The sequence below is a fragment of the Photinus pyralis genome, unplaced genomic scaffold (assembly GCF_008802855.1).
Source record: "Photinus pyralis isolate 1611_PpyrPB1 unplaced genomic scaffold, Ppyr1.3 Ppyr1.4_LG7, whole genome shotgun sequence".
Classification (NCBI taxonomy): Eukaryota; Metazoa; Arthropoda; class Insecta; order Coleoptera; family Lampyridae; genus Photinus; species Photinus pyralis.
In genome coordinates this window covers 36,230,775-36,302,863 of record NW_022170738.1, presented here as the reverse complement: position 1 = coordinate 36,302,863, position 72,089 = coordinate 36,230,775, and the positions used below count along the sequence as shown (strand labels likewise).

Sequence of the window (72,089 nt, the reverse complement as noted above, 5' to 3'; positions counted from 1 at the left end):
ACCCAAATGGGCTGTAACTGTTATTTATTTTTCTTAGACAGCTGATAACCATTTTGTTTACAACGCGGTGTGGTGTGGATTGAATGAAAAACCTAAACACTTTTCAGCAATTTGGCAAATTTTTAATGCATCGCTTGATACGTGCAACCATTGAATAATTTATTCAATGGTGCAACAATCCTCCACGAATTTTTCTAGTTAAAAGCTTTGAATGACTCTGATGCGAATATCGCATCTGCACATATGGAACATTTAACAGACTTAGCTATTTTTCTTGTAACAAAACCTGAAATATACTTAGTACCAGTAAGTACTTAGGTACGTCTATACCTAATAGGCAAATAGGTACTGCCGTTGTCTTACTGGTAAGGGATGTCGTTCTACGTTATCTTAAGGGAATGGGAAAGTCGAAAACGTTCGGTATTGCATTATTGTTTAACACCTTCGTCGGTACCTTTCTAAAATCGGCTTCATTTCCCGCAAATTCACTATGGTGGGAGTAAATTTTCTCTTCGAATGGCTCCGATCCATTGGCCCTTTAAACTTTTATCCGTTGAAAATCTACATATTACTTAAAATTTTATAGACAGAGTACATGTTGATACGTACGAGTTAACCTAAGTTTATTGGTTTATTCTCAACAGAAATTTATCTGTTTACTAATTCGAGGTAATCACGAGAATGATTAATGAACGGAACATCTAAAATAACAGCTTATTTCATTATATTACACATCATCTCTGCGATTTTTGCCCCGCGGTGCATTGTGTGTTGCATACTGTGTCGACAACACCTTAGATACGTTAAGCGCAGTCTAGTTATAGCAAGTCTCTGAATGAGGGCGATTGCAAACGAAAGAATTTAAGATATGTTGTGGAAGTGGACAAGTTCAATATTGTGGTAGCATACCCCTATGGTTAGGCAACACACCTTCCATATCAAACAATCGCATCAGTGTGGGTCAAAAATACGAAACGCTTTGTATATATAAAAACTATGAAATCTTCCGACTTTATCCGTCCTGCTCAGATTAAGGGGAACAAGGACTTTACGCAACGAAGGTTGGCGAAGTTAGCGTCCGTTTACGGTATTAGAATCCGAGTCGAGTTTAAGTAATGGCGTATCAAGCGTTTATTTTGTAGTTTTGTTTGAAAAGTGTATTTACAAATAATAATCTATATATTCTTTCTTGTACTATTAACCATTGAATTTCATGTCACAATTTGTTATTGTTTACATTTTGCATAAAACACTGATATTGAAGCGTGACGTACTTCAAGCTAAACCGTTACTGAATCATCTGTTTGTTATACTATAATACAGGTGATTATGCTTTATATTGTTTCGTTAAGTATTTATTTATCTATTCACGAGGAAGTTTATCAGTGTCATGATTCGACTTAACTATTGCGTGAAGAAAGTACCTAATACAGTTCTATTCTTCTATGTGTCTGTTACTTTCTTTCTCCTACGGACCTTAACTCTGGCGTCTTAGCAATACGAGAAGGGGGTCCTCTAATTCGCCTTTCTTCTATTACTTAATGTGATTTTGCTTGGGCCAATAATAGACTTTAACACGAATACTCACTACTGGCACTCTCACATGTACTTTCGTGTTAAATTATAGTAGCAGAGGGTGGAGTAGGCACGCCAATTTGAGATTTTTAACTGTACAGAGTGGTTGAAGTTTGTGGCCCGCAATTGGGATCTCCGTAACGGTGGGAGATACAGTGTAGCTTAAATGGAGGCAAAGTTATCCCTTTTTTTGTGACTAAAAAAAACGCTTAAAATTTTTGAAAAATCTTTGAAATATCACCGAAAAACTGAAAATGTCGTATTCATTTTCCTTAGCTTAAAAGGTCGTAAGTGGACGGTTGCCGTAAACACCTTCTATAGGCGGAGATCCCAATGGTGAGCCACGAATTTGAACCACCCTGTACATGTAATTTCCCATTGTACGTTTGCGTAAATTGATAGTACTTATATGTGTTTTGTACTTGATTTGACTTATCGTGTTTTCCACTTGTATTTATGATGTCTCTTGTGTTTCGTTCTTATTGATTTATTGCATCTGACAGATAGCTGATTTTTATTACCGGATTTGAGATGTTTGATTTTTATATTTTTCTCTTTTACATTTTGCTGTCGTAGCCGATTTATTTCTTGTATTTGTGTGGGTTATGCTAGGTTTTCTCTCATAAAAGGTTTTCCTTGTATCTCCTTCTTGTGTGTGTGATATGTTTTATTTGTTCCTGTCTTCTCTTAGGCATAAAATGTGCATTTTATCCAATAACCGTCGCACGTCTCAACATATAACCGAAACGCCGAAGAACCGATTATTTGCGATTGTCTTCTTTTGAAGTATGTGGAAGAAAAATGTCTAACCGTTGAGTGAAGATATTTAATTACTCAATGGTCTAACTTTAAAAGAAGTCAAGGTCTCAAGAACATTCCACCAATCAAATATTACTTGTGACAAGATCTGGTTGGTGTTGAATTACATGCTGGAAACAGGTCGACCTTGTGATTCATTAAAATCCAGGAAAGAATCCATTCGATCCAAGAAGTAAAATGGCGAAACGGAGATATCCATGATGTGAACTCAAAATGGGGTTGACGTCAACTTGAAGAATCGGTAACTGTAACACCAAACCTTCCCCATACCACAGATAAATTTATCTGTGCCCATACTAGTGTAATAGATTTTATAACCAGAAGATGACCATCGGTCGAAACTAGTCGAAACTAGGTTTGGTGTTTCAGTTACTGATTCTTCGAGTAAATTGGCGATTCAACACCCCTTATATTCACGTTGTTGGGTCGACGATGTCGACATTTTTTGTGCGATGAGCGATGAACGAGGCTGCGACTAACAAAATAGATCCAAACATATTTCTTTGATGAAATTTTCCTATTGAAGAGTGAGCTATTATTGTATGGTTGCGCCGTTCTCATTTCATTTATGCTTTCAGAATTTTTATTTTGGGGTTCACGGCCGTATTTGGTTTTGGATTACTTGTGGAAATGGAGGCGCGTTTGAAATTCGAATTAAGTATACCTAAAGCTCTCCGCCTACTTAAAAATTAATTTCTATTAGAGCGAAAATGAATTTTAAGAGCAGATTATTTACATCCTCTACGTATTTAAAAGGTAGGCGTGTTGTAGACAGCTTAGGATAGGAAAGATAATACAATTTCCTCAACGTGTAAAGCTGAAAATTAATGTTTATTAAAAAAATTCGTATTCTGTATTTTTTTAATTCTTGGGGTAATTAGAAAAATAAATTCGCATCATGTTTTTTGTTACAGTTTGTGATTAATATTTTCGTATAATAGAAGTAGACGTTGTTGTTAAATCGATACACAGTTGCTATTCATCTGAGTTTTCCGAGTCCCTATCTTCCGCAACAATTGTTTACCATAGCAACTTTATTCTTTTATCCAATTCAGATATTGCTCCATAAATCCTCTCTTGTTCTCGAGTTAGTAATTTTGGATATGATGTACGAACAAATTGGCTTAGAACATGCAAAAGGACGAGAGTGAATAAATGTCAGCTTTGGGATATGCATGATTAATATAATATGATATGGCACAAGCTTTGGGCACTTAATTCGTTACTCGGAAAAGTTCCACTCTACTACTTTCAACAAACAATATTCCGCACTACTTTATAAACAACAAAAGCCATCTACCTACGACCTACGTGCTGTACAGTTTTAATATGCTCCGCAGTACAGCTACAGCTGCACTTTGGATATTTCTCTAGTTTCAGTTGTAATGTAATCTTAGAGTTTCTAGTTTAAATAGAACATCAAAGACTGTCTTATGCCGTTAAAAAGTTTAACAACTAAATTTTAATATTGGCACAAAAAGTATATAAACGTGACTTTAAGATTCATGAAAAAATTATCAAAGTCCTCGTTTGAGATCGAAGGGACTTCAGCGCATTTTTGTGTGGCAGAGTAGAGCAGACGGAATAACACGGTTTATTCCAGTCTGAACTTCGCCCTATTGAGTCACACGTTATGTAATGTAATGTATAATATCTGTTCTTTGTATGGTGTGTGCTCAATAAATGTCATTATTATTAGATCAGTATTCTATTAGCCACTTTCGACTCAACCATCAATAACAGATCTTGTCGAAGGCTACTACATTCACTAACCGCTTCCCACTTTCCGCGTGCATCCGCAATTCGCTTTTAAAGATTTAACTCCACCATCAGTAAGATCGTGTTGGGGGCTACCACATTCCCTTTGACGGTACCCACTTCCGACGTTCCGTTCACCCGCAATTCGCGTTTGAAGATTTGACTCCACCATCAGGAAGATCGTGTCGGGGGCTACCACATTTCCTTTGACGGTACCCCCTTCCGACGTTCGGTTCACCCGCAATTCGCGTTTGAAGATTTGACTCCACCATCAGGAAGATCGTGTCGGGGGCTACCACATTTCCTTTGACGTTACCCCCTTCCGACGTCCCGTTCACCCGCAATTCGCGATTGAAGATTTGACTCCACCATCAGTGAGATCGTGTCGCGGGCTACCACATTCTCTTTTACGGTACCCACTTCCGACGTCCCGTTCACTCGCAATTCACTTCTATTGACGACACGAGAAAGAGAGACAGCGATTCGAGATTTACGAAACGTTAAACCGCGTGAGTTCGCAACGGAAGGTAAAAGGCGCCCGAAGTTGACTACTTCTCGAAGACGCGCGCGCATGCCTCGCAAAAGGTCGTTAATTTCGCCCCTATGACAAAAAATAAAATTCCGCCACGCAGGAGTTGTGCGCGTTTACAACATCTTTCCGACGACACCAATTTCAAAAGAATCGGACCAAAACTGTAGTAGAAGATAGGAAAAAACTGAAAAACCTTCACGTTAGTATACTACGCTCGAGGATGACGCCCAGATGTCGCCAACCCCACATCTTGTAGCCATGTCCCTAAGGTTGACAATTTTCACGGCCCTGTAGATACACGTACACCCGTTGCCTTTCTACAAGAGTTCTTCTACGCGCCCACATTTGCTGCCAGCCAGCCAGCCAGCCAGCCAGCCAGCCAGCCAGCCAAAGTGAGATTAAAAGCTACTTTTTACAAATAAATTTGCAAAAATGCGCTAAAAAGTAAGTACCTATTCGTCAGATTTGAATCAAAAGATTTGAAATGATTTTATACGATACAAGCTAAGACAGGCGGGGTACTTTCATGACCGCCTCTGCTGTGGTAATAACGAACCAATGACATTAATTTAAAAACCGTTTGTAAAACAATTTTTCTAGCAATTTTTAAACGAATTGAGTTTTTACCAAGACACTCCAACTGATTCGCGGCAGGGCACAACAGAGCCATGCCCTTCCTGGCGATTTTACGAAAAATATCCATACCTACCATTTTAGAAATTATTGCGACAAACGAGAATAGGAGGAAGAGCAATGTGTGGCTTCTAGAATATGAAGAATTCTCATCCCCCTGTACGATTGTTATTACAAAAAACCTACGGTTTTCATTCGTCCGCTAGAAGTGTATTATATACAGGGTGTCCCTAAAAGGTCTGTACAACGCGCTACCAGGGGTTCTTGGTATCAAAATAGGACGATTTAACCCAACTTACCTCTATCCAAAAGTGCTTCGGTAAGGCGCTATCTACCGCCAAAGATTTAAACAAAATCGTTATTTTTATTTTATCGGAAAATGGTTTTGCCGATTAAAATGAAATTCGGGATGTGAATGTCTAGTGCAAAAAGGGTCTTTGTGATATCATCGTATCATCGTTTTGATTGTAGTTGCTATGTCGGTGGTAAAATACTGACCATCCACATCTGAACTACTATTTTGACGGTTCTGAATTTTTAGACACTGATAGACAGTTTACTTGCAAGCATTTTTGGTCTCTTGATGAATATCGCTATCTGTGATGGTTTACGAAAAAAAAAATAATTTAGGCATGATGAATGGCATGTACCATACATGCGATTGTTCCTAAAAAAATCAGAAGATGGCCGTGAAACCTTAGAGTGGCGTAACGTTTGTTTGTTGTTTCTTAAACTTTAACAATTTACGTTTTGCTTGAAGACTTAAAATTTCCTTGTTAAAATTGTAATATGGCGTTTCAATACAGTAACGCAGAGTTAACTGATATGCTATTAGTGTTTGGATACTGTCGTGGAAATGGTCGCAAAAAAAAACGTGAATTGTTAAAGTTTAAGAAACAACAAACAAACGTTACGCCACTCTAAGGTTTCACAGCCGTCCTCTGATTTTTTGAGGAACAATTGCATGTATGGTACATGCCATTCATCATGCCTAAATTATTTTTTTTTTCGTAAACCATCACAGATAGCGATATTCATCAAGAGACCAAAAATGCTTGCAAGTAAACTGTCTATCAGTGTCTAAAAATTCAGAACCGTCAAAATAGTAGTTAAAAAGTTTTAGACCTCTTCAGATGAGGATGGTCAGTATTTTACCACCTACATAGCAACTACAATCAAAACGATGATATCACAAAGACCCTTTTTACATTAGACATTCACATCCCGAATTTCATTTTAAACGGCAAAACCGTTTTCCGATAACATAAAAATAACGATTTTTTTTTAATCTTTGGCGGTAGATAGCGCCTTACCGAAGCACTTTTGGATAGAGGTAAGTTGGGTTATATCGTCCTATTTTGGTACTAAGAACCCCTGGTAGCGCGTTGTACAGACCTTTTAGGGACACCCTGTATATTATAGTGTATTGTATGCGCTACAATCTGTAGGAAATTTAGTTGCTAGTGGTCACCCTGGAGTCTGCATATCGCGGTGAATTCAAAATATAGTAGGTACCCATGTTTCATTATGCCATTCTTCCAAACGTCCCAATCGCCCTTTGTGAGTACCCTCTTCCGACACTCCGATCTTGAAGTAGGAGGACGAGGAGCTGTGGTTGGTCGACATTAATTCCTTTCGTTGAGACCTTTCATTAGAGTACCACGCAGGATAAAACCAAGTCCCCTCCCCAACCACCGATTTTGATAAGCGGTGGAGGAGCAGGACTGTGGTTCCTTTTGTTGAGACCTTTAATTAGAACAATCTCTATCTCCCCGTCACTTCTTGATATCGAAAAGAAGTCGCGGAGAAAGATTATAGTTTGTAGAATCCAAATTCCTTTCGATGAGAAATAATCAAAGATTCCCCATTTTGTGGCTAAAAAACGTATTTGAAAAAATCTTTAAAAATAGCTGAGGCATCACCGAAAAACTGAAAACGTCAAATTTCGTTTCAATTTTCCCTAGCTTATATGGTGGGAAATGGGCGGTTTCCGTTAGCACATCCTGCGGGCACTTTGTTTCGGTGGATCTGAATCTGATGTGAAAATTTCCATAACACGGTAGATGTACTTATGCATCGCCATCATAGAGATGTTGATTCAACAAGATCTAGTTACCAGTGGATGTGTTGTTGAGAAAAATCATGCACTCTTTGAATTATTCTCGTAAATTTATGTATATGTAAGAGTGTGCCAGTTCATTCTTTATCTTTATTTTATTCTGTGAAAATCTAATATGGCGGGCATAAGAGATAAGAAAGTGTGCCATTTCATTCTTTACCTATATCTTATTCTGTAAAAATGTAATATGGCATGGTGACCATAAGAAATAAGAAAGTGTGCCGCTTCATTTTTTATCTTTATTTCATTCTGTAAAAATCTAATATGGCGGCCATAATAAATAAGAAATTGTGCCAGTTCATTCTTTATCTTTATTTTAATCTGTAAAAATCTAATATGGCGGCCATAAGAAATAAGAACGTATGCCACTTCATTCTTTACCTTTATCTTATTCTGTAAAAATCTAATATGGCGGCCATAAGAAATAAAAAAGTGTCCCACTTCATTCTTTATCTTTATTTCATTCTGTAAAAATCTAAGATGGCGGCCATAAGAAATAAGAAAGTGCGCCGCTTCATTCTTTATCTTTATTTTATTCTGTAAAAATCTAATATGGCGGCCATAAGAAATAAGAAAGTAGTAAAATTTCGAAACTGGAAAAAGCGCGATTTTGTCTCAAAAATTGAAATTTTGGATTCTTCCTCAGCAACAATCAGATTTTTATAGCGGTACAGGTACAAATTTACCGCGCGGAATAATCATTTGTGCTTGCTACACTTCTTTTGTGCAGGTAGCAGACAAAAAATATTAGAGAGGGAAGTTCATCGATACCTTTGAAGTAAAGATTTGATTACGATATGGTTCGCCAGATAGATAAATAAACAAAGGTGCCACAGCAATATACCACGCATTTTCTTAAACATGTCCATAAGAAGTATAGAACATTTTTTAATGCTATTTTGGAGTTCTGACCACACAACACTATTCATAATCAGATTTTCCTGTAAAATGTATATTATGTACTCGTACTATAATCAATATGGGGAGTTTTTATTTCAGAACATTTGATCAGATCTTCTGCATTAACTTTTCGCGGAACCTAATGACTTGTCAGGAACGTTGTTTATGGATAACCTTTCAAAACAGAAAAAAGTTCACTTTTGACGTCATGGGGGTGGGGGGGGGGGGCTGCATGAAGTTGGTCCCTCATATTTTCAAAATTGATCTCTTATAACTTAATGGTCGAAACTCTTTCCAAGATTTATCAAGAACTTTATAAATAAAGGACCAACTTCGCATGCGCCGTTGAAATGTGGCATTAAAATGTACCTAATTCCGTGAATCGAGTAGATATCAAACATTACATCATTCCAATTTCAATTAAATTACATAGTAATGTACAAACAACCCTCGATTAGTTTATTAACCTACCAAATGCCCCAAAACGGTTTATATTACTAATTTCGATTTGAAAGCATTCATTTCGCCGCAAATCCGGAACAAACGACCTTCATGCCTAAATAATACAAAATTGATCGGTTCAGTCATTGAATAAAAAATGGTCCATTCGAGTTGGGTCAGAAATTACCTATTTACGAGCTCCGTTTATAATCACCACCCACCTGACCTTCCAAATAGTACGCTATCATTGTTCTTCTACAAGAGTAACTAAATAAACTTGACGCCTGGATTATCCCGAAACAATGCAACCTGCGCCTGTTTAATTGAAACGTTCGGAGCGAACCAAATTCCTCATTATGCTAATGTATGTTCGAATTCGTAACGTTGGAGAAATGGTTTGATGCACAGTGGAAATGAAACATTCAAAGCGCTACCCGAATTCGTACCGGAAAAATGTGAAAGCATCCAATCAATTTAATTATGAACCTTTGATTATGGCGCAACCGCTCATTTTAATAATGTCGGGATCAAAGCGTACTAAATGTCAAATTTTCTGTTGGGAAATCGTGGGGAAGCACATTAAAATTAAAACGGAAATTAAATTATAATGAAACACAAACTCGTGCTTATGTTACAGCGTTACCATTTCACTTGTTTGTTAGAAATAATCAACCGAGCGCATAAAAGAAACGTTTATTAGCAAATTGAGCGTTTTATGAAGACGGTAATCTTAATTCCAATGGGGATTGAAACTCTAATTACGTACAATAGCGAGGGGTATTCTCTCCATCGTAGACATTTATCTTTTAGCTTACAAGATACATGTACAGAAAATAATCAAAAAATGTAGCAAAGAAAGAAGAATGGAAAATTGGATGGGATCGTAAAATTTATAGCACTTGTATTAGAATAGTAGTGTTTCCAGACATAATTAATAACGGTCGCTTTTATATAAAGACTGGAAGCTTATTCCGTCCTTCCTAGTCATCTTAAAAATGAGCAAAACACACTAGCTTTGTTTAGTGCAAATAGCAGTAACCAAAGAGGGTGCAAATATGTAGAAAAACTACTCTTTACTTAATGTGGCAGTCGAACATTGGTGATGTAATGTCTCACGTGACGTCACCAATATCAATCTCACTAATATGGCGGGTAGGTAAAAATCCGAAGTCATCCAGATTCTAGGTCGATGTAAGTCGAAATACTCCAGTAAACCAGAAGAAAAACTTAATAGAGAACTGTGAGAGAACACAAAGCTCTAAAAGCAAATTACGTGTTAAGAATAATGTCGAGTTATATCTGTACATACCTCACAGCGTGTAGGTAAATTTTTTTGCAAATATAAATCCACTAAGCGTATTCAATCGAGCAGCCACAACACATCATAAATGGAGAGAACAATTCCAAAGAACTATTGTAACGGAAACGCTCCAGACATGACGTCACCTTTGGCGCTCTGGAATTTTCTACGCGCGCGATAGTGGGATTTGTGTAGGAATATTCGAGACTGTACGCGAATGTTCTGGACTTACATTGCTTGCGTGTATAAATGGTTGCGGACCGAACATCGCAGCAGTTTACTATCGAACGAGATCGAGTACGGACGAAACATTGAGCGCGAAAATCTGATATAAATTGCGAAGTGTGATATAAATAGTCGATATAAATTGTACAGTTTTTATAGTGTTTTAGTCTTGTTTAATAAATATTGATATAAATCGAACCCGAATTTATAAATCACGTTACACTATGATAATATTCACTACAAAGAGTCCTTATTCAGGTAGACATAAGTCAAGTAACAGTACCTAATGGCGTATTAAGATAAAAAATGTACAAGCAACCACTATGAATGCAGAATCTTCTCTGAAAAAGGAAGTACAGAAGACAAAATTAAAGAAAGAAGGAAGTGCAGAAAGGTACATAGCATGACCTCTAGCGTCCAAAGAACTATTGTAAATGAAGCCTATAATACTCAACTAACTACTACTACTACTACAACTAAACTACACCGATTTACAGAGGAAATACATACATGGCGTAAGGATACCACTTAATGAAAGTGTATTTAAATTGTGGGTGAAAAGAACATCTTTCCACATATTTGAATGGGTGCTAAAGATTAAAAACAAGTATAAGTCTCTTGCAATTACCTTATTTTACAGCTTTACGGATATTGAAAACTTTCTGCGCATACGCTCCCCTTGGAGCGGTTTTGCGAGCGTATTTTCTGAAGGAACTTACTCAGAGAACTCATTGCACGAAAAAATCTGCTACTTCTATGAAGAAAGCGAATCGCGGTTTTCCGTGAGAAATATTAAAAATGAACTGCACCATTCATCTGTTCGTCGAACACAAATTTTATAATGAAAGTGTGTTAACGGCCAGCGTATCATGTAATTTCGGAGGCCAGGCTACGTCATAATTTATAAATCCCGCCGACGATCGTATGTCGACGTGATTGGTCAATTTGCCGTTGCACTTTATGCCGGCCTCTGTGGCACAGTTGAATTGAAGCTTGATTGGGGCACTAAGGGTCCTTGGTTCGAATCCGGGTTCGAACATGGGATATTTGTAAATTTATAGTGGGCTGTGTTCGTAGAGCAGCCAATGGCCGAAACCCCGCCCACTTAAAAATAAAATGAATAAATAAACAAATTTTATTTTATTTTATTTTTATTTACACTGAAACGTTCCGCATTCGATTTATTAGTTTAATTAACATTCACTCAAATTCGGTTTCAGCGGCCATTTTGATTCGTTCTACCAATAGACTTCACCCCCTTTCACCAATCCCATGTTTAGCAATTCAGTTGCCAGAATCCTCGGTCACTGGCCAGAACCCTCAGCGTCACATTTGTCAGGCTGCGTCACGAAACGTATGCAATCAGAAATTTGCTATGGCTAGCGCAGATACCACTCGAACACTTTCGCGTGCGTGATTCTGCTCAAAAGCTTTTCAGATCTTCCGTTTATGTCTAAGAATATGTGTACCAAATTTCGTTCCTATTGGTTCAGCCGTGTAGCCGGAAATGAGAGTACAGACAGACAGACCGATAGACGGCATTCAAAAAGGAAATGCGTTTTCTCGTTTCCCCCACAAAAATGGCATATGGATTGAATTTTTGGACCCTCTTGCAGAGCTCCGATCTCGAGATATTCTCATGGCTACTGCCAAAATTTCAATAAAATCGGTTCACAAAAATTAACCTCTGCGCATTCGCACGTACGCAGCTTTTCAAGAGTTTAATATAATCGATCGTGGATCGGTCCATAGGAATTTGCTGCCACTACATCCAGACCTCGATCCAGACACAAATTTCTGGCGATTCTTGGACGTTTCCCGCCTTCTTCACGGATTAAAAAAATAGTGCAACTTACTTATGCGACAGATCTCGTCTATTGAATTATGCAGAATTTTTCTTTTTCGAACGCTTGCTTGAATTTTTTGTATTTTGAACCGAACTTTAGAGGCGCATCATTTCGGTGGTGGCAATGAACAGGTAAGGAAACGTTAGGACAAACCAAAAAAAAATGGAATAAAGGTTTTCGCTAAAAAGCATTATGCGGGTCACTCTGTAATTGGGCACAAAACAAGAGAAGGATAATAAATAAATAAATTTTATGGAACTCAAATTCAACTGAAATTAATCTACTACCTACTACTTAAAAATCAAAAATCTCGAGACAAGTTTGTTGCGTGGAAAACGCACGTACCAGGTGAGGCCGCCGTTCTTTTAAAAAATGGCTTCTAGAGCGCCCTTAGATCATACATTAAGAGAGCGCCCATCTCGATGCACATAAGCTACGATATAAATAAAGATACTGTATACCGCTATAACTCTTTCTAACAGTCGTTTTCTGTGTCCTTGCCTTTTGTTTAAATAAAGATAAGATGAATTTAGTACAAAAAAACGTCTTTAAGAAACAGTAAAAGAAAAGGCGATAAGAATGTCAATACAATAAAATTTTAACAGTGAGAACTTGTGTAAGTTAAACTCATTATGAATACTCAGGGAGGAAATGAAATAATTAAAAATCTTTTATTTATTTACCGTAGTAATTTAATTGTAATAATGAGGACAAACGGTTGTTTTACAAGGCGTACGTACAGCCATCCACAAGAGAAATCCAAACGTTGTGTTTAGATTGTATCAAAATCCCACCCAACCCATAGAAAACAACACGTCAACAGCAAATGCTTTGTTATCCGGGATGCGTCTACTTACACTTTTACAAATGTGGATTTTTAGAAAATCATTAATTAGGACGATGGTAAATTTGATGGGAGACTGACGAGTACATGTCGTGTCGTGTACGAAAATTCTAAGCAGTAAAACTGTCATACATCTTTACCCGCAATAAAAATTCATCCGAACTTGGCTACGTGTGAAAAATAACACGGCAGTGTAATAATATTGACAAAAACTGCGTCTGGGGCGGAATCGTAATTTCTAAGCTCGTATTGCATTAGCTATATCTATAGTGATATTCATTTAGAAGTAGACATAGGGCTTTCCTATATGTCTACGCTCAGTGGCGGAACAACGTAGTCACGGGCCTGTGTGCGAAATTTTTTGGTGGGCCCCCACTATGATACGAAGTATTGATAACAATATTAATTTAGGTATAAATTTTGGCTACAAAAAAAACCAATTGATAAGTATTTATGTTCCTGAACCACAACATAGAAAAATACGAGGAAAAATATGTGGTAACCTTAGAGTCAGAGGGCGGATTCAGCGTTTACGCTTATCATTTCTCCACGATTTAGAAAATTGAATCTTACTTTCTCAGTTAACTTTTACTATTCAGAAAGTCATTCGTTCGGTTATAGTGTTATCTCATGACTCATGACAATTTATAGCTAATTTTTTTGTACCCTTGAAGTTATGCTGCGTATTTTAGTACAAAAAAATTAAATTTAGTACATTTCATTGACATTTCATTTTCAGTGCAATTAAAAAAATTACTCAATCGCTGGCTGTAGTTGGTCTCACGCCGTGCTAGAGGTATGCTGCAAAAGGTTCCATTTACCGTGTTTCCGTCTTTCCGTGAACAGTGTATTATTTCCGAGTGACAATTCCGGGTCCTGGGCCCCTTTTTAGCCCGGGCCCGTGTACTTCGCACACATTGAACACCGGTAGTTCCGCCACTGTTTACGCTTCTGAAAGACGCCTAATTTTATGCAACCAAAATAACTTCTTAAAACAAATGAAGACTTTACTGCCATATTAATATTAATTAATTGGAATATTATTGCTATGGCTTTATTATTTATTATTTATTAGAAAAAGTTGATATTGTGAATTGTTATAGTGCCGGTAGTAGTTTAAGGAGCCGTAAGAGACTTATTTTCTGTGTTGATCACTTTATCATAAAACACCCTAATTTTAACGGAATATATGAACCTGAATGTTATAATTTTTGTGGAAGAGAATCACATAAGAAACTTAAAGGAAATAGCAGCCGAATTTAATACTTCGTCATCACAACCTAAAAGCATACTATTTACTGTCGTATTTATTAATTAATAATTAATATCTATAATGGCAATGTAAAATGCGTATTTTGGTTGCATAAAATTAGGCGTCTTTCAAAAGCATTTTTGTAATTTGAAAGTAGACGTAGGAAAACTCAGCAGATAAAATTTAGCAGAGTTACCAAGTCTACAAATCATGCACTCGTTACAGAAGCAGGAAACTTTCAGTCGATGCGCAAACCTAGCGAGTGGGAAAGCATTCGGTATGAAAAAGGTAACCGTGCGGAACGAGGGAATCCTGTCCATTATATATCAATTATTAATGACCATTTCCAATTATATTGGCATTCGAATTTGGCATAATTATTGAAGATGTTAACAAACAGCTAGAGGGTGATCTCGATCTGCATGTGTATTCACAGGGAGGGCAATGGGAGGCATAGATCGCCGGTGGTTGGTCTATTGGGCAAGGGCCCTAGTCAGATGAGGGTCGAAACGGGAAATAATACACGTGAGCACGGCGCAACCCTTTCTCAAATAGGTATGAGATATGAGCTCCATCTTAACCCTTCAGGATGTCATCTCAAACGATGCATTCAACCCCAATCGCCAGTCGGAGCGGACGTCCAGGAGAGCTCAGCGCGATTTCGGGGCGAGAGGCCTCCAGGTGAGTTGCCTAATTAGTTGGCGGTTAAAGCAGACGGCCAGTCAGACCGAATGCTGCCAATGCCAACCCTTAAGACCGTACGTGTAGATTACAGAGGGACGTTTCTAATGAAAGGTGAATTTGCAATAGGTTTGTTGCATCCTTAGATTACACATATTATATGATCTAAGGTTGCATCTTAATAATGAGTTCTGACAGAATAAATTCTATGGTTCTTACCAACAACATAGAATAACCACTCTATGCCAACAATTAGCCCCACCTAATTAGCTTGTTAAAAATACCTACCCTTCCGCCCATTTCATTACAATTCTTTGTATCATTTTCGTGTTCTACTTAAATAAAGCGTGGCAACTCTGGTGGTGGAAGATGGAATAGAAAAATAACGCGAGTGATATAAAATGTTATTTTCCGGTGTTAAGATAGATTGGAAACTCAATCTCGTGGTGATTATTTCGTCAAAAACACTCGTTAGTCTGGTTGGATGTGTTTCCTTCGATTCGATTTTCTAAACTCCACTCGTTATTTAAATTTCTTTGGTATTGATTTTCACCTGTTGCCGTAAAGCGGTAAAGCTTTCAAGCTGAAAGGTTTTATATTATAACTTGCTGAAGGAATTGAGGACTACTGACACGCGTTGCGATCTTATTCATTTAGAACTGACAGTTTCGCGATAGAGTGACATAGAAACTCTTCTATAGTCCAGAAACGGGGATATGTAAACAAAGGGCTTCAGAGGGTTACAAACGCCCACGCTGCTTTCAATGCAGTGACAAAGTTACCCATAGCAAATTGTCTATTAGAGCATTCGATGCTCTGGAATGATGTAAATAGTGGCGGTATAAAGCCACACTTGGTAATGTGATTAAATAGAAATAACTTTGTTAGAATCATTGATTTAAGCTTTCCGAATGAATGTCACTTGTTGAGAATAATTCAGAGCTATGCTGTAATGTAATTAACTATCCTTGCTGTACGAACGGTTCTCATATTTACACAAGTTTTTTAGAGCGCGATTTCAGCTGAAAAGCTATTTTTGTTTCTCCATTTCAACTGAAGTTGATTAGTCTTTGGAGCGTGTTTGGACAGTACAACTGATTGTAGAAATTTCGTTCTTTTGTTCCTTTTCAGTTTAAAAATAGATGATGAGTACCTATCATAATGTTGTTAAGAAAATTTATTGTAGCTACTCTACAAAAAAAGTGTTATACACAGGGATTTTGATGCTCTTTAATTTTGCATAGAACAATTTTTTTCCTAAAAGCAATTCTGACTTAGTTATGAGTCAAAAACCATTTATTTCCGGGTTGTCATTTGCGGTTAAGGCATTTCGCGGCGGGAAACTTTATTCCATCGTGTTCAACACATTTTTTTCATCCAGAAACCGCTTAGATCAATTCTTTTGCAATTTGTTCTCGGTTACTATCAGGAGATTATTAATTTCCCTTTATCGTTATGAAACGTGTACAAAACTTTATTTCATAGCAAAGGCCACAGAAATCAATATAAAATTTCTAAAAATACTCTAAGTATTTACTTTACACATCCAAAATAGCAACCTTTAGTTCGCATCTCGTCGTTTTCATGGACACAATATTGTATTTTGTTCGGAACTTCATTTTATACCGTGCTCCGCGTCCCATTTTTAATAAGAATGGCAGGTGTCATTGAAAGGCACAATGATTTATTGCACTGTATCTACCCTTGCCGTTAAAGTGATTACATACTACTCTTACGAATAAAAAGACACTTGACTACTCGTTCAAACCTATTAAAATGTCATCTGCTATAAAATAATTAAATTTCTCCTCCTAATACAAAAATATCCCCATATATCAAAACTTATTAAGTTAAAAATTGAACATAAACCCTCAATGAATTCCAAACTAATAAATCTCCTTATTCAATAATGATCGACCACGCTAATTTACAGAATTCACAATAATTTTCCAAAAGACAAATATGATCACGGGCAAAAATTTGCATAGATAATGGAGGTACAAGTAACAATATAAAAATCTTACCTGTAATGTAGTAAAGGCCGTCGCAAGAAAAGAGCTCTCTTCGAACGATACCAGCCTAAAACAAACGAACGAAAAAAGGAAAACCACAACCCGAGTTAAGTGACTCGGTAATTGATTAATTAATTAGTGTTTGAAGAGCGTACTGCAACTCTGTGTAACCGACATTCAAAATCGAATACCTCAACAAAGTACGACGGTTCCTGAAGGAGGACAACGTACCCAACAATAATCGTACCGCGTTCAAAATCGATCATATATCGATGTGAGTAACAACAGTGAATAATTACGAACAATTAATGACATTTAGATAAAAGAATTGTCTTTGCAATGCTCCTTGAAGAGGAGTTTTCTAATTTTTTGGTAGTGATCCTAACAACATATAAAAAAATCAGCTAGCGATTTCTAGTGCTAGCCTAACTGCTAGGCGTTAACGTATTAATACGCAAGCGAACATTTTTCGTTTCGGTGCATATTTGGATTAAGGTTTTCCCGTTTAAATAAATTGTTCCCATGAAACTGTTTGGGGTCTAAGGTGCAAAACATTCCTTTGCGCCAAATTTGTAGTGGCAAGTTACCTAAAAAAGACTAATTTATTAATCGAAGTCCAATTTGTTTAGATGAAGTGCGCACAAAATTACGAACTAAACGGATACTGGTAAAATGGTTAAGGATAATTAATTCAAGCTTATATTTGCAGTTAAAACCCTAACTTACAAAGGTGCACTTTTTGGTATTTATACATTGCGGAACATCAATAATTTATTCCTGTGAATAACTTAAAGTTCAACTAATTAATCAAAGTAAGGCCAACGTGATTATGATTTTATTAAAAATTTAATTTACATTTGGTACATCAAGTTTATGACTTTCCCTTTGTTGGTTGGCTATAATGAGGGTTAACAGTGCTCAAAGATTCGGGAGCTGAGTCGTGGATCTTGTACTGAGTGTTGTTTGAAGGGGGCGCCAACCTGTCTTAAACCAACTTGCCCAATGACAGGTAATCGGACAAGCTCATAACGAAATGCAAAAATCGATCCTATTATTAATTTATTTAAACAGGTAATTGACTCGGTAGGTAAGTATAACTTGACGATGATATCGATAACGTAATTTTTGTGTTTCAGATGAATGATCATTCAACGGACTTCAATATTGGACTGATAACTCTAAATAACAATTGACAATTTAAGGACAGCACAACATTAGCAATTAATTCTAGGATGGACAATTAATAATAGACAAATATGCTTAATTTAAACAAATAAACTTGACATCTCCTTTCAAATTTTGTTATCTCAAACCTCAGAGCATTGTGTGAACCATTATCCACATGGACAGCACGTACATACAGGTGGACGGTGGGATGGCGGCTTATCACCATAGAATTAAAATCTTATCATCAGGAACAGCGCTTGTTATTCCGCAGTTACTTGTGCAGGTAATAAATTTGCGTCCCACGTGACGTCAGGGGCGGCTACTATATATTTTTTCCAATTTCCAGTACTTAGGGGTAAGAGCCCTAAAAGGTAACGCGTACGCTAATATGACGAATATTCCAAATTAATAGCTTACTTAAGGTGACAAACGGCTCTTGAAAGAATTTTAGACAACCATTGAAATGTAGATTAAGTTATTGCCTAATTAGGTTTGTACCGGAATAATTGCACGTAGTATAGGTAGGTAACCAAAATCGCGTTATTCTCGCTACCCAGCCCCACTGACTTAAATAAGTCTCGAATCACAACGTAAATTATTATGTCCGTGGGAACGTTTCTTTTTCCACGACCGCCACTCGCCCCTTTTCTTGGTCCCGCTCAAAAATCCCTCCCATCACAAGTTGTGTATACACGCATGCGTTCCCACATCAGACACAGTGTCCTCCATCGGCCACACCACCCAACCGTTCCCGCCTCATTCAAAAAAGAATAAATTGTTCATAAACCTAATCCACAATTTCTGCAAATTTAGAACGCTACAAGTTCATCGATCTTTTAAATAATAACCGATGTATGGAAAACGGGAGTTAGAACGATCGTATTTTCATTATGTAATATATTCAAACTCGTCAATTTATGTTTCATGTTATAAAAAGATAAACAGAACCAACGTTCCGCAAGGTAAGAGTAATTATTTATTACTAGCTAATCGTGATATTATAGCTATTTATATATCAAGTACATAAACTGGGTCTTTATGGACGAGCCGTTTATTTAGCCGAGCGAACTTGCGAGCGAGGCACAAATAAACAAGGCGAGTCCCCATAAAGCGTATTTATGGATGCGATATATACAAAGCTTTATGTACGAGTAGAACAACCCTTAAAAATGAAAATTTCATCGAATTCAATAAACGATAAAATCTATATATCATTTACAACAGATGTCAAGCATTTGTCAAGTATTTCTAAAATACTTGAATTTACCTTGGATTGATACATAAATACGACTGTCACATTGACAGGCGGCCGTTTTACTTTATCATTATGGACTAGGCCATAATATTGCAAATTATGGCCACTAATTGCGACCGTAATCACCGCATTATCAAGCAGTCGTACATAAAGTATTTTATTGCAAAAGCTTAATTGTTACAGTACAATTTTTCCCTGCAAAAAGGCGGCCTACCTATTCACGTGGAAAAAGCTCCGAAAAACATAACTTTAAGCATGTATTACATAATACCACTACGAGTATATGTTACACGAGATTGCAGAACTTTTCCTTCCACTTGCACATGAAAGGAAATGTAACGATACCTCGAACGATACACAACAAGGGATATAATGAAAGGCAATCCTCTTTTTCTTTCAGTTATTAATAATGCTTCATCGTTTGACTATGCCTTCATAATTTATCTCCTTTGTCGTTTCGATCCTTTATTTCAAATAATCCGAGTATTCCTGAATTTCAAAATTCGTAACATTGACAAAGGCATTCGACAAGTGGATGATATTTTAAGATGATTTATTATCTTAATAGTGAAATGTAATCTCCGCCAAAGGGAATTAAGGGCTAATTGTGCGGGAATCTAACTAATGATATTATTTCCTAAAACGCTATTTGTAAATAGAGCGTGACTATTAAATCCATTATCTGTACATATATCACATTTATAAGTAGTACCAGCAATCGACCTGTTAACAGAGCGATTTGCTGTTACAGCACAATAGTCGAAAATGCAACCCTCTGGGGTAGATTTCCGTTTCTTGGCATTCCTTCCATAAATGTCAGTTTTATTCAAATTAGCATTAAAAAAATAAAGCAGTAATACAGAAGAAGCGCATAATTATCAAATATGCGAAAAGTTTCTCGAACTCTAAAGGAACAACTTTTAGTTTAATTTCCCCAGGTACAATATTGACATTATATTTTTGGGAGACTAAGCACGATTCATATTTTAGCTCAGTATGGTAAGATTTCCAACACCCTACCTCAGAGACAGCGTGCAAAAAAAACACGCGCGCTAGTACGTTTTCTTTGAAAATTCTCTGTAACGCGGTTACATAATATAAGAATTGAAAATTGTGACTCTACCTTGCCATGTATCTGCAGTAGAGCTCGCAGAAGCGGCCTTTTTTAACGAACTGAAGAACCCGCTCATGAGGGCATTTCTTCAAGTACCACACACTCATCACTACACTGAGCATATGACACTCTGTCTGCGGAACTCCGTTGCAAGTAAATTCAAAGAAAAAGTTATACGCGCGTTACAACTTCATCCGCTTACATCCCGTGTAAACGAGCGAGACAAAGGATTCGTGGTGTTACAAGAAGCGTGCATGGATGGGGAAAGTATTGATCAAACTTACGTTTATGAAGGTGGTTACTGATGACGTCACAGTGGGCCTCTCTCTGACGACGCAGCGCATCGCGACGCTTGAGTTTTCGTACCAAAGCACAGCCGCTGCGAATAACATGGTTTTCCAATTGCTGTATTAGCGCCGAAAGTTCGACAACACCTACAAAGTAAACAAGTCTTAAAATAAGTTTAAGTTTTAATTAAAAATTAAGCTGGCAAATATCATAAATTTTGGGAAACGCACGTTCTTTCATAATCCACATTTAGGGATGTTTAATATCAAATACGCTCTAGCTAGACAAATTGTTAGCGCGCTACAAAAGTTTGCGTGGGATCATAGTTATCTGTGAGGTGTTTACCAACAGAGTGTTGCAATTGATCCATCATACTATTTTATTTATATAAGTCATGCATTATTTAGCTTCTGCTCTTTTTCTATACTTTAACCATTAATCTTCACAAAAAAGAAGGACGTTTCAATGCACCGCAGAGAATATTTTTAGACATCTTTTGTATTCATTTTCTCATATCAAATTCTCAAATATCGTTCCTTCGGAATTTTTACTTCAAATCGGACACGTCTGTTTGATTCGTAACAAGAAATATCACGCGACTCGATAAAAACTCGTTAATCTCGACCTCCACTAATTATCTTTCGTCCAATAAAGATCAACTTAATTCTTGCTGCTCAGTTGTAACAAAAAAGATACATCTAACAGTATATTATTCAACGAGCAAGTAATGAAATCTATTAATCATGAAGATGTGGAATTTATCCGAATCAGTAATAGCCATTATTACTACGAATATTAACAAAATTGAAATGAAAATAAGTAGCCTCGAATTGTCTTGCATGAGCCTTTCCATTTACCGTTGGTCGGATGATATTGGTGTAGTCAGAATGATTTATAGCAGGTTGATACTATACTAGTGCTGTCAACAACACTAGACAGAATAATTTAAGGAAAATAAACCAATAGCGTCGCGAATAAACTAACGTAACTACTGAATCTTCAACCGTCCATTTTGGATGATCAAAGTTGAATAATCTGAATGAACTGAATGTCCCTCTTTATTCCTTCAACCCACCTTTTATGCAACCACTTATGGCGTTCCACTTCTCTTTCGTAAGGTCATTTTTCACAAAGTTAAACGCTCATATCGCACGTAAGCAGCATGCTACCAATTGTTTTATTATCAAAGGCACTAAACTTATCACAGCTGTACAGCTTTATATAAAAATGCTTAAACAAACCTTAAAAGACAATAAAATTTAACAAAAAATACAATTTCATTCAATTTACACGTCTTATCCAATTAAAAAAAAGTTATCATTTGTAATACCTACCTAATATTTTTTTCTAGAACTTGTAACCACTTATTATAGAGTGTCTTTGTTTCGTAATAATACAATACGTGTTTCTTTCACCGTATTCAAGTAGGATAAATTACTTAGATACTCCAATAAGTCTGTCAAACGTAACGCTGACTTGAGTTAAGTCAACGATCCATATCGATCACGACAATCACGTCACGCCGATATTAATTAAAACTTCGATTACGAATTCTAAAGGGGGATTTGGGTCAGTTTATGTTGTGTATTTCGTGCACTCATTTATTGCATTGCTTAAGGTGGATGCCTCTGCTTGCATTTCTATTGTATGTATGCAATTAGGTTCATTGTTCCTTGAATTGTGATGTGATTGCTGGCGTTGTTTGTAATAAGTACTGAAGCTAGACGGTACCTTCTTGTCTTAAATGTTATTTCCTTACCGTTTGGTATTACGAATTTGGTTTCCGCTTAAGTAACCTTTGATCTGTGCTTTTATTTAGATTCAACGTTTTATTCAATATTCTTACGCCATCTAGGTGGTCTCTAATTTAGATGTTAATTTCGTAGTAGATTTCTCATTACCTTAATTCTTTATTTTCGTTGTAGAGATTTCTTACTTCAAATAGTTCTTGGTTTCGCCCCCAAGGTCATGCAGTGTTTTACATGTTTTTTTTTCTATCCCTTCTCCCATTAATTTGGTCTTACGCATTCGCTTTATCTCTTCCTCTTAGTACCGATTTTGCTTTTGCATTGATTGGATGCAAATGTCTTTTGGTAGGTACGTCATTACTTTTCTGACTTCACGTCTACCTGAACAATGGCTTTTCTTTTGGATTTACCATATTTATCCATATATCTTTGGAGTGATTCTTTCACGAACTTATAAATTAAGATGGACTGCTGATCAAACAGTTGCATAGAGGTAGAAATGGCCCTAGCATGGGCGCGGCCATGATGTGCACGTTTTAGTTATTTTCTAGGGGAATTTTCGTAGTGCTCAAGTTTTGAGACTATTGCAGCCTTGGAAAATGACATGTCACAATAATTTATTTAGAACACGTGAGGTTAATGCTTGTTTATTAGTTGATTTGAATTTCTTTCCTTCTCTTGATGTCTGTGGCTGTGGTTCGATTGAAACGTTTTTACGGATCTGTGTTTTGCATTTAAACAATACGAGATATGTACAGGGTGGTTCAAAATGGTAACTGATAGCACCTTCGATTGACACTTTTATTCAGAGAATATGATTATGATAGAAGTTTCATACCACGCTAGATCGTAGAAGCTACAGTCTACTACTGTTTTATTTCAAATGGAGGCCATATTGGAAATGCAATTGAGGACAAAAAAAGAACTTCATTTGAATATATCGCCATCATAGCCATGCTATTTCAGCAGGATCTAGTTACCCGTGGATGTTTTCTTGAGAAATGAATGGAAAATTCAATTTTTTGTTACAAATTTATGTAAAAGTATATCATTCCGTAACAATCCAATATGGCGCCCATAAGACATACGAAAGTAGTAGCCTGTAACTTTTACATCTAGCGTGCTATGGAAATTCTGATAACAGATTCAGATTCCCTGAAAAAGTGCCCATAGAAGCTGCTAACGAGAACCATCCATTTCCGAAAATGGGAAAATAAAAACGTAATTTGACATTTTCAGTGTTTATGGGATATCTCAGATTTTTCAACATTTCAAAAGCATTTTTTTAGTCACAAAATGGGGCCCCAATTTAACCTGCTCAGTATTTCTTCCTGTTGCGGAGATTTCAATTGTGAGCCACGAATTTGAACCACCCTGCACATTTATTACGCAGCATATTTTTATCATTACGTACCTATATACTATACTAGTTTATTTAAATTGGAAATTAATTATATCAATAGAAATTTAGGTATTTGTGTACCGCAAAGTACATTTCTTGAATTTACGATCACGCCGCCGTCACGTTTATGCTTGCATATTTGATATTGTACGAGAAACCCGTGGTCGAACCAAATTTTACTTTTATAGTGTAAAGTCATTCCAATTATTAATTCTTTTTGAGTATTAATTACAGTTTTAGTGTCAGATTTGCCTCCGTGTCACACGTTAGCATTGCTATTTCGCAATATTTTATGGGAAGCACGATACACTACCCCTTTCATTTGTTTGTTTTGTTATTGTCTGTTACAGATTAACAGAACGTGCCCTTTTGAGCTCACAAGGGCGCGACCCGAAGTTCAAAGATAAATTTGGTTATTCTCGTCGATTCCTTGATTAACGTTTGATTACATGCTGGTTTCCAATACAATCAAATTGGAATTATTACATTTTCTGAGCGATTAGAGCTCCGTCATTTCTACGGAAGCCTATTTTGATATTAATATTTTCTCTGACTATTTGTTGATCCCTTTTACTAAAAATCAATTGAAATTCAAATATTGACATCGCAGATCTATATATTACAGTGACCTATTTGTAATATTTTTGAGATCATTACGCTCGATTGTGACATCAATTATTGCTTATGTTCTATGCATACCATGGATATTATTCCTTTGGCTTTTCAAGACCAAAACAAGGATCTCTTGGTCTGCCTTGTTTTTCCCTTTTTAAGGGTTTTTTTGTGCCTATATGCAAAAAAGTGTACTATTTAAGAATATGTAATGAAAACTAGTGGTTGCTATTTAAGAAAAGATATGCTCTCTTTAACCGTACAGAAGAACGCCACTGGCCGCAAAATTAAAGTACGTAGATTGGAAGACAGCTTTCGTAAAAAGTTTCTTTAAAGTATATGTTCTGTTGGAGATATATTCAGTGTTCCCAACAAAATTTTCACATTGTATATTTCTGAGGAGAAGGTTTTCAATCGAACGTGAGCCGCTCAGGTGGAGTCTAGATCCTTTACCACAAGACGCCACACGTTACATTGCGACAGCACTGGATTCGCCTTCTAATATAAGTAGTTGATTGAACGGTCAATGGACAAGCTTCATGATGTTGATAATACAATATTTAACCTATGCCATTAAATTATAGATCGGAACTAATACACTAGTAAAAAAAATCTGTACTGCCTGTGACGTCATTTGACCTAATCGAGTGCGATCGTTACTGTGGTAATGGTGCGACGCACCAATAACCAACGGTACACGTACTAAGCAAACGAATAGGCATCGTATGCGAATTATTTTTCCAGGTGCAATTTTAAAGTTTTGTAACTTTTTCATTTGTGGAGGTATTTTAATGACTCTTTTGTACTTGTTTTCATTTTACTTAAATTTTCATAATTAATTTACAACAAAAAACTGGAAACTTCTCTATTATGTATTATTTTTCGCATTTTTCGCATGCACCGTGAATGGTACGGAAGAACAGAAGGACCCACTTATCTCTGTTAATGACATTCTCGGCGCCAAGTTTAAATGATCGTTACGATTTCTGAAATAATCCAATTTTCTGCGCGCACATTACAGTCGTTTAACAAATGGACAAACAAATACATGTCGATATAAACATTGAACAAAAACACTATTTTTATTCAATGATATAAAGTACATTGTAGTCCATGCACATAAATACAGAGTATATTATTTACATCCATTAGGTATGTGCTATGTATGTACGTACATAGTACACACACTGTATGTGTACCCGTAGTAGTGTTACCCATCTCGAGACTCAAGCAGAATCACTCCTGTAGAGTAAGATATGATAATACATTTTACTTTTACCTAACGTGCGAAAAGAAGTAAAAACGAACGGACAGATAATGTTAATATTTTTTTAAACGAATCGAAATTGAGTGCCTAATTTTTTTTACTTTTGTAACATAATGGCCTACAAATCGAAGACAATTTTATTTAATATGCGACATTCAAATACACTTCGTGCTTTATCTCCAACGCGATAGCAGGGTACCATTCCCGTAATGTCTATCATTCCACCCGAAACAAAGTGAAGCCGAAGAGCATATTGTGTATCATTTGGCACAACCATTATGGGGTAATTTATAGGTAGTGAATTTTCTCAAAGGCTCAATACCGAAAAAGAAAAGACAGTTATTTCGTTTATGCGATGACAATCTTCTAAAACCGACGTTGATGTCTCTACGGATTTAGATTACTAATGCTTTTCGTATAACTTATTACATAATACGGCATGTAATGTAATTACGAGGAAGTAAACGTGGCAGATTTAGTAGTGAAAGGAAACGTGATAATGTTTTTAATACCCTCTTGCCTCGGGGTAAGTTGTACATCTTACAAATCCAGCGACATGCTCTTTAATTTTATATTAGAAGTTTGGAAACACCCATTTGGTCTTGAAAATGTAGTAGACCAGCTAATTAGGTTTGAATACAGTACATAAAAAGAAGCCCTTGTATTTTCATAGCCCGAAAAAGAGAATAAACGATTCATCACATCTGACACTTCCCCGATTTTATCTCTGGAAAAACAGTGAATTCCGAGCAAAATCCCTACTTTCAGTATTGGATGCTATTAGAATTGGAAATTTCTTTTCTACACACAAACTTTATAATTGTGTGGACAAAAAAGATACACTCCAGCTAAAGCTAACGCAACGATCTTATGAAACACGTTGAAAATTGCGTACACCATAACGCCAGGAAGCAACATAACATTCATCCCTAATATATAAGAAAAAGTGCATAACATCCCGAGTTTCCAGAAAGCTCATTACCGTCTCGAGAAAATTCATACTACCAAGTGGGATAGATACACGGTTTCGTGTAATTTATTTTTCCCCCGGGCTACTGTATTTTACATTTTATCTAAATAAAGCCCTGATGCATATTCACCGAATCTCCATAAATTTAAGCAATTATTTATGATAATTGTATTTCGTGAAGTAATAAACAGCTTTTGGTATTTCATGCGCCGTTATAGGTGAGCAATAGCATTTTTCGCCACGTTTTAATGTACGCTTCGGCATACATTCTCGAACCGTCATTTTTTGTGCATTTTCCAACGACATTTGGTGCGCTATTACAGTCACTTTATCCGTCCGTCCGTCCGTCTCTCTACTCCTGCAGCTTTCAATATATTTAGTTCGTTCTTTTTTAATTCGGTAGCTTATAGCTCTGACACCTGAATCAAGAAAATCTTTACGATTAATGTGCACATGCGCAGACTGTGCAATATCAATTTTCTTATTTATGGAGATATTTCTTTAAAATTTTAACCAAAGATGCTTTTAGTAAAAGAAAAGAAGCTTGTGCCTAATTACAGAGTGACCCACATAATGATTTTTAGAGGTGCCCCTGCAGAAGGTCTTAAGATCTTCTATACTACTCCGGTATTTACATTCCGAATTAGGAAAACTGCAGGAAACACTAATTCGGAGTAGCCGGTAGAATGCTCGAAACTGATCTAAGGAATTTCCCATCTCTTCCACAGATAAAAAATTCTTACTTCAGTCCAGGTTCGAACACTCGACCTTCCGGCTATGTAGCCAAACGCTCTACCACTGAGACACATACGATTTTTGTTCGTCCAAAGAGCGACAATATTTACTTTAATACCTTCCCAGTGATACGGTGAAGCGAATTGGACACTGGGGGATCGAAGCGATTAGTATTAAATGCTTTTCGATTAAAAATTTGAGGTGTGTCAATTATAGCAAGTAAAAAAGTGTCATTTTAGTCTAGCCACAATTACAAAGATGTCGCTTTAAACAAACAACAAATCCGTAATTAGTAATATTACCCACAGATTTGCAATTGTGAGTATATAATATTGCATTTTGAGTCAACGAAGAACAGAAGAATTTTCTTGAACGTAACTAGAGACATCTATCAATGACAAGCAGAAGTAGCGCGATTGTTTAAAGCAAAATAACGAGCGATCAAAAATGAGTTGCTGTCGAGTCGCCTTTGGAAATTCAAGTTAAGTACGATTTACCATGTAAACAAAAATTCTAAAGGTGACTCGACAGCAACTCATTTTTGATCGCATTGTATAAAGCAAAAGTAATAAGTCACCTCCATTTGTGGCGCGCCCTTAAGGCGAAAACCTATTTTTTTTCATTTTTTTGGTTAGTGAACAAAAACGGACGGCATTCTACCACTTTAGGTCGGTCTCTGAGGGGAAGCAGAAAGTCACGTCAAATTTCAACACAGAGAGGCATTAGCGATTTTGGATTTGGTGCAAGCATAGTTTCTGATTGTCTTTTAGTGAGTACTCAGGTATGAGGTACTCTCCGATTAACATAATCGAATATGTAGTTTGAACCCTAGTGATAATGAAAAATCCCTAATAGTAAATTTGGACGCGAATACTAATATCCTGTTTCGCCACTGAACTGAAAGGTTTTTAATATGAATCGAGTATAAAATAGCAAGAGCGTTTGACCTTTCGTCGAGTGTGATATCCTTTTGTACTGCGACAGAAAAGCTTTCATATGAAACTGTCTAAAGAAAATGTTGATCTTTTTTCTAACTAAATCGTGAGAAATAAATTTTGTTTTCACGGAGTTAGTAACTAATATTTATTGCTTTTAGAATTTTTTTCTGTTTATTAAGTGATTCTTTGGTTATTGAATTTCACTGCTTACATTGCTTACATGAAACTTCCAGTTTTTCTCCGACTAAGCTTTTTGGACGCATCCTTTTCACTTTTTCAGTGACCACCATCGCCATCTTGTACTGAGACAGCAGGAAACTACCAGCCGCACCCCCATCTTGGTCTGGAGGTTTTAAGCAACGTTTTATTGTCCCTCGTCGCCAACATCTTTATCTATTGTGTTTTAATCCCTCACCGAAGCTAAAAATCGTTGCGGATTTCTGGGTGTGAAATTCCTAAAATTCTATGCTTTTAATGCTATTAACAAACACCGCATCCCTTTTCTCGGCAAACTTCACATGCGATGTAGTACTTTCTGTAAGTACTAAACTAAAAAACCCTACATTGTAACAGAGGTGCTCGTTGTAGGCTTAGAAAAATTTTGAATTCACAAATTTTCCAGTATAGGAAATTTTATATGTGTATCGCTTCATAGTAAATGAGAACGAAATGCGATAGAATTTCAGATATGAAGCGAGTGTGCAAGCAGATAAGACTCAAAACGTCACAGTGTTGCCGGATTTTCTGATATACCCAAACATGTATTAAAAAGCCTAAGATTGACTTGCGTCGAGTCTGTTTTGGTTTTCAGGCTTGACGATATTAGGAAAAATTGGGTGTGAGAGAAAGATTTTTCTCCGAACCTTCAAGGGGAACCTATGTGAGGGGAAACTGTGCCGCCAATTCGAAGAAATTATTGTCGTCTGTCCTTTTACATCCTTTGTGAGTTGCCGTCACGAGTAAAACACATACAAAATAGCGCATTTTTGCGTACTGTTATGTACAGGAATCGACCGTCTGGCTGATTAGACGACCTTTGCGCTTTGTCGCTCTTCTTTTTCATCTTTTCCTTTTTACACAACGCCAGCTAGACTCCTCGTCGTGTTCTCTAATCAATAGATCTCTATCTGGAAACTGGCCGGCTAGAAACGGAACCAACGGAATGATGTGAAATCTTATTGCAGCGAATTGATGTCTAACCAATGCTATCAACACCCGCCTGGCTGTCGTCGTTAGACCTATGCGAGATCACCATTCGGATGAAGTGGTACATATGTAAATTTACGTGGCAGTACTAAAAATCTAAAAATTTAAATAGAATTAATATTAATTGAAATCCACTAAAGGGCTTCAGTCCCACGTAAATTGTGTGTTATGGTTTTTTGTGTGAATTTATCTTTATGTTCATGTAATAGGAAATATTTGGAGTTGATCTGCGATTATAAATACGTACATTTTTGAACTAAACGCATACGTAAGCTAGTAACATTAATGCTATTCGCTGTACTACGAATTTACTTTCGTAACTTTTGACTCGCTTTTGGATGCGACCAAATACTCAAAAACTAATTTGGAATTGTGGCATTTTTAATTGCTGGCTATTTCTACAAATGCAATAACCACAGTGTAAAATAAGAGAGGAGTATGAATTCACTTTCTTTAGTATAAGCAAAATTAATCTAGTTTAGGTCCTAATTTTCCTAGTCCTAGCAGATTCGTATGGTGTTTTCTTATGAAAATCGCGATCGCGCGCGTTCACTTCAAAACGTGGAGCAAACCGACATAGAAAAAATGTATACAAGATAAGTTTGTAGAAAACTGAATTTCCCAACACCAAAGTCTATCTCTAAGCATTTATGAATAATAAGTATGTTTTACCGCAATACCTTTGAATGCACGATTTTATCGAGATTTTCGACATCTGCTATCTACGCATGCTTCTCATCCATTTATAAGCTTTCAAATTTTGTTTTGCGCCAATCGCACAATGTTCGTAAACTCTGTAAAATCCACACAATACTCAGAAAAACCACAGAATATCTCCTTAAATCGCTTACCAACTATAAGCATTGCGGACGTCAACACTCATTTGAATACTTATTATTCATAAACGGTTAAAACTAGACATGCCGTCGCGGGCATTTTGTGGAAAACTTATTCCTCTACAAGTCTACAGTATATCTTCTATAAATTTACCTTACGTTTACGTTTACACCCGTCTATATTTTAATAAACGTTACCTAACAAGGCACTCCGATTTAAGTGAGCATCTGGTAATTACAACCGATAATTTGTTTAACATCCATTAGCTTAGCAGGGTATTTTGTTTATGCTCTACTAATACATTGCCTATTAGCAACACTGCTAATACTGCGTAGTGCCATTATTAATTAAATTCTACTACAACAGCAATTTCAATTAAAACAAATCGACGGACGTACCTGATTGCGTACAATAATAGTATGGGGTTGGTCATTGTATAATATACGTTCTCCACTAACCATCATGCAGCTACGACACGTATACTGATTACAAAAGGGAGTAAATGTTTAATAGCATTTAAAACCTGCCATTCGTTAAATTAGAGGAGAAAGAGCCACAATTTGCATTCGATGTGCTTAAAATAGACACAAAATGTTAAAGTTACGTTGCATAACATTGTATTGTATGAGTTTGCGGAAAATGCGGTTGCAATTTCGGATGTATAATAAAGTTTTATATGAGAAAGTTGGCAATTATTCACGAATTCGGAGTTAATTTATCTGAGTGAATAATGCCTTTCACGAGTTAAATACTATACTTTTTCTACTTGTATTCAATAATTACAGTAATAATAACATTATGCATAATGGTTTTATTTTGTCATCAAACAATTGACAAAATTAGCAATGTACGTAAAATCCGGAGAAGTTAGAATTATATCGTCGTCACTGCTCATCATGATTGCACTACTGTCCATTTTTATCACAAAACTGATTTCTCGTAATTTGTTTGATTGACATTAATGTTTGACAACTGAATTTATCACGATCCGAGATCTTGATTTTTGCTACACACATGTTTCCAAGGCAACCCTACAATGTGAGCAGAAGAGTAATGACAAACTCGGAATACGATTGGCTGACAACAGTTGAATAATGAAAACATATTGAATAATAGATAACTTGTATTCTACCTAAGATGAAATGCTGAAATGGCAATATTCGAGCAGTATCTTGAAAAGATGAAATGCTGAAATGGCAATATTCGAGCACAAAACAGCACTAACGTAGCACTAATAATCACATGTGGTTTCACCTAGTTAAAAATGTATGGGGGGGGGGGCTAGTGAAGTTTCACACTTGACTTTTTTAGAAGCGGCGAAAGAATTTTAGATACTGGAATTTAACAGCACTAACATAGCACTAACACAGGAACACCGTTCATTATTCCGAGAAGTAAAATTTGAGTGTGAATTTGGCCCCGCCCCGGCTTTTATTTTTCTCATGTTACATAACAGCACTCACGACAAGCTTGGAGCACTAAAGAGCACTAACGTAGCACTAACTGTCGACACATGTCAAATCATTTCATGTGGGCGGGGCCAACTTTTGGTTTTAGTAATTTATGACAATTTCATAGACAACAATTCATGCGTAGGCTTTGTTACAGGTCTAACTAGACATTTTAGACATTTCTTCGCGATGAATTTAAGAACCAATTGTTTACATTGGTTGTTGTTTATAAATGAGTAACGAATAAAATATTGTACATTATACGCCAAGTAATAGTTTTTACTGGCTCTAGGAGATTACAGACTCGCCTAACGGCTCGCTTGAATATAAGATCTAATGGGTAGTATCATTATAGGGTAGGTTCGCTGTTATATTTGTGGGTGAAGGGTTTCCGAGGGCAGCCCTGGCGTGTTAAGTTCGAAAGAGCCAGATTATCGCGACATAAAATAAAATAAGAAATATGTGACGGTTCAGCGGAATCAAATCTGTATCTGGAAAACGGTTATTCTGGAGATATGATTGGTAGAATAGAATAGAATGGTCGATTAGCGTGTTTTTCAAAACATGCATGCGGTGGGAAAGGAGTTGTTCCGAGATAAACGTGGAAGAATACAAGAATACACTGGTAACATTGATTAAATAAAATAAATAAGTATTTAAACAATGCTGGTGCTCATGAGAGAGTTCGCGTCGAACAAATACGAAAGTAATAAGTCACTACCGAGTAATTTCATGATTGTTGTAAAAGGAAGTCGGGGAGTAGGTACGATAAGAACTAACAACATTTCGATATCAAGCATCCGTAATCTGACGCCGAAGTGTAGAACTACGAGGTATGTAAATTAAGTAATGAGACTGGCAACGTTGCATTTGATCTGGCAACACTGGAAGCACGGGGCTTGGTGGGGCGGCAGAGGAACATGTGATCCATCTTCAGTACGAGTTTGACCTCGCTCGAGCCATTTGGTTGTGCGTAGCGATTGTTTTTGTGAAACAGTTTTTTCTATTGTGTTCTAAAAATGAATGACATCAATTTCGAGCAACGGTGTGCTATCAGGTTTTGCTTCAGACTTGGGCACAGTGCAACGGAAACTCTCCTGCAGCAGGCCTACGAAGATAGTGTTTTGTCAAGAGCCCAGGTTTTTCGGTGGTTTAAGGCATTTTCAAGAGTGTGCCACTCCATGCTCTGGCGCTTGATTTCTGGGTCGTACTCAAACTCCCCAAGACTCGTCACCAGTAATGACACGTTCCAGAAAATGGGGGTCATTTTCAATTAAATCCAAAAAGTCAAGGCACCTTTCCTTCCTGATGTTCTTCTGGTCTTGCGAAAGGATTTTGGAACCATTTTAGCGCAGATTTTTCTCATCCCCAATTCATTGGTCAAAATTTGATGAACGGTGGTGTGAGTCAAATTTAACTCTTCCCAGATCATTCTGACCGTCAACCGACGATCTGAACGCACAAGATCCCGGATTCTGTCGACATTTTCATCGGTTCTTGAAGATGAAGGCCTTCCGCTTCGTGGTTCACCTTCAATCGACTCTCTTCCTTCTGAAAATGCCCTAAACCACCGAAAAACCTGGGCTCTTGACAAAACACTACCTCCGTAAGCCTGCTGAAGTTTAAGGAGAGTTTCCGTTGCACTGTGCCCAAGTCTGAAGCAAAACCTGATAGCACACCGTTGCTCGAAATTGATGTCATTCATTTTTAGAACACAATAGAAAAAACTGTTTCACAAAAACAATCGCTACGCACAACCAAATCACAGATGAGTTTACGTTAGTAGCTCTTGCTCTGGCTACAAGCCGGGTCCTGAGTTCGAATCCCAGGTAAGGCATGGCTGTTTGTGATTGTATGGTGGATTGAGTGGGGAGAATAGCTAATTAGCTAACACTCCGCCCACTATAAAATAAAGGCAATAAAAAAAGAAATGACTCGAACGAGGTCAAACTCGTACTGAAGGTGGATCACATGTTCCTCTGGCGCCCCACCAAGCCCCGCGCTTCCAGTGTTGCCAGATCAAACGCAACGTTGCCAGTCTCATTACTTAATTTACATACCTCCTATGTCTTACGAGAATATTTGCTCTTTTTTATAGCGCGCAATGGGGGTTTACAGTATAGTTGAATTCCGTAGTCCTAATTTAATAAGCCTGAACCTGAAACCATAAAACATTTTTTTGGACAGTAAAATTTTATTTAAAAATAGAGGCTGATTACCAAAAAAATAATGAAAATGTGCGGTTTTAAGGGTTTATTCAAAACGATATGATTGTGGGGGGCTCTGTGACATAATAAGCCCGACCAATCAGATGACATAACGAATTGGCAATATTGCAGGAGAATGTCATTTGTAACTTGCGTCACCTGTCACAGGCCCTTGTCACTTGTCGTTCACTTTCGCCACAGATCTACACATACAACAGATTGTTAACCTTATGCATTTTATGGGAAACACATTTAGGTATACTTAAAAGCGCCCTCTATTGAGCAGCAGATAATGCACGCTTAGTGAAGTGACAGACGGAAAACGCCAAACGTCAAGTAGCGGAAAGCCGTTTTATTGTTTTAGGAATCTTGTTTACCTTAACATCAATAACATATCTTAAATTTGATCAAAATCGGATGAATACTTTAGGAGATAGTGTTAGATTGCAGAAACGTCAACGCTACTCTTACAAAATGACAAATTACGCATTTCAAATTTTACAAAACAGAAGAAAAGCAAAGCACTGAAGCAAAAAAGCAACAACAATAAAGGTTCTATACTGTACATGTATAATGTTTTTGTAGTTCTTGTTTGAAAATCCTTATTTTTTCAGAGTTTACACATATTATGTGCACGCAGAAAAGATGCACCGTTATTAATATTACTATAACTACGTGTTAACGCGAAGGAAGGCAACCATATACTAACTGGTACTAGAAAGTATTACAGTGAAAACGCACTCCGAAGATAAGTTAACCTTAGTATTACGAATTTTATTAGCCTTTCAAATAATCTGCTAAAGTTTACATAATTATAGTGATGTTCTTAACGGTGCACAACTCTCGCGTGTGCATAATGTGTGTAAATTTGGAATAAAATAAGGATTTTCAAACAAGAACCAAAAAAAACATTATACATGTAAGTACAAAACTCTTATTGTTTTTGCTTTCTTGATTGCTTTCTGTAAAATAAAATTTGAAATGCGCAATGTGTCATTTTTTAAGGGTAGCGTTGCCGTTTTAGCAATAATGTGTAACTGCACAAACGGAAGCAGTGAAACTCTTGGAGGCCATCAATCTTACAACAAGGTGGAAAGTACTCGACGCGCGTGAGCGTTTTTGTGCGACGGATCGAGGTTTTATTAGCGCTAAAATATAATCTGCATGCAAAGAATTGTGACACAAACCGAATGCTTCAAACCGGAAACGATGATTCCTTCGAGAGTTATACTTAAAAAACCTTTGCAGCCGACCGACTGACCGTCCGACCGATCGATCGACCGACCGACCAGCCAAAGTGAATATATAAGCGCTACCAAAGCGGCACCAAGAAGGTTTCCAGGTGCTAAGTGACACAACGACTTAAGTGAGAAAAAATGCTCAGTCTATTAGTCAACATTTAGAGCACTTTACAATAAAATTCGGTTTCATCAGTACTGTAACATGAACGTAATAAGTGTACTGACAAAAGCCATGGTAAGTTTGATCGTAACTTTAATTAATTGGAAATTCTTGACGTACTTTATCACATAATTCAACATACAATTGCCAACGTTTAAATGTTTCTGATTAGGACTGACAGCAAACGTGACAGAATTTTTAATACTCTTGAGTACAAGATCTGGTTCTGTTTCGAACATTTTTAAATTCTCACGCCGTCGTTTTGCTTCAATTTCCTTGTTCTGTTTTCCAAATAAAGCGCTTGTTAATTTGGAAACGTTCATTACGGGTTATACACTGGACTTCTCAACAATAATTAATATCTACGTTGGGTAAATTGAAAAGGTCTAATTATTAAGTTTCGCTATAGTCCCTACATCCACAACAATATTAAAACGAATTGCTCTGTTGTTTTGGGAATGTTGCCAGAGAAACAAAATAAACAATCTCATGTCTGCGTTACGATTTTAATTAATGAAAAAGCAACGAAGATAAAATACAGCTTTTGTTAATATGCGGAAGGGAAGGTTTGTGTTACAAAGATAGCGTTCGTCTTAAACAGTACGAAACCGTTAATCACCCAAATAGGACGGCTATAATTAATCCCGTATTTTGTAAGAAAAAACTAAACACCATGTTCTGATTGGCGAAAATTTGGGAGCTCAGCTCAATTATATATTACCATTACACACCAAATGCGAATGAAGTTCAAGAACATTAAATTATTTCCTTAGTCTGATAAATCTACCGATAAACACCCCTACATTCGCCCGGGCACGATTCGTTACAACTAACCAACCCTTCTTACTAGTAAGCAAGCTTCATTTAAGTAAATTATGATTAATGACATACTGCGCCTAGATTACCGCCCTTATTCCATCCTTTGTTTACGGATGAGATCCAGATTCTACCATGTTAACAACTACTTTTAAATGTTTGCCAGACAGGCTCAAGCTCAGGACAAGAAATAAAGGACACATACGCTGTTTAAGCGCCTTTTTATAACGAACATGTACAATGTGGTCCACTTTCTATGAGTAAATGGGTTATGTCATATTATCGCAGAGAAAACGGCTTAGGTACTAGCACAGATCTACACATACACAGATTATTGCTAACCTTATGCATTTTCTGGGAAACAAATTTAGGTATACTTAAAGGCGCCCTCTATTGTGGAGCAGTATAAACATGTATCGTTTAAAACTGTAATATGACGCTTATGGATTTATGCGTTAGATGTCGCTGAAACAAAATTAAAGCGCTAAAGTTTGCACAATTCGAATTCCTTAATATTCGTATTATTACAGTGATATGATATGATAGGAGGTACGCTGAGCCATAATTGTTTAATTTAACACTGGAGCTACTCGTTCGTCGTAAAGGAGTTATTAAAAGCGGGTACCTGTGGTCACAGATACACACGAACATAGGGCAGGTTCTTAAAGAATCGTGAAGGTTTTTTGAAGTTGGCGGAAATTATTTGCAGCTTTAAAGGTCTTGACAGATTGCTAACCGCAAAGGTTACTTAAAAACTATGTATATCTCTGCCATAATTAACGTTACACTCTTTACCTCGCCGATAAGATTTGGAATACGTATGTAGGTATACATATATGATCTCTTGAATACGTGTCTATAAACAAATCACAAAATAAATTCACAGATTACAAATATCAAATGCCAAAAATAACGAATTCGAATTATGCACACTTTACCGCTTTAAATTTTTTGCAGCGACATCTAATGCATAAATCCATAAGCGTCATATTACAGTTTTAAACGGTACATGTTTCTACTGCTCCGCAATAGAGGGCGCTTTTAAGTATACCTAAATTTGTTTCCCAAAAAATGCATAAGGTTAGCAATCTGTGTATGTGTAGATCTGTGGTACTAGTGACCTTTTTTTTCATGATTAGTCCGTTACCGTTGCCGGAAATAAGATCTTTAGTGCAAAAAAAGTGGCTGTACACAAGATATAGGTAACAAACAATAAACATGTTAGTCAGTGACGTCCTGAGGGAATGGCCCGGCGATTGATCGTATGGGACGCTAGCCCCAACGTCTAATATGTGCTCGTGGGTCGTAAAACAGCAACTGGAAGCAGTAAATAAGGCCCGATGCACACGAGCGCGTGGATTCGCGGCGTGCGTGTAGCGCTCTCGCCGCCACACCACAATACACAAATTCGCAACACGAATCGTCAGTATGCTGTCTACTTCAAGCATGGATGTGTTAAGAAGAAGGTATGCAAGGCCGATCCTGGCTCAGTTCAAGGTCGCCCGTCCCTTGGTGTTGACCTTGGAAAATAGGTCAAGGCAGCGTGCCACGTGGTGGTGCCCTTGGAAGTTGGGTCAAGGTGAAAGTTGCGTGCCACGTGGGTGTTAAATTACATTTTTAAGGGCATACTAGGTCAATGGCCACATTTGTAAAGTGTCAAATTACATGACCGAGGTCATCCTAGGCAAATTGCCTCATTGTTATGTGGCGTCTAATTACACTCTCAAGGTCAAGGTCCATTTCTTGCAGACTTAAATTTTCAAGGACATACAGGATCAATGGTTCCATTTTTTGAGGTGTCAAATTATTTGTTAAGTCATACAAGACAACATTTTTTCAGTATCTGATTCAATTTTTAAGGACACGAAAATGACCTCATTTTTATCTATTGCATAATTACATTTTCAAGGTCATACAAGACCAATGTCCCCATGTTTGCTGTATCAAAATACATGTTCGAGGTAATCCAAGGTCAATGACTTCCTATGTATGAGGTGTCTAATTACAATGTCGAGGTCATCAAATATCATTTCCATGGTCAGTAATCCCATTTTTGTGGTGCCATAATCATATTCAATTACATCAAAGTTCTATGACCTCCACTTTTTTACTGTGTTACATTCTACTTGAAAGGCTACACAATCGATTAAAACAGTGGGGCCCATGCGGGAACCAAAGCCAAGCGATGCGGCTGCTACAATCTCCCGGTTGAAATTTGACTATCCAAATCCGGAGGTTATACTTATCTAAAAGGAGGGCGTACGGATTCGATGAACTGGAAGAGGTACTTGTTGCGCGCCGCTGCACAGAGGAGAAGCCTTGCATATCGCCTGCTCCGACCAGAGGCTACAGTAAAATCCTTGGACGCGAAGATACAGCGAAAAGCACCTTCGGTTCCGTGAAATTCCGGGGTCCATAGAACAACGGAAAATACAAGCGCCTGTGTGGGCAAAACCCGGCCGTCACCATTGGAGAGTAATGAAGCGTAAGGAGGGCAGAGCAATTGTCTATTAAATTGATGAATCCGAATTGATGTTTTGATAGATTACAAACTGCCTTCCCTTTCTGAAAAAAAAATTGGTGCTACGTGTAAACTCTTGTAACTTCGCTAACCCACATTTCGGCTTTTCAACCGGTTTAAAAAGGCACCGACGGGTTTTTGAGGACCAAAGACGCGGCAACAGCGCACGTTTTCCCCGAGTACGTTCGTCGCTTTTGCGCAGACTACTACTACTACAAAGGGGCCATTTGTTTCACCCATTACACAAGAACCGTTTTAAAGGAAATTTTTCGAAAGAAAAAATTCCCCTTATATCATGGTTTTGTCCGTCTGTCCGCCTGTTCCTCGTCTAACTCGAAAACGAAAAGAGGAGGCGATGTCAAACCTTCGCCAATCGATTTCTACGAGTTCAAGGATCAGTGCTATTGAATATGAGCCGGATTAAAAGTCTGGTTTCCAAATGCGCCCTGAGTGGCAAAATTTTCCCTTACTGAAAATCGTGTGCGATTCTTCGTATCTTATTTGATGTACGATAATTACACGAACTCCTTATTCTAAACGTTCTGTAATGTGTACAGAATATCAGTATGTGTATGTTGTGTTATTGTTCGCGCCCGCGTCTTTTGTGTTTTTTTTATTTTTTTTGTGCTTGCTAGTTCCCAGTTCTTCTTTTTGTCGTCCATACTGGAATAGGCAAGTTTTATGTTTTAGGATTATGGATCCCTTGTTTGTGCTTTTGGAGCAAAAGCTTTAATGTGTCTTTGTCGGACTTCCATCACTTTTCTGAAGGTTTTCTATCTTTCTTTCATGTTTCTATGAAAGAGCTTTTGGAGTCATTGCGATGTCCTCGCAGAATTTTCTACAGGACTGGTGTGGTGGGAAGTGGCCTCTGTAGGTACAGCTTTTTGTTTTGCAGCGTCAAAGTTGTGTTCTTTCCAGGACGATGTGTGCCATTTTCCCCAAATACCTTTTTAAATGTATGCAATAACTGGCGGCACCAATGCGTTGTGGACATACAGCGAGTAGTTCGAATTATACAGGGAGATTTTGCTTATTTTGCAGTCGTTATCGACGCGACGGTGCGACATAGCGTGAGAATTGCTAACTGGACAGGAAATACTGTACGTGGGGTTAAGTTATTGATGTCAATGAGCTTTATTGGTTGTGTAAAATTATTGTTAGTGGAACAAGTTATGCATCCCGGAATGGGTGTCAATCAAAGAGAAAAATAGTGGGAAGTAAATAGTTCGGTAACGCAATGTGCGTTAAACAGTAAGCAACGTTGTGTCAAGAACCTATCAATGAGTGACGGGTGTGTTTATATTGTTTTAAAAAAATTTGGCGTTGAGCGGCGAGCAAACTTAAGTCAGCCGGCGAGAATTTATCGCAGGGTGGATTTTATTATGTGTAATATGAATACAATACCTATCGAGCCAGTTAAGTCGATCACCCTTAATTTTTCACAGGGTATTTTTATACATTTATTTTTGAGTGGGGGGGGCTGCTCTGCCAACCCAACCCACTATACATTTACCAATATTCATACCGGATTCGAACCGGGGACCCTTAGTACCGCAAGTCCAGCTTCAACTGAACTGCGCCACGCGGTCCGGCATATGGTGTGACACTCGACAGCGTGTTTTGCTTGTAAGAGAATTGCGGTAACCAAGTAGAAGCACGTGTAAAACAAACGCGTAAAATTGCAAATTAGAAACTATTACGATAAATACGAACGATAGCGAAGCTAAAATTCTGTGACCCTAAACTGTAATGCGTATTTTCTCGCAGGCACGCAGCGGCTGAATGAGCGCAAAGATTTTATATGATCGAGATTTACCGTCGTATTAGAATCAGAGGAGCCATTCATTATACGAGACCTAGGATTTTGTAGAAACTGTTCTTTTCAATAGATAGTGCTCTCTCGCATAGGTATTAGGCAAAATTTAAAACGTGAAATAATGAAAATACGAGTCGATATGATGGGTATATTTTAGAGACTTTTGGAGTGATGACAGAGTGATACATACAGAAACGATTGAGAGCAGCTGAGATGAAGGCGGAGTAGGAGTGGTACAAAGATTTAGGAAAGAGGGTTAAGGGATATGTACAATACAGTGGTAGATTTATTTTGTTGGACACACCCGATACGATAACCGTTCAAGTGTATATGCGAACATCGAAACATAGACGAGGTAGTAGCTATAGTATTATTTTAATAATCTAATTAATAACCTAAAGTCTAGGGATAATCTTATAGCAATGGGGGATTGGAATGCGGTGGTAGGAAAACGAAGAGGGTTGGACCTTTTGGTCTAGGCAAACGAAATGAGAGAGGAGAAAAAAATACTGACGAAGAAGGTTCTTTAAGTCAATCAGAGCTCGTAACCTTCCACTTTCACGTGTAATTAGCATAAATAGGGTCATATTTGTATGTAGGTATTTTATCTTACAGTTGTGATGATGACAGTTGAAACGCGTTCCTATTAATATATTCTTGTGGTTTATTGGTGATTTTACTTTTTATAATGTTAATGAAGCATACTTACACTGCCATGAAAGTTTTTAATGTACACTTTGAGAAGGGCATCAAGTACTCGAAGCTCAACTTTGCTTAGCGTTAATAAACTAGGAATGTGCTTTAGAATGAAGCTGACACGTATACAGTAATTACCAAGCTCGAATAAAAAAACGGCTTAATTAATGAACCCCGTTAACATATACAAGGCGTATTTTGGGTTTGGTATGGACGCGGTTCGTGTTCGTAATTTATTGATGACTTTTCGCTATGTATCTATCGAATGAGCGCTTCCATTTAAATTTGTAGCGTAGCTTATCTATCTTTTTGGTAAGCATAAGGGTGGATAGTTACAAGGAAGTTTTTAATTAACTTTCCTTTGAAACTTTGCAAATTATTAAGTAGATAAAAACCCCGACGGCCATTTGGAACCTACTTATGCACTTTTTTCACATAAACCTTCCGGTTGCTGCTACTTCAAAACAAACGATCCTTTTTACGACCTTTTCTCTCGTTTAGAGCTTATTGAACTTCGAACTGTTATCGTAAGTTTTTAATAAAACATTTTATCGCGTGTATATACGTCATGTATGAATTTCAAATTTTGTTGCTTTTGCCTTTTTTCCATTTGTTACATTGTTGACATTAACATAAAAAGGTATTTTCAAGCAGATATTTCCTTTACGCTCGTTGTTAATATTTCACTATGCGTTTTCATTTCAATCATAAAAGTCGTCGTACAATTACACATGCGTACAGCGAAATAAATAAGATCGCGACGTAAGTGAGACTTTTCTATTTTCTTTTGTGACATTTGACGTAGGTAGGTAGATGAAATTTAGTTGTAGGTAATTTTGGGGAGGATTGGGACTTGGGAGTTCATTTTAGATTCATAATTACTGTAATTATTTAAAAAAATTGTCGTATGTGTTTACGAACCCAATGAATGTTTAATTTCATGTTAGTTTGTGCAAGCCAAGTGGCCGATGCCAATGTCAAATAATATTCCTGTTGTTTCAATAAGTAGTTACCCTGAAATTCTGTGTGACATTTTACAGATTTTCCAAACCTCAACAGCGCTTACTATGATACCGATGCAGAGGAACCATAGGTGCATTTTCTTAAAATCCTATCTTTGCCGTCTGCCTGTCCGTCCGTCGTGCATGCGGGTGATAAAGTTGCCCTTTTGTCCAAGGTAGACAAATTATTTTTGTGTAAGCTACCACATGCGAAAGTTTTGTTTGGCTTCAGCACCTATAATAACGGTGGATCACCCTGTATGGTGAAGTTCAATGTGGTCGTTAATTTGATAATAAACACAATTTCGATCATTTTATTTGAATTTGAAGTCATTGCTATTCTGTATCAGAAATTTGTTTCATCTGTCTGTCCATGTTGTGTTTAATCGAACCCAAATTAGGACCCAGGATATAAAAGGTCTCATGCTAAATTTTTCTGATGGTACCCAGGGTACCCGTTAATTAACAAATTACCGTTTTATCCAAATTTTTCCCTTTTTGCCCTCGAAACATTATAATCATCTCGTATAAAATATTTTGTTAGTACCTGTGTTTAATTGAGCTATACTGGACAGGTACTTGTGAGTTTGTAGATGCACATGGCATTTTTATTTGGCGCCTTTCACTATAAACGGCGTAATAAAACTCTTTTAGAGCGCTCAACGAACTTTCTTCTACAAAACTGTACAACTGGAAAAACTGCTGTCTTGTAACAAAATACACTCAATTACGATACACCAAAACCCTCTGCCAAAAAAAACAACGATTTACGTCCACCACTAAACAAGTCACGATTCACGTCTTCCTCTGCGATTTAAAACAATTTTTCAAATGATAACCAAATTAAATTGCGGTGGCAATTTCTGGCATATAACACTTTTTTTGTGGACGGCATATTGGATTAGTACATGATTAAAGAAAGTGCTTTTGTTCAACTATATATATATATAAACTGCTTGACCAAAAAATACTATACTGCATTCATTATAAAAAGGTAATAGATGGTACTGTGTTTGAAGATCGACACACACAGGAAAAATATAAAACGGCACAAAATTTGAAAAATATACATATAAATCAAACGATATCACGCTTGGATCTTTGAAATTGACAGCTAATGACAATTCGACAGTTTAGTTCGTAACTGAAAATTCTAAAAGACAGAATTCGTCACTGGTTTTATTTTTCAGGGTAATACTGACTCGTGTTTTAACCAATAACAGTGAAGGTCAAGCTGTCCCTATGCTTTCTACCGCTACCTTCTTAAAATGAATAGCGTATAGTAGCACTAATTGTTACACTATAATCAAGTAGCCATAGTTAAATTAATATACTAACTTAACAATTAGATAGTAAAAAAGTGCTATTATTTTATTCAACTGATCATTAAATTTACTCAGCTTACTATATTCAGTGTAAATATTATTTATTTAATCATTGGGACATCGGTAGAAAGAAAACAAAAAATATAAGATACTTTCTGGAAATCGTCGGTTTTACATTTCTTAATTCGTACTGTTTTTTCCGATTTTTAGAGGTTACGTAATAATCCCTGTCCACTTAACAATTTTATTTCTAAGCGACGCCGACATTTGATAGGCCAATGGATATGAGAATTGTAATTAGCTCCATAGCAGCATTAAATAGTACTTTCTACTAAAGGTTGTCGCACAATTGTCACTTCCGGTCCGGCGACCGTTCCTATCCGTTAAAAATCGGGTCGAACAGGACGTGACGGAACAGAACCACACCTATACTGTAACTATACGATACTGTAACTGGTCGCGTTATTTGTATACCTATTTTAAGTAATAGGTAAAAACAAAAACAATAAGTTCATTTAAAATCTTAGATGGGATGTTGAATTGAAAAAACTTAAGTTACACTCAGAGCAAGTTATTTAAGGAGGAGTTTTTTTGCCCATTCCGTTTTCTACCACTCTTATGTTACTATATTCGGAGCTATATCCAATTCCCAATCAGAATTCCTGTTCGTGATGCCGCAGTGTTTGGATCTGCAACGGTTTGTCCAAGATTGGCATTTTCTGCAAAAAGACGTTAGCAGCCCTCCTATCGGCGCCAGACCAACTGTAGAAGGTAGTTCCGGTTGACGAACAGATTCGAAGACCGATATATTATTGGGTGTTATTTGGTTTTCGTGCAGTTAATAACGAGTGTTTCATAAATAGACAAGAGACAACGATTCACATTGACTCACTTATACTTTGTAAGAACGAAACAATTTCCCTCTCAAATTTACGTTGTAGATTTCTGCGTGTTTTGATAAATGTTGCGTAGTATTTCTTGCTATAACTTGTGTTTTAACGACCACGGCCGAAAACATTAAAGCTACGGAAGATTAATGCAAAAAACGAATCGAATTCCCAATCGGGGTACATAACGTTATGCGGACCCCGAACTACGATCATGAAAATAGTACAAATTGTGAGAGGGTATCTCAAATAAGCGCTTTCAATTAAAAAAAATTGCGGAAGAATTCCGAAATTTTGTAAAATCTTAATATAAAGTTCGGTTAATTTCGTCCAAATGTGAGGTTGTTACTTCATATTTCCTCATTCGTAATGATTGGTAAAATTTAAAAAGCTGATCAGTTTGAGAAAGCGACAGCTTCAATTTTGTAAGTGGTTTTGTTAACTTCTTCGTCTACTAAATTGAAATATATTAGGTTGTTACAGTGACACTCTGTATTTAGTCGTACAATATTCAATTATAATTTTTCTGAACACGGCATTCGTTCACGCTTCCACGCGAAGCTGGGTACAACGTGTATATTAACAGTGAATGCAGTAGAAGTAATATAATAGATCTAATAAACAGTACAATTTTAGGTATACTCCGAGTGATACACAATATATGCGACACGAGATGCGACACTTCCAAGTTCCATGTGGATACACTTTCATAAAACCACTATTGGAAGGGCGCACAGTCTAAATTTGAACGCCTTAGAGAAGAAGAGAAGCTTTTTCCGTATCGACCGCCCTTTACACTCGAGAGAGGAAAGGGCACCTCTCGCATCTTTCATGGGCAACATTTTTCGTATCGACCGCCGATTAGCATCAACCATCTTGTACACCCGAATGCTACATTCTACAATAGTTCTTAATCAAACGAGTTAAAGTGTACATATCTCATGTTTCCAATTGGTAAACATTTTAATTATGATGCATGGATAAAATGCTGCTTATCTATAAACAATTTACATAAGAATTATGTAAAACATGTAGAGAACTACTTACTGCTATCATAGTTTGTATAATCACAAACACATGCATGGTTTTACATAACCATTTTCTAATTTTTTTACCATTTATTAAAATATCTAGAGAACAATCGAAAAATGTTAACGTAACCTCTTTGGACATTGAAGTTGGCACTCGGGAATATTACGTACATTCTTACCAACTTAAAGTGATCATGAAATATGAAAATAGCCTCACGTTTTGACGTAATAAACAACTTTTTATTAAAATTATGGAAAATTTCGGGTTTCTCCCGCAATTTTTTTGTTAGAAACGCTTCTATCAACTTTTATTAACTTCATAATCGTAGCTCGGGGTCCGAATAGCATCATGTAACTCCCAATCGAATTAAAAGAAGAAACTACCATTGCAATACAAAGTTTGTCGAGTCCAGTGTGACAAACTTAAAGATAACCTAAGGATGTGTATGGAAAAAGCGCGAATAACTTTTGACTCGAGTATGTATAATGCACTACGATGTAAAATGTGTAATCCATCCAATAAAGAACTCATTTACGTTCAATTTTAGTGGAAAAAATTACACATTATGCAGTGGATAATATTATAAATCACCACAACTCCATGGAAACCTCGCCCTAAGCGCCTTCAATTTGTTTCATGTAGGTAATGAATTTATAATTCCTACATTAACAATCACGATCCATTTCGGAAAACGTATCAGGTTTTAATAACTGCTAAAAACCTGCTCATTGAGCTGTTTTGGATAAAATGTTGCATATGACGCGTGTGTCATTGGCACTTTATCCACTTGAGAAATTAACTTCCTCGAGCCTTATGACCCACTTGAGAATAGCTATTATATTAACTAATGTGATTTAATGACGACACTTGCAAATGTATTAACTTGATGTCTAGGAATTAAATTTAATTCGTTTTTGATATCACGATTGTTATATCTGCCCAATTTTGGGAAGGCTCAGTGTCAAACTGCGCCATTTTTAATTACGTATTTTCAGGTTTTAATATAAGTTACAATTTTTATAGACATTAAGAAAATAACTTTCAATAAATCCGATCATGCCTGTTTTCACAAAATGGTTATATAAACTGAATTGGACGAATCGACTGACGCCACGGAGAACGGTAATACAAAAACCAAAAATTATTCAACTGTATAGTTAATAAATCACCATGAGAAATCTAATAGCGCTCGGCTTACTTGCTTAGTCCAATTATTAACGGTGGAAAAAGTCGTATCGAATGCTCGTTAACGCAAAGGGCGGTCAATAAAATATTATCTAATCGTTCCACGAATACGAAACTTCATCTACTATCAGATTCCATTTATCAGTTACATTTCAGTAGCCATTATCTGAAATTCGGTGAATAATTTTTCCACTCACATTGAAGTGCGTTTCATGCATCCACCAATTTACTAAGAAACCCGTTGCAATTAATTGCAACAATTTGAAATGCTCTTCCACAATTCAAACAAACATGGTCGTAAAGTTGCAGAAACACTTACAGGATTCCGTGACAGTTTTCTGAGTTCAACAAGGAATTTGAGGTTGATTTGTTGCTCCATCTTCTAACACAATCTAACAGTGAATTCGTCACAAACCGCGTAGTCTAGCTTTCATATTTCGTATTTTGTATCGAAAATATCTCAGAACATGTGTAGCATTTTTGCAAATATTTAAAACATTTAAGAGATGTATCGAAAATGTGTACAATTTTTGAACAATGTTTAAAGTTCAAAATTAAAATTTTGTAATAAATAATTATAGAGTGTTTCAGAAATGTTGGAAACGTGGACAAAAACTTGAAAATCTTTCAAGAATTTTCATAATTATTTGGAAATAATAATAGTGAAGATCCATTTCCTAACCAAAATGCATCTTAAGGAAGAAATTGATATCTCTTTTATTTATTGGTCGATATCGATGCAAATAAGTGCTGAAAGACTCGTCGTTGACCACCCTGTATTTATTGCTATATTTTTCCTAATATATCAAGATCTTATACATTGTTGTCTAAATTTACGTGGGTTAGTCGATGTTAATTTTTAATTATAGCCGCATTGTAATTTGTTTATTTAGTTTATTTAATTGTAAAAAAATATGTGTTATGGGATAAGAAACGTCTCAAAGTTATTTGCGTAATATTTGAAAAGCTTATCTCATGTGTTGCTCCGGCGCGAATAAGAGTTGCGCTTATCGATAAAGTTAATTAATTTTGTAAGCAGATGTCGCAGATGCGGATTTAGATAAGAGAATTTTGTTTATTTTAACTAGAGAATTTGGAAGTGTAATCCAAGATGGGATAAGAGGGGGAAAGGTGTTAAATAGAAGAAGGAAGACGCTATGGCTTTTTGCCGTTCGCCTTTTCGCCACTGCCACCGGCACGTTTTAGCCGTTGGGTAGAGTGGGGCCCATTTGTTGGAGCCGTGCAGGCTCCCGGATTGAGGAAAGTTAGTTAGTGTCACGCGAGGTGTCACGTATTCGGAGAAAAGTTGAACTGTTATGTAATAAAGAAGTGAAGTTTCTGAGACGAATTCAGTGTTTCTTTGTACACGTCTGTTTAATGGAAATCGCAGTGCCAGACTGGATTTGGATTATGGACATTACAAGATAATTTAATCTATTTCGATCGAGTCTTGTAGCGTGGTATATTTGTCCTATTTGTTTGGGAGTGAGTTTATTAAATTGAGCTACTTTGAGGTGCTTCAAAACGTGTATTTCCGTAAAAAAAGTGAGAGGTCATTTTTTAACCCAATGCAATACCTCCCTTACTGCGCGTGGTAAAAATGGATGGTGGAAAGAACTACGACATTCAACAAGCAGCTTTTCGAAATTCAAAATTGTTTGTTTGGAAGCAAGGCCCCAAGCCACAAAATATGCGTTTCCTCGAGCGATTATTTTATAATTTTTTGGCTCAAGAACCATTATAATGAAGCACCTATTTTCCACCTTGAAGTTTACATACTTTTACAGGTGAACACCCGGTATCTGAAAGCGCTTCGTTACGAAAAGTGTCGTGCCGAACATATTTGTGTTGGTCGAGGTGTTGGTTTTAGTAGTTGAAGATAGTAGGTAAAGGTAATTGATTTCATTTCTAGACTTGTGGTTCAGCCGCCGCGGCGTTACCGTAAACAAAAGCTGTAATTAGTGCGCCGTTTGAAACCGTTCCCGTCAAGATATTTCAATTATTTTTGTTGCGTCCAAAATGACTTTTTAGAAGACAAATGCGAATTAATATTTTAAAATTTCACCTCTGTTAATCATTATTTAGCCGGTTTTACCAGTCGAGGCCGTACAGTCTACGTGTTTATTACCTTACTATCTCCGACCCTGCCGGTTGTTCCCCACATTCCAATTAACAGTAGGCGTTAATTGGAATACCGAATTTTGGAATTTTATTTCTCCCATTGAAGTGAGTATAATTAACAGTAGTCGTGAGTGGTTTCGTTAGAAGCGCGCTTAATTAATTGGGGTTTTGAAATATGACTTCGAATGCGAGTTCAGTTTTGCAAAAATGGTACTCACTTTTTTCCTCAAGGTCGGAAGATGAGTATTTGCTGAAACTAGTTTGCGACCTTAATGATGTAGTTGAAGTATATCCACTGCAACTCAAACACTTATTCCTGTGATAAATTTGCAAAAGTAGCTCGTCGACTAATTGCGATGCCCTCCTCTTGCTCTCTATTTCCGACTGTTCCCGCGATTTAGAGAGCCCTTTGAAGGGCGTCCTCGACAGACTGGGCAGAGGAATGAGCTCTTGCTGAGATTTCATAGGTAAACTTTGGTTCAGTATCACAACATCCCCAAAAACACTGGTGTAACGGCACTGTTCTAACGCTTGCACACGTCCCCTCGAGGTAAACATTATAAACTGTCGTATTTCAATTTTGCTGATAAGTGTTTCCGGCACTCTAAGCCGCAGATATGCACCACGCGATTAAAAACGTACAGCCAGTCCTGAAAACAAAAACTTGCATTAATTTAAATGGCAAGCGATGTGCTTATTTACCTTACGTTAAATGACCCGTATGGAAATTATCAGTTTTCTTTATCAGAATGGCTAAGCACATATTTGCAGGGTTCGTTTATGAGGCAGATGTTACACATGCGGTTAATGAAGGGGTTCACCTACGCTTTCAGGTGGGAATATTAATTTCTATTCTAAAATTGGAAGGAAAAGTACTGAGCAATTTCGCTCAAAACCGCAAATACGCGTTAAATGTTTATCTCACCGCCAATCTAAAACTCCATCATAGTAAACAAAACCTAAAAACGAATGGAAGAAAAGGTTTTTAATTGGCAACGTCAACGGGGTGTGGGTTGATAATTATTGGTAAAAATCGCTACCCTACCACCACCAATAACAATTCTAAACGAACAAAATATATAGGTGGAGACAATTAAATGACCGTCGTAACTCCAGCCAACCAAAAGATATCGGTGTGAAGTGAAGAAGGTTCACTGTGGCACATAACATCTGCAGTTGTAGAGAAATGAACATTGAATCTTTCTTTCAAGGGGATGTTGTAAAGAGAACAATTACAAGTTAGGAGTTAAATTCACATAAATAGGTTGTAAAAAATGTCAACGTTCTGAAGTGCCTTCCCAAACAAATTTTGGTTGTGTAAAGAATTTATCTGGTCGATTGCGGTCAATATAATATGCGTCACGTTTACCTATCCATTTCGTAGGGGCTTTTGTTTTCTAATAATCCTGCGGGTCCTTCCTGTTTCAGTTTAGTGCCAGGTTTCACACCCTTAATGAGCTATATTGAATTACATTGGTGAACCCATCATGAGATAAACTCGTACCGTGGAAAGTGCGGAAAGTGCATAATTATTTTGAATTTATTAACGACCGTTAAAACCAACTGGGATTGGTAATAAAAAAGACACTAACCAATGGAAATTTAAACATCGCCATTTTGAGTGATAATCCACCATTGTAGGCGTTTAAAATTTTACGAAGTAATTAAGAGGGAAGATGGGTTTTGGGGGACTGGGAAGGATTCGCTTGCTGGGATGACCAGAAAGTCATCAAAAAGATTAACTGCAAAAATTTTTCACTGTATTCACTAAATTTTGCGCTAATTAAAAAAGTGGTACCAAGTATCGAAAGTTTCCTGGTACAACCCCAACGTTTCCTTATCTTCAAAATTTTACTCGGAGTCTACAATTTCAAGGCGATTTTGAAACACTAGCCGTTTAGTCACTTTCTATTGAGTCGATATCCTAGTCTCCTCCAGAGCGTTTAGTGCCGTCGGTACTTACACCATAATTTTTGGAAAGATGCCATCTAACATAACTCCACGTTCCTGCTGAGGTATAAAATACTAGCTAAAAAAAGAGGAGTCGATGTTCCTGTATGAAAGACTATCAAGAGAGTCTTTAGGACTGAGCAGTTTAAAGGGTACTGTAACACCGAGAGTCTGAGGAGTATGGAATACGCCCGAAGATCCAAGCTTATTTGCAGAAAAAATGAAAACTGAATTTTTCTTGCTAATTTTGAAGGCTTGTTGATTATAGTGGGAGCAGGGGCGCTAAGAATACTAGCATTGTCGAGATCTCATATGCTACTCGTGTTTATGAACAACATAGTTTTCAGTTTGGAAAAGCATTTGAGATTAATAATCACTTTGTAAACCGTTCTAGGTAGACTTGCACATAACATATAAATAAATAAATGAGGCTGTTTTGCTACCGTATCTCTAAAAGTCGGTCAGTAAGGAAAAATGAATAAGTGGGAACTCCTGTAAATTTCAAGAGATTGTACAATTTACGCAATCCGTCGGTGGACGAATGAAAAGCATTGCCGGCTTACGTTGTACTGTTTATTTACTGCCCATTCTTCCTAAATTGAGTATCCACGAGTTCAAATTCAATTTTCGAACTGCCGCTATCGGTAATTCACCATTTATTTCTTCCTTTGCAACTTTTCTTTAAATGAATATGTCCAACAGTCAAAGATTTACTTATTTCAAATCCACTCATGCCGTTCAAACTAGCACAGTTACACACAGCTGTTTCCTCCCGACAAAATTTTGATTGCGCTAAACTAAATTTTTTATCTCTTCTTCAAGAGATAATAAGTAAATTGAAATAAATAAATAAATAATCATCTCACGTAAAACTCACTTATGTTCAATTTAGACCCTTTTCCCTGCTGACGCGCGTGTTACTGTCTTACAGCGGATTTCCTTTCCGTCGTTGATTCACAACTTGAAGCGACGATCTAACGCGTAATGCCTTCATGTTTACTTTCACCGTCGCGCTTCTACCAAGTATAAATGTACCTAAGGCCGTTCGTCCATCTACGCAACGCAACTGCGATTCGAACAATAAAAAGTTGCTTGCGACAATCGGCTAGGCGATAAACGATACATTTTCCCGTCCATCAAGTGACCCAAAAATGACTCTGTGCGCATGACTTAATTATAAAGCAACTGACATTCCCCGTCACCATACGATCAGTTGAGCCCGAGTTGCGCGATAGTTGCGTTGCCGTCGCCTTGGTGGACGAGAAACTGTATAAAATACAGGGTCAGACGCATTAGCAATTATTTCCGGATTGTAATGTGATTTTATTAACGGTCGGATCGCAGTTGCGTCGCGTCGATGGACGAACGGCCTTAATGTATATTAATTTTAATTTTAACCATTCTGTTTTATGTACAACTTAAATGACTATTATTATTATTATTATTAACAGAAATCTCTAGCTTGTCAGTTGCAATAGTCGAAAAACGACGGATCTCAATCAGCCGACGGTCACGTACATCTACATACATTAACTTGCTTAACACCCGACCATTGGCGCTTCTAATTTTTTCACATGCAAATACATAATTCAATGACCATCCAGCCAAGCTGCATGCAAAAGTAATTCCAACCAACACCCCCTTAACCGGTTTTGTACATTTTCACGAAAAAAATTAATGGCGTACAAATAATTTTCATATTTAACAAGAGATTTTAGGAAATAAACAAATGTTGAAAGACTGTATCTCTGTATGTACTGTACAGTCAATGGCAAAGGATTTGATAAATATTGCTCACCGCTTCAAACTAATCATTCATCCTTCAATTAGACACTCAGAGATATAGTGAAAATGACACGAGTGCCGAGCATTGATTTTTATCAGTTTGGTAGTTGAAGTTTGGTGAAGCAGCGGTTTCTTCCAGTTTGGGATCAAAAGAAGAATTTTCGTACAGTAGCTTTTCAAATTGTAGGTATCATGCAAAATATAAGGAGTGGTCTTTGAATACGGTCCTGACTTTGTCAACTGCGTTTGAAAACATAAGGTGCTGGTGAGTCGTGGCGTTATTTATTCAGACTACAAGAGAGATTTTGTTTACTTTGCTGAGTCGTGTGTAATGTGCAAGATCAGCAGGAAATTATTACACGTTGAGTAAGGAATCAAGTCAAGGAATCTGATTGGTTGTGTAAAATTAGTTTATTAGAGGAACTGGTGTGCGTCACCGGATGAATTGTGATGTTGAACCTCTACCGATAGGCAACACATCTTACTACTAAAGGAATTTTAAAATCCCGTTCTGCGCAGACGTGAATTTAGTACCTACAGGAAGCTGGAAAGTGGCGTCGGCGGGAGCACTGGTGGTCCAGATTTTGATGGTGGCGTATCGGTTTTGTGTGCTTTTCATAGTTTAGTGTTTGATATATTTTTCCAAGCGATATCAAGGTAGTACTCGTTTTATTTAAGCTATTTTAAATTCGATGTTTAAATTTCATGCCTTATTTGGTTTCGTTTTGAACTCTGCTTTAGATTTGACCTCTGCTGATTGCAGGCATGGCGTGGGCGGCTATTGTTTGAGTTTACCGTTAAATGAGTCATGTTTTAGCTTGGTTCTCTTGTGCACCTGATTATGCCGCAATGTTTCCCATTATTATTTGAATGTGTTTACGCGGGAGTGGATTGCCAGAATGTTACTGCCCTGAATGTTTGGATTAATAATTTATTTCCGTGGAAGAGAAGAACCACATGCAGTTTGCCCTGTCGCTGTATATGTTTTTCATCTCGCGCAGGCTGCAGTTCTTAGCGTCTCGCATTGCGAGAAAGGGGGGCCCTCTGATTAATTTCTCTTCTGTTTAAAATGTGGATTTTGTATGTGGTGTGGTCTGCTTCCGCTTGAATACCTGTGTTGGCATTCTCAGGTGTACGTGCACTTTTCACGTAATAAATGAATGGTAAGCAAGGTCGGGACACGGTCATGCCTGCTCTACGTTGTTTAAATTGAACCCTTGATGTGTTTTTTTTTCAGATAGTGTTTTATACCCCAATGATTTATTTTGTTCACAATTTGTAATTATGTCATTTTTATCTATCGTTTTTGATTAATTTGTTCTAGCCACATTTGCCTCTATTACTTGATTTTTGTTGTACGATTTGAGATGTTTGATTTTCGTATTTCTGTTTGCACATTGTTACCTGTAATTGATTTATTTCTTGTATTTGTGTTATGCCAGGTTTTTTTACTGCTGGTTCTTTTTTCCTGGCTTTTCGGTTTGGATTTGCTCTGCTGAACCAAGCCCCGTGGGTAATAAATTTTATTTTCTCATTCCCTTTCGGACGCACAAAAATTCTGTCTTTTATTTAATTCTCTTCCCGATTGTGTCTCACGTTCGAACGCATAAAAGACCGCCATAGGAAAATGACAACGTAGCAGTCCATTCGTACAATTTCGTCCAAGCCGAATGTTACCGAGATCTGAAGGTGGCGCGAACGTCCGACATTTTGACAGCTAAAGTTAGATGGCGCTGTCTGCAATTTGTTTCCCCAGAGTTGCCAACTGTAAGTACAGGGTAAGTAATATTTCCAGTACCGCCTGAGGACCCCTAGGAACATTACAGGGTGTTAACTGAAAAGTGAAGTAGTGAGAAGTTGGTTGTTCTGGGACACACGTAGGCAATTCGCGTTGAGCCGCGAATGTAGTAAGGTCAAATACCTGTAAATTACCGCGGAGTCTTTTGTTTGTGAAAAGAAAATTCACGCTCAGCCGCGACCGAAGTCAAATCAACCAACTGTGTATTACCGTGGGGTGTTTTTTAATTCGCGCGTATAAGCTATAAACAATAAATAATAATACAAAGGGTAGAGTAGTTTAATAGATTGCTGTGACATTCTAATAAACGAGAACTATTATTTTCGGAGAAATTGCACGCGCTTCGGTTAGCTAGCTTAAACAAAGTAAACGCGTAAAGTTTAAATGCGCGATTTAAAGGTTTTGGTAACCTTTAGTAAGTTATCAGGGATAATTTACGACTTAGAAACTACGTATTACCACAGATTTTAGTGTATTTAAATTTGTGGTATTACGTTAAATACAGACAATGTCGGAAGTTTTAAATGCGCGAAATTAAATTCTTGTGGCCTTAAAAACTAAAGAACTGACTTATTGAAATTCGTCGCACATCTGAGGCGGCTGGTCGTGAGCAATAGTTAGTTACAAATAAAAGTCAGGAAAATGACACATTACTGGCGAGGCAATACTGAAAACCGATGTTCCGAAATCGACTTTTTTAATGTACAATTTCTAATCATATAAAGCTTTTTATTAATATTAATGTGTCAGTTTTGACAGGAGTGTGGTAAAGTGGTAAGTAGTCAGGTAAAGTGTTACTGCCACTGTCATGGAAACTGACCTCAAGTGGGCATGAAAATGAAGGTTTCATACCGATTTCAGGAATAGTTATTGACATAAGAGTCAGAAAAATGATTAGATTACTGGTGAGGAAATATTGAGGCACGAAACCTCGTTGGGGCCGGGTACTTTAATTTCCGAGTCAAATAGTGTCATTTTACTGACGATTTTTGTAATGAATTTTACCCGAAATCATCTTTTTTAATATAAAATTGTAATTTGCATAGAACTTTTGATTAATGTCAATCTGTCGGTGATGACAGGAATCATTAGACATTACCGACATTACCAATGTGACAGATGCAGCCGAAAATGCGACCGGTAAGGTGACATGGTGCAGGAAAAGTAGTCAGATAACGTATTTCTGCCACTGTCATGGAATCTAAAATTTCCAGACATAAAAGTAAGCATGAAAATGATATCATGACGATTTCGGGAAAATTGTATTTTTATACGACATTGGCATTTACCATCGGACCACGCAATTTTGAATGCGCGTAATTAAAACCATTTATCAAAGGTGCCATTCATTATGCGAGACCTAGGAATTTGTATCGATTTGGCTCAATCAGTTTTTTAACGACCCAGTATTGCTGTATGTTTAAGGGAACCATTTTTTGTATTCAGACCAGTAATAACTGATTCCTTTAAAGGTTGAAAATTTACATTTGTCTATCAGTTAAAAGGAAGTAAAGAAAACCTCTTAAAGATTCGGTCATTTACTTTAACCGACGTGCAAGACCGTTCGATTTTATCCATACACTCCCAATTTCTTTGTCCGATCGTGTCAACTGATTTACACGTTGTGCAAATCGAATGAAAAATCGGAAGTCTATGAGGCCCTTTACAAGATATTTCTCCTGCTGTACTGGCTATTAAGGATGTGGAAACCCTACGGAATCTAACCAAGGCAACAGGAGTATCCAATTTCAATAAAAGGTTGTTTTTTTTACCTACATGAAAATTTTCCACACTATCTGCGACGAAGATGAAACCTATAGACTGGAGTTCTGTTACTGGATAGGATGAAGCGACCTTCTCTACAAATTGAGTCGTCGCCTCGCAGCAGGATATAGGCATTGGTCTCCATCCAAATTTCAAAATCAATTCTAGCAGTCAAACATTGAAAACTGTCAGTGTTTGGTGTGCAGTTCAGTATAGAACAAAATTATTAGTCCTTATTTCATACCGGGAGAACTACATCTTTGAGCTTTCTACAAAGCTTTTTTGTTGCCTCCAATTGAAGATGGTGCTAATAAAGAAGAAATTTATTTCCAGTAAGATGGCTATTATTCTGCAAATCGCGTTTCCGCATTTCTCAACACTCATTTGGTTGGAAAATGGATAAACCTTTATGGTCCAAAACCTTCATGGTCCAATAGACAATATATTTTTTTCTTAAGCAAAAAGTTTATCGCCACGTATTTAAAGATGATGCTGAAATGCTGATAGAGAAATTAACTGAGACTGTACGAGAAAATATACCAGGAATGTTTATAGTAATTTTATTAAAAGAAGTGAGTTGTGCGTTACTAATGGGGGTCCCTAGGTTGAATAAAGCTTTATCTGGAACGTGTAGGTATACCTATGTAATTTACGTACTGTGCTTGTGTCAATATTTGAACTCAAACATAGTATATGTTGTCTGTGCTACTGGTATTATACTGCATACTAAGGACTACTTTGTTTGTAAAGGAGAGTGCCCACTAAACTTGGGGCCACCTAAGTGCCCTCTCCTACAAAATTCTCTCTATAGCTACGTCCTCGACCATTATTGGAGACTTCCTGAACCAACATCAAAGCACAAAATGGGTAGTCGTAATAAAAGGTGTTTACCGAACATTCTCGACATCAGATTCTTTGAAATATCTAGAGAACGCTGAAGCAGGCAAAAACGACGAACAGATAATACTTTCTAAAATGAAATTATAGACTGCATGCAAATCCATGGAGGGAACTAACTAAATCATGGATAAAGAACAGTTACACTATGACATGATTTTTTATATTCACAACTTAGGGTGGACACGCTGCTTGCCCGCATGTTGCATACCAAACTGATAACTAAGTTGCGGATAGCTAGGCGAAGATTGCTTCAACATTTATAATAATATTGGGAACGAATATTTTATTGTTAATTTTCTGAGAGGCGACACAGCGATTATGCCTATTCTAAGTGCTACATAGTATAATGTAAAATCTATTTCATACTATACAGAGTGTTCCTTTTAAAGCAGTGCACTCGAAGTATCACTTAAACTAATTACATTAATGGAATTAAAAAATCAGGCACGTAATTTTACAATTTCACCTCTAATTGTATAGGTAGGTACGTTTATAATTACGCAGTATGTTAACTAAATCATAATAAAATGCTGATGGTTTTCTTTCAAAGTATGATATATTTTGGAAACATACTGTGTAATGTTAACACTTGCAACAATTTTGTGCCTTTCTTACTGAATAATGGCAAACCATACGCCAGTTGAGGGGATTGTAAGTAGAAACCTAAGGATACCTTAAAATGAATACCCTGTAAATGACTTAACTATCCCGGTGCATTTCCTTCATTCTACTTCACTCAGAATAAACCCGCTAAGGTAGATTGGTAAACCATAAAACTCTTAACAAACATACAACAAAGTTTACATATGCCACAAAAATGACACTCTTTTTCAGTTGCCTACATTCATCTACTCGTACTAATGAATTCAAAAACTACCATCTAATTTTAAACGACCTACAGCAATGACGCCATGATTGGCATTATCTCAAATGATATGTGCCTAACCACAAAATCCAAACGAATGGAGCTATTGCTAAAATGCTGTAGAAAACAATCCCCCTTTTGCATCCACGTCTCTTTTGGATCACTTATTTTTTGCATTCATATAGGGCGCTGCTAATTTATTTAGTTGATGAGTATGTTTAGTGTGATTAGAAAATGTAGGTGTTCTCAAAGATTTTCTACATTGTGCATTAGATAACTAAATCTTCTGGCTCGTTGTTATGAAATCGATGAATCTCACATGGTTCAAAAATTGAAGCACGGAAAATGTATAGGATACATCAGATAAAAATTACATTAGATACATGGTATAATATACACAATCAATATTGTCACTGTACGTTAAACTTCTACTAATAGGTAATGGATTTCAAAAACGGCACTTGAAGTACCGCATCTCATCCTGTAACAAAATGATCTAGTATAACGACATCGGTTAATATTATACACTTTAACAACTACCCTAAACATAACAAAAGGTACCGAGTACCTGGCCTGAGGCAGTGACATAACATCCATCTTGAACTTATATTGCTGAGCGAATCGGCGATAAGTACACCCAATTTTAAATGCAGCAAACTAGCCACTATATGCATAAATAAATATCACATTTTCTTTCTTAATCGATATAAAAATCTCTACAAAATTCTAATCAAAGATCTAAAGCACACCAAGCTTGCACAATTTTATAAGATTTAAAGAGTAATACCTTAGTTTAATTTCTGAGTATATCCAAGTACACATCCATGACACTTACTACTAACAGCTCTCTCAACTCAACGCAATATTGCTGGACACTGACTTGTGTCATCAAAAAAATTATTGCTAATCAAAATTGCTCGATAAAACCGACTTGATAATTTGTGAAAAATTATTGCGGACCGTTTAATTCAAAATAATTTCCCTACTCTCTTGCGCTCTAACATTTATTCACTATTCTCCCATCTAATTTATGACAAACTTTAAGGTGGTATGTCCGACATAAAAAATTCGCCTACAATGGAAAATGAACGTTGACTCGTTTGCTGCGTTTAAAAGCGTCCGCTCATCGTTTAACATCGACTTATACAAGTGAAACCGTGACTGCAAGTTACATATCGCCGAAAATGCCCGCAAAGGTTTTTCTAAGGTTCTTCATTGTGTCCTCGGTGTCTTCGGACGAGGCCTGCTGACTCCCTTGACGCTGGAAAGGTCGAGGTGGCGGATCGGGGAGACGACCGGTACTTGGAGCGCTACTGCTCACGCTGCTCGATTGGGATGCTGTAAGATAATTTGATAATTTTAGTGAAACCATATTACGAGACATGCGAAACATACTATTATGAAATTCGTTTAGGAACTGGAGGTCAAAAAAACCGGACAGTGTACGTGGAACACCATTTCATGAAATAGAATAAATGCAAACTATTAACAGCAATTATACTGTCAAGTACTTTATATTGGGGATAGAATGAACACGGATATACTACTATCTTGTTATCAAAATCAGAACAGGTATAAGTAGTGTTTGTTTACATAAAATTAATTATTATTATCTACAGGAACACAGGAACTAACACTATTAACGACAGGCTAAATATAAAACGGTCGTTAAATAGATGGTTTATAACAGTTGAAATTAATATTTAAAAGTGCTTGCAATTACATTTTTAACACCTAAACTTAAACACGAGCGCGGATTTTATTCACAAATTTATCACTTCGACATCAATATTAAAATTGAAACTAAGTACAATTCAATTTACTTATACTTATACCAAACAAAAAGCTCTATTGTTAGCTAACTGCCTATTATGGCAAAATTTAACATAATCACATGGTAATCAGAGTTCCCAACCAAACAACACGGAAACTGGGCTATATCCTATGGTTTCCTGCGCTGCAGAATAGTGCGCCATCACGAATGAATGTAGTAGATGATGGTCGCACACAACTTTTGACAGGTATTTGTCCTATTCACATGTTCTATTATTCCGTCTAACTGCAGGTGTAAAACAGTGGCTCTGTTTTTAAGAATCCCAGGACTCATAACACCGACTCAAAGTTTCGTCTCTAATCGGTGTGTAGTTCCAGGAGTACAGTTCTTTACCAGAACGTCTGCAACAGTTGACGCTTCATTCTTAATTTGGCAAGGCGTGTGCTTTTCTGTCCATTTACTGAAATAGTCTATGACCACATCGATCTATTCAGTTCTAGAAGCTGCCTCTGGGAAGAGGTAACATTTTATTGCCTTATTAACTTTGGTCGGCGGCCTCATACAATAAATATCACCTTCTGTTTTAATTCGGTTTTTCGCCGTTCTCCTGGGAAGCGCTTTCGAAGTACACTTTAACGGTTTCAAAAAAACTTGCGCTCTTAATGTCAAATTTCTATCTTTTGCAGTTTCGATGGCCATAGTTAATAAATCGCAAGTCGAACGGCATTTAATAAGCCATTTTGGAAACATGCGTCTATAAGAGTAAAAATGTCTGCTGAACCCGAATTCGGATGTTGCCAAGCTGATTTTTGGCTAATTTCAAAATGGCGGTCAAATATATAAATTTTTATGCCAGACGCATTTTACATAGTTTTTCGGATTGAGGAGTTAAAAAAATTCACAGATTTCGCAATCTTTGCAACCATCGGAGACATTGGAAATGATAACCGTATAACCTATAAAGTCATAAATAACCCTTCACACGGAATAATCTCGTGTCGCAAACGTAAACTTTCTGAATAATACGCGGCGTAACATGCTTGTAATACTATCACGGGCGATGTGCGAGAATTTTCAATTCGAATTAACAAAACCCCTGCGCACTTTTAAGTAAGTACCTACCGTATCGACAGTATCCGCGACTTTTCCTGAATCTACCGATTACAGTCGAGTACGGTACAATCAACACTAGACGCGACACCACTTGTCTTCTTTTCTACTCGGCAAACCTGGTAAATTCATACCCATACAAAACATAAGCATTTCCAATGCTAAAACATACAGGAGGCACAGAAAATTGCAAAACTTACTGGTATATATTGGGTACATTATACAGACAACACGGTAACAATAACAATATACCAATAATTCTGACGACAATTCAACTCATGTATAAAAAATCGCATAAGCCGCAGTGAAATTGTCACTTTGACAGCGGCAAAAGTTACCTGCAACTTTTCCAGCGACAAATGCACTAGTGGTTTTTTCACTTATTCATTTTCGAACCAATTATCGCATTATCCTTTCCCATATGACTAGTTTGACGTCTGTCAATAATTGATTAGTTTGGTGAATTTCTTGTTCGTTAAATTGTCCTGCCGAATTACACTCGAGGTTTGTATTTAAACCGAGTAAATTTGGGTTGTTGCAATTCAAATCTGTTTCCTTTTAGCAATTGAACTCGAAAAACTGTCAACTAAAAATGCTCCACCTTCGGTGTCGCATTTTTATTAGTTGACAGTTTTTCTCGTCTAATTGCTAGGCAACAGATTTTCATTACCTTAACAACCCAAATTTATTCGGTAAAATACAAACCTCTTGTGCAATTATAAGTGACAAATGTTATATTTCGTTCAAAAATTTTAACGGAACTTAAATTTCTTCAACGTCCTGGTCATTTTTAGCGCATTTCCACAAAAATAAAAAAAAAATGCGCTATTGTGGCCACTTTGTCCGTCCGTCCTTTACGATTGAAGCAGTCACCAAGGCACTTGCAGATATTTGTGCACCTCTTAGTTCATTGCATAATTTATTTAATGTCAAGTTTTTAGTTGGATTAGTCTGACCATTGGATCTTATCGCATTTGCGAGACAATATGTGTGGCACAAAATGTCCCCGGCAACAGCATCATCAGAAGATGCAACTCTACGCCTTAAGTCATATCATACTAGGAGAGATTCTGAATTTTCTCAATAATTACGAACGTTGAAGCTTTAAGCCATCCTTGGTCGCTGAATCAGTTTGAAGGGTCACTAGAGGGTCCATATATCTAATAAATGGAAAGTATGACATAAAACAAAAAAACCCTGAGAATAGAAAACACATCAATTGTTTTAAATTTTAGAACACCAGAATTACAGATGTGAATTTCGGATATACTTGACATTTATATTAAAAAGCACAAAATTTAATAACAATCAAAATTTTCCGAGGAAAATGTAAAACACTAATTTAATTAATTCACAGCTTTTTTTTGGGACACCCTATATATCATCACCGGATATATTTTCCTACATTTTTCCGAACTAGCTATAAAGTTAATTAACCAACTCTAACCTATATAAGTAATAAATTATGGAAGACAATTTAATAGTAAATAGTACACAATACAATAGATAGTGGCGCCATCGTGCTGTATTTGTTAACTGGTGCAAAATTCGGCCTGGCAACATCCATAATCGGATTCAGCACATTTTTTTACACCTAAAAAACCATGTGACCAAAATGGCTCAAAAAATGCCGTTAGAACTTCGGTTAGGACTAAGGAACAGAGTCGTTTTTCGGTTTGTCCACTTAAATAGAAGAGATTTACATACAGTGTTCCTAAATATGATGTAACATACGGAAGGGCTTATTTTATAACTCAAAGTTCATACAAACATAGGTCCGCATTCCGCGAACATTTCGTTACCGATCTACAGGGTGTTATAATTTCAAGATTACATATACAATACACAAAATGCGAACTGTTAAAACTAATAAAAAGAAGAGATTATCCAAATAAAACCAGAGCCAGCTGGACCATTTTAAAAGTGTTACTTTCATTTAGCTACCTACCGAAAATTGATTTGTAATTTTTTTTCGACAACCAAAAGTTTCTAAACAAAATTTCTTGTTTTACGATCTACCGACCCTTACCAGCGGCGCACCGAACAACATTTTTAGAGGTAGAACAGACAACATGAGCTCTGAAAAAACATCTCCCTGTAGATTGTCACTATCATTAGCATGACCCCCAAAGCAAAATGTTTCTGCCCTTCCCCAAAACTATTTCGAAATGTGAATCCAGTTTAATCACGATTGAATGTGTCATGTGTCCATAATGGGTTTCGTCTGTATGAATTCAATAAAGTAAAATGAATGGCGGGAGTAATAGTAATTGCTTGACAATAGACAATATGGTAAGAAATCAATAAACGGAAAGCGGATGTATGACGCCTTGAAATATACTGAGTACGAATGCAGATTGCAGGACTGCAGGAGATATAACTTTTTTACTTGGTTTACAGTTTGGATGCACCAAATTCTGCCCCTTTGTGGGAGTGAGACAGTTGCGCGAGAGATGCGCATCATTCAGTTCATTGAGTCACGGTAATAAAATTTAAATACGAATCCGAAGGAAGTGGTCATACCGTCTTTACGCATAGGTATAGGGAGTTATGAAAGCATAGACCGAGAAAGGAAAGCTTTTATACATGTTCAAGAAAAATTTCCACGTATAAGCGATGCTAAAACCAAAGAAGGTAGATATATTCGATGGACCTCAGATCAGAGAGCTTATGAACGATGAACTGACAACTTCAAACAGACGTGCATTTCAGTACATTTCCTGCATTGCCGCGTAGATTTGTTTCCGGATAACTGCGGAGCAATCTCCGACGAACAGGATCGGGATATTTTAACATGGAAAGCAGATACAAAGGAAAGTGGGACCCTAACATGCCGAATGTATCTAATAAAACTGTACCTAATCAACATGTGTTAAATCGAAAGTTGTCACAGAATGATAAAATTATCTTGAACCCACGACAACATAGAGAGAATATTTCTTAGAAATTGTCTCGAGCAAAAAACATTTTTTCGACGAATGATTTGAGGAACATACTTTGAATTGTCTTAATTTGTATATTATGTTTCAACAGAGTAGTATATTGTAGCGAATCTTCCAGAAATCCCGAAGATATCGAGGCGCCATGAAAGATTATTCATCGGCTATCATGAACGAAGGCGGATTGACGTAATTTTTCGGGAAATGTGACGTGTTTTGTTCTAGAATGTTCGAAAACATTCGGTAGTACTCGCGAAATAGTATAAGCAAATCGAATTGCGTTTCAGGAAAGTTCCAATTTCAACGCGGAAGTAGTAAATGTTTGGTACTGTCACAAATCAATTCATTTCAAGACTGTTCTTAATTTATTGTTAATTAATTGTAAATAAATAAAGCACGTACTCTCACACCAACGCAGCTTATTTTCTCATTTTATGTTAAGGCTATAAGCTCTTTGCATAAGACGTCTATGAATTAAAAAAAGTTGACATTTGTTGACCACTGATAATTAGATAAACACAAATTGGTGTGTTTTGTTTTGTAGCTTTCATGACACCGATCTACAATCATGTATTTCGACCAATTACTCAAAAGTGTTTATTTAAATTTTGATTAAATCTATAAAATAATCCTCACCTTGACTATCTCTCCTTCCAATACTAGACAAAGATGCATGTTCAGATGTCGGAGGGGGAGTATCCGAATGTGTTAGGCTACTCAAACTTCCCAATATTCCACGGGGTCCCACGGGGGGCGGTGGAATGTCTTCGTTAGCCGGTGGGGTTCTTGGTCTACAAATTGCCTGCATCCTCGAAACAACCAAATCGGCAATATGACGTCGATCCTCCTCCTGCGAATCACCGAGCAAGGTGAGCGCGCTATCGTTGACTTCAATGATGTATTCCTTGCCATCCTTGCTTACGACCACCTCCAAGGCGCATATGTCTAAACCGCCAAATAAATCCGATACCTCGTCCACCCAAGCCCGATAGCGTTCAGGCATTTGAATTTGCTCTAACATCGCCGAACCGGTGTTCGTCTTCCAACAGCCCGATATTGACTTACGCATGAAGGCTTTGTAGTTGGTTCCAATTTTTTGTACATGAATATCATATTTTGAGTCGACGTACGCTTCTACGGTACAGTACGTGTTAGCCACCGCAACGACGCTGGCCATGTCTTGAAAATCGCCGATGTTTTCCACCTTCACCTTTCCCAAACCACCATGTGCGTGTCCCAGTTTCAGTACCACGGGAAACTTCGACGCTGTTATCTGAAAGAAACAATACGTCAATTAGCACAATGATCACGAGGTTACTACCTATATATAACTCTATTTCTGTACACACAATAACGCCAACACGAGATTTAAAAAGACGTAAACTCAAATTTATCTCTCCATAAGAAGAAACCTATTTATAAGACAAGTTGCAGTCACATAAACGTAATCCCAAGCTCAGTTGCTGCTTATAAATTTGATCAAAAATAAAAAAAGTTAACTTTTAAAGCTCACTTCCACGCAAACGACTCCGACCAATTAATTACAAATTGTCATAAAGCTTTCAGTATGCCTGTTTATTTCCGGACGGATCGATATCCAGTCTGTTTATTTTTAACACAATTCAATTTCAGTATTTTATGTTTCGGTCGTTATCATTTGTTCGCAGACACACAAATAGAAACATTAATATTAACTGCTTTTCCACCTGTCAAGCCTCACGGTTTTTGGTGCTAATCATTAGTCGGATACAAAGGAAAGGGCTTTAATTAGTGAAAAACGGAAATTTGATTTCATCGTTAATTATGATCTATACTGACTTCATTAAGTTAATTTTTAGTTGGTTTTCAATTGTAATTAGCGTTCGTAGGAAATAGTATTGGAGAAATCTTAGCAACGGAGTTTCTTTTACCCTGCGGTTGAAGTGAAAAAGCTCCAGTAAAGGGCGGTAATCCATTTATATGACCTTTCCTCAGTGCCCGCAATGTTCTCATCTTACTGCCATCCATACAAAAGCGAAATTCGCAATAAAAGCCAACATTTCCGTTACTGCGTTCATTGCCATCAAACCTTCGTATGGTGGAACATGCTGTATATGATAAATGTTTCAAATCATGAAGTAAATCTGAGGGAAATAAGCACAAACTTGGTTCGTTGCATTTGAATTTGGATCTCTGTGTTGTTTTTGCTTTTAGAAATATTATAAATGCGTAATTCTTGTTTAAATTTTATCGCTTGTGTAATTTATTCAATTTAGATAACGTGTTAGAAGTAAGACACATCGGGTCATTACGGAGGAGTTTTATCAGGCGAAAATTAACTAACGCTCCTGCTTCCAAGTACTGCACATTCGTATTGGAGAAGTGGGAAGGTTTCGCGCGTTCGTTGATTATCGTTTAATTTGAGACAACGAGTAAACGAGGCTACTGCTGCTGTTAGTTTTTGCGACGGATGAAGAGAATGTACATCTGTTGACACTAATTTACGGGCAGTCAGTTCTATTTTTTGGTTCGTCATTTTTTAAATAATAAATCTGTGCAGAGGCAAGTTCACCAAGATTTTTGCCATTATCAATTAATTAATTTTGTGTTCATTCGAATCCAAAGTGCAACCCAGATAGAGTTTTCATGTCAGATTTCTTTTCCATTCGTGTCCAAGAATTGTTTCAGGTGTTTATCAAAAATGGTGTAATTCTTTAGAATTTTCGCAAGTTGATCGAGGCTATCAAGCCTTTCAAATTGAGAAATGTTAAGTCAATATTAGCATTTTTCTTCGAGTAGATGCCGGATGTGTACGGAGAGAAATTATAAAATTCGAAGTTTTTAATTTTGATTTTGAAATTCAGTGAAAAGACGTGGAGGATTGACACCGGCATACAACGGAAAGATAGTAAGTGGGGACATTTTTCTGGTTTATTCTATGTTATTTGATGAACATTAAATTTATTTCGTTTTAGATTTAAGTGTCTTGTTAATGTGGAAAAGTCTAGTGGTCATTTGTAAAATAAAATTTTAAAAAGTGCATGTGAAAATATAGCAAGTAAATTTTGTGTTGGCCCTTTGAAATCATTCTTAGCTACGGATAACGGGGTGACAGTTTCATTTACTTTGATAAGTAATAGCCCCGAAATTCGGCGTGATATTTACTCGTTTTAGTACTCTTGGGTAGGTGATCCAGCCGAATTACACAACAGTATTTTGTAGGATTTTCTTTGACCATTTGCGGTATAAAGTTCACGTTTTCGGTTTTCTTTTAAAACAATTCAAGATTATTCATGCATTCGAATTTATTAGAATTTTATATTGAATTGAAACGTAAATCTTTATGTCCAATCAATTTAGTAAACTTTTATTAGAGTACGAAAGAATGTTTTTTTTTCCAATTACGTATTTCAGCTACTGCCTCATCTCATCCCTATTTACTAACGTGTATTTTTTTCGTACCTCTGTGAGACGTACCAGGGCAGTAAGCTCGAGTTATCTGCGAAATTCGTCATAAATTAAATTTTTTTTAATGTGAATATGATACTCTTAGAAATATACACAATGTCCTAACGGATATTTGCGCCCCCTCCCCCCTCATAATATTGGTGCAAATAAAATATAAAAGAAATATACACAATGTCTTGACGGACATTTGCACCCCCCCCCCCCAAATTACCAAATTAATGTATTAATAAAAACCCAAATACCGGTTGAGGGGACAGTTTGTATACAAAAATAATGTACCGTTATGTTAGGGGTTACCACTCTCTACAAATGCCTAAATGGGACGACCGGTCAAATAACCGATTTTTTAAAAGGAGTTTTCACTACATACAAGCGTATTTTTTTTTAATGGGGCGATCAGTTACTAAGAAATCGCACTTTAAAGTTTCAAATTTTAATAAAAGTAATAAAAGCCCAAAAAGATTTAAACCACCACATGGATTGGTCGAAGTGGCCTTCACTAGCTTCCATACAGTAATATAATCTTGATTCAAACCCAGATTTGACATTTCTCGAGACCAGTTTACTGTCCAGAATTCAGCGACAATTCTTTGTCGTAGTACTATAAATTTTTGGTGCCAAGCTGCCAAAGAAGCGATACAGACGATACAGTTGTTCGTAATAAAATACAGTAAGTGTGCCCCTGCGTACAGCTGTACAGCTGCGAAGCAAGCAAAAAAGAAGCTGTTTTCCAATAACATTTTCGACGCTTCTCAAAGAAACCTAGATGCGCGCTTGAGCAAACCTATAAAATCTATGCTCAGCAACTCAGACGCAGATAAATCGTGCGACAAAATGATGTCGTGTAAACAGCGATTAGGTTAAAACCTTATGTTTTATCATCAAAATTTAATGGAGATTTCTTATGAAAATTACACTCGCGCCCCTTCGATTCAAAAGATAAATTGTAGAGGACTAAATTCCCGCAAACCTACACATTTAGATGCTTGTTATTGTGAAAACTTTGGTGGGAAATTTAGTACCCTACAGTATACCGTCTATAAATTTCTTCGTATCTCTTAGGATTTTCCCTGCGTTGTCAACAAAATGTGCGAGATCGTAATTTTCGTAAGAAAGCACCACAAGATTGCACTAGCACAAGCCTTATATACTCCAACGAACCTTTCTGCCTTTTTCTTTCGCTGTATCGATCACGTTATTGCTATTCGCATTAATCTCCCACATCAATCATCATAATCGATTCAGGTCGTCGGTTACTGTACTGTACATACATTTTCAGATATATTGCTCGCCAGGAGAGAATGTCGGTCACAGAACACTTGATCCCGATCTACAATCGTGTGTGTTTCATATTAAACCACACGATCATCAAGTGTTCTGTGACCGGCATTCTCTCGTGTTCAGTGTATTAAATATGTAAATTCCCAGAAAGACATGACAATTTCCAGACAGATCTGTAAATTCCCAGAATTATCTAGCAATTCCTTCAAATTCCCTGATAAATGTGTATAGACTTAAAGTCCACTCAAACCGATACAGGAATGCGGGCACTAGGGCAAGAGCGGTATGGATATTTGTAAACCGGGTTATGCAAGTACACATACGGATGCGGCGATTGGCACGTATATACCTACCGCTGAAAAAATATATCCCGCAACCGTACCACTCCCGCTCCCGTGCTCGTATTCCCGCGTCGGTTTGAGTGGACCTTTACACATTACATTTTCACAAGAAGTAACTTAACTCTTCTACGGTTCCGTACGGACACGAAGGGCGTCTTTTTCCAAAAGTGTCTTATCCAGCCTCTTTAGGCTTTAAAGGCACGTTTAACCCTGAACATGGTCTCTCACACGCTGGAATGGTATGGAAACTACCTACTTAATTGATCACAGAAAGCCTTGAAATCAAATCGAAAAAACAATGAGCGAGCCAAACCGAACTTTACTTTTTCATTGAATTGAATTGTGAATTGAAATAAATAAATAAATAAATTGAATGCGTTATTTATCGGAGTTCGTCGATAATATGTCGAACAGACAGTATCAGAATTCCAAGAGAGGCTACATACATCTAGTTGTGTCGGTCTCTAATTTGCCTCTCATCGGGTACCTACATCGAAACCACAGATATAGGTACGTTACGTATATCTGTGTCGAAACTGAGAAATCAAGAAAGTCGAGAAGACAATAATGGCTTCTGCGAAGGCTGGATTACATGGGAACCTACGTATCTAAAAATCTTATGGTAATCCAGTTGGTCATATCATTAGGATGAGAAATCGACGACATAGGCATCCCACTTTTGTGGACTGCGTCAAAACTGGATTGTTTGAGGGGCAGTTCCTTGAGGAAGCATTTCCTACCATCGATGTATTTAGAGAAAGTGCTCATGTTGGTGTCCTTCTTTTTTCTACCTACTTCACTGCTTGTTTCTCCCTGCAGTAGCCAATTAATTAACTACTTTCCGATTAAAACCTTAATATCATTAGATACACATCACGCTAACTTTTACACGCGGAAATGTTATAGCAAAAGCATGAAAGCCCCGAGCATTCGAACGTCATTTTCGAGCAAATCGCATGCATTCTGTTCTGATTTTCATTAATAAAAAAAGCCTTCAAGGAAACCAACCACATATTTTGTGTAAATGCGTGGCCAGGTTATTTTAATGCAGGAGTGCAGACTGCTTTTAAATTGATATTGCAAACCATTTGGCATTTGGCAACTAACACCGTCGCCCGAAATGGAAATGATCTCTAGTAAAATTAATTACCCCGATAATTGCAGTGGAATTAGTTTTCCTTTCATCGCTACAAGCTGGATTAAAAAATAATCAAAATTTCATATCATCGAAAAATTCTCAAAATATTTTCCAATTCACAGCTTCTATTTGTTATGACATTGACAATTCGGAGGGTAACGGGCCAATGTAAATAATGTTAAAGAGTTAACACGAAGCATCTCACGAATTTTTTCAGTAATCCATTTTTAAAAGCGCAAGCAGACATAAATAATATTTCGCCTGAAAGCTTCACCGATGCAATAAAAATTGTGCAAATAAATTGACTTACGAATGGGTGTTTACAAAACGCCGTTAATTCCAATTTATAACCGCAGCTAAATTATTATCGTGGTTTTTTAATAATGTTATATGTTGCGTATCTTAATGATGGTGTATCGCAACTTTTCAATTATACCCTATCATTAATTACGGTAAGATCCACTCGTGCAGGAGGGGTGGCGCTCACGTCTTGATTGAGCTTTACATTTACATGCTTTAATCAAGAAATGTCTACGCGTGAAAATAACGGCCGTTTAATAATTACAAATACCTTAATACAGGGCGACGCAATGGGTATTGATGGTTTTAGGAGCGTTATTATGGCTATAGTAATTAAACGATTAAGGCCAGGCCAGAAACATATATTTTTATTACACATATAATGCAGTTTTACAACAAATTTTATTTTTTAAAAACAATGTCTTTTAAGTGTGTCTAAACATTCCTGCAGTCGTGAACGAAAAAAAACTCTCTGTAACTCGTAGCACCATCTTCTGGTTTATGGCTCTCGATTTCGCGAGTAATGTTGCCTTTTACAGCTTCTAGCGTTTGAGGTCTATTTTCGAAAACCCTAGCCTTCAAATATCCCCATAAGAAAAAGTCAGGGCTGGTTAAATCTGATTCGCGCCGAAACTGTTGCTGGACCTCAATAACAGACTCCGATCAGTGATACGCTCTAACGCAAAAACTGCGTTGATTCACTGTCCATTTAACCATGCCATGGCTACTAAACTGCATTACATGAGGAATATTTTAAGCAGTAGATTACCCCCTCCACTTTTCTCATATTCGGACGACGGACAGTGATGTCTCAGAAATCGTCAATACCCATTGCGCCACCCTTTATATTAATACAGGAAACTAACATTGAAAACCGTTCGCAAATTACAGCGCCACGACGTCGCGGTAGGAAGTGTCAACAGTAAACTGTCATACTTGGTTTAAACTTTATTGATGGTTTTACGTGCTTTGTGATAGTTATTGTTGTGGATAAATTGATAATATTGTGGTATGTAGTAATATCAGAATATCACATATCTTAGATATTAAATGACCTTGTTTATATAATTAATTTGTTCCTTTATTTTTCGTCATTCCACACCGGGCCGTGTAGATGGCGCTCTTTTCCGTGTCTCGCGTTACGTAAACGCAAATAGTATGTAAAGCTGAATTTATAGTTCCGTAACCGCAACACCGTACCGTAACGTTTGGAATTAAACCCTACTTGTTGCGCGTGAACATTTATAGTTCGCGTTAACGTTGCGTTAGAACGGTTACGGTACGTAGGAAATGCCCAAATCTTATTTCTTACGGTCAATCGTGCTAACGCGCTTGTCTTCGGTAGTACTCGGATAATTCAAACAGTTGAGTTTATCCTGACGTTCGTTTCGTTTATTTACAATAATTATTGACACTTGTTGGTTATTATTATTTTGAAATGCACGTTACTCTTACTGACAGATGATATACAATGGCAGAATTCGTTTCGCACTAATGCGCAAGCTCATCTCTTACCACTACGGGAACTATAAATCGTATAATTTTCGGTAACGTAAGATTTTACGGTTCCGTTCTTACGGCTACGGAACTATAAATCCGGCTTTACATTCCCAACATTTCATTGGCGTGTCAGTTCCGTAGAACATAAAGGGGTTTATAGTGTTATTACAGTAGAAAATGCGAGTAGTTTTTACGAAAGTAATAATTAAAATGGTGCGTTTAATTTGTGGGGCACTTAGTAGTACAGAAAGTGGAATTTCA

The 72,089-nt window shown here is 37.0% G+C and overlaps 2 protein-coding genes across 2 annotated transcripts; both read right to left on the bottom strand.

Annotated features, from left to right (window-relative positions):
* Positions 1 to 19,977: 19,977 nt before the first annotated feature.
* Positions 19,978 to 49,569, bottom strand: LOC116176222. The gene is made up of 3 exons (XM_031494702.1): positions 49,155 to 49,569; positions 20,759 to 20,908; positions 19,978 to 20,042 (listed from the first exon to the last, which is right to left on the bottom strand). The coding sequence occupies exons 1-3, from the start codon at positions 49,492 to 49,494 to the stop codon at positions 19,978 to 19,980; spliced, it is 555 nt and encodes a 184-aa protein (XP_031350562.1). The 5' UTR covers positions 49,495 to 49,569.
* A 7,742-nt stretch (positions 49,570 to 57,311) lies between these two features.
* Positions 57,312 to 68,986, bottom strand: LOC116176221 (synapsin-like). The gene is made up of 3 exons (XM_031494701.1): positions 68,903 to 68,986; positions 64,458 to 65,094; positions 57,312 to 59,336 (listed from the first exon to the last, which is right to left on the bottom strand). Exons 1-3 carry the CDS (start codon positions 68,984 to 68,986, stop codon positions 59,167 to 59,169), a joined length of 891 nt encoding a protein of 296 aa, XP_031350561.1. The 3' UTR covers positions 57,312 to 59,166.
* Between the last annotated feature and the right edge of the window lie 3,103 nt (positions 68,987 to 72,089).

Bases quoted from the DNA above. Each gene is read 5' to 3' on its own strand.
- LOC116176222 (XM_031494702.1), bottom strand. From the start codon at position 49,494: ATGTTTACCTCGAGGGGACGTGTGCAAGCGTTAGAACAGTGCCGTTAC. The intron at 20,909-49,154 runs GTGAGTACCATT...TTTACTTTGTAG, and splicing joins TTCCGACCTTGAGGAAAAAA to GTGTTGTCGAACTTTCGGCG. The intron at 20,043-20,758 runs GTAAGTTTGATC...ATATATGTACAG, and splicing joins CAGTAACCACCTTCATAAAC to ATAATGGATTTAATAGTCAC.
- LOC116176221 (XM_031494701.1), bottom strand. From the start codon at position 68,986: ATGTGTAAAGGTCCACTCAAACCGACGCGGGAATACGAGCACGGGAGC. The intron at 65,095-68,902 runs GTAGGTATATAC...TGTTTCTTTCAG, and splicing joins CGGGATATATTTTTTCAGCG to ATAACAGCGTCGAAGTTTCC. The intron at 59,337-64,457 runs GTGAGGATTATT...ATTATCTTACAG, and splicing joins TGGAAGGAGAGATAGTCAAG to CATCCCAATCGAGCAGCGTG.